Source organism: Arachis hypogaea, chromosome 8, assembly GCF_003086295.3.
Source record: "Arachis hypogaea cultivar Tifrunner chromosome 8, arahy.Tifrunner.gnm2.J5K5, whole genome shotgun sequence".
Lineage (NCBI taxonomy): Eukaryota > Viridiplantae > Streptophyta > Magnoliopsida > Fabales > Fabaceae > Arachis > Arachis hypogaea.
Window position 1 is genome coordinate 29,225,991 of NC_092043.1, and position 72,089 is coordinate 29,298,079.

Sequence of the window (72,089 nt, forward strand, 5' to 3'; positions counted from 1 at the left end):
AATCTAAAGTAATTAAATTAGTTTTATGAATATTTAGAGTTAAATTAATTAATATTTTTATAAATTTTATTATAATTAGTTATTTTGTATTTTATTTTATAATTTAAATTAAAAATAATTAATTAAATTTAGTAATATGTTGATAAATAATGTTCTTAAATATTTTTAATAAAGTATATTTAGTTTTAAAATTATTCTACCTTTCAATTTTATCAAAATATCTATTTTTTTGTGACTGAAATAAATTAAACAAAGAAAAACAAAACAAATAAAACAAGGAACTGTTTAAATAAAGGGGCAGTCCTGGTTAAGGCTACTCTTAAACTCCTCCCAAGGTGAAAGAAGCTCCACATGCGAAAGTTGTAACTTTATCGCCATCTTTGCCATAGTATCTGCCACCGTGTTTGCATCTCTCATAATCAAACGAAAGTCAACACGCCAATTCCAATGCATGATATCTCTTATTTTGAGCGCCAATGGATCAATAAACCCAAAACCATTTTGAGTAACAAGATTAAATGCTTCCACACAATCCATCTCACAAATAACATCTCGTTGACCCACATCCCAAGCTAAGAGATATCCTCTCCAAATAGCAAACAATTCTCCTTGAAGAATACTATTACTCTCAATCATTCCCAAACACCCCTTTGCCAGCTCCCATTACAATCTCTAATAACACAAGCAAAACCAACACTATCACCCAAACCAAAATAACTAGCATCACAATTAATCTTAAAAGTACCAATGGATGGGGGATTCCAAAAACCATTTAGAGTAGAGGGAAGGGACATACGTTGTAATTCAAAAATATTCCTAAGCTCTTTTTTTGAGGTTAATGCTAGACAAATCACTTTTTCCGGAGGCCAAGTTTCATGGGGATTAAATATGTCATTATTCCTTGCTCGCCATATCCACCAAAATCCCGAAAAGAACTTGAACGGATGCTCTCTGCTATGATACAAGAACCAGTTCTTCAAATCCAAAGGATGACAAGAAATATCCAACCTATGCCAGACAAGCTGAGCTTTTGGACAATCCCGAATACAATGTAAAACCGATTCCTGGCTAGAAAGACATCTTGGACACCTATCCGATGACGACATCCCTCTTCTAAAGCGAAAACTTGCAGTAGGAAGAGCCTCCTTAAGATACAACCAAGCCAAAAACTTATGCTTTTCCAGAACAAGCTGACGCCAAAGCCAAAACCAATTCTCCCGCTCCTCCCAACCAAACAGTTGCTTACACAACCATAAGTAACCATTGCGTGAGTTATAGACTTTGGCAGCAGATCCACTCCAATACCAACCCACTTCCGGACCTGCTTGTTCATCTGGATTGTAAGAGAGAATATTACCTTTCAGATTTTGAGATAAAGGAGAATAAAGAGTATCCAAATGCCACCTACCAACCGACCAAATATCCTGTATCCGGAGATTCGAATCAGAAATGTGAACATAATCCATCTCATTAGATAACCGTCCTTCTCTCCTCCAGCTAGAAAACCAAAAATTCTGGTTCAAATCTCCAATACACCAAGCAAATCCATCCTTCAACACTTTTCAAGCCTTGCAAAGACACCTCCAAATGGGAGAGTCCTTGTTCTTAGGATAACTAAAACAGTCATATAGAGATGATCGGTACTTGGCATCCAACAATTGGACCCATAGCTTGTTTGGCTGCTGGAAAAAAGTCCAAACTAGCTTCCCAAGAAGAGCAATATTTACACAATAAGGATCTCTAATCCCCAAACCTCCATATTTTTTTTGAGTAACAAGTACCTTCCAACTAACAAGATTCAATCCTCTTCCATCAACTTGTCCTTTTCAAAGAAAATTCCTCATCATAGACTCCAATTTACTAATGATTCCTTTGGAAAAAATAGAGACCTGCATCTGGTACGTGGGAATAGCGGCGGCAACAGAATTAACCAAGCAGAGTCTACCAGCCCGATTGAGTAAACTCCCTTTCCAGCTTGCTAGCCTACTCCGAATCTTATCCAGGACACCATTAAAAGCTGAACGAGTCACTCTAGAATGGCTAAGGGTAACTCCAAGATACTTGCCCAAGTCCTGGACAAATCTGATAGAGGATACCCTAGTGAAAACCTCTTTCCTTGTTGCAGAGACATTCTTAGAGCAAAGTACTTTAGACTTCTCCACATTAATCTTCATCCCAGATGCTTTGCAAAAAGTCTCTAAAACCAACATCACATTTTGCACTTGTCTCTTTGTAGCTTTACAGAATAGAAGCAAGTCATCCGCAAACATTAAGTGGGATATTCTTGGTCCCCCCTCTAGAAATAGCAACCGGCTCCCACAAGCCCAAATCAACCTGATGACTAATAAAGCATGCCAATCGCTCCATACACAACACAAAAAGATAGGGTGACATAGGGTCTCCTTGTCTAAGACCTCGGCTAGGAGTAAAGCCATTCAGACGACTCCCATTCCAAAGAATAGATAAAGAAGAAGTAGTGACACAATTCATAATTAAATTAAGTGTAGGAATAGGGAAACCAAAGCTCTTAAGGGTATGAGCTAAATACCTCTAGTCAACTCTGTCATAAGCTTTCTCCAGATCAATCTTAAAGGCCAGTGTGCCTTTCTTTGATTTAGTCTTCTTCATAAAGTGGAGGACTTCTTGAGCAATAATGATGTTGTCCGGAGTTCCTCGTCCCGAAATAAATCCTCCTTGAAGCGGGCCAATAATCTCCGCGAGATGAGGACGAAGCCTATTAACAAGGACCTTCGTGATGATCTTGTAAACTACATTGCAGAGACTAATCGGCCTGAAATATTTCATAGATACCGGTGATTCAACCTTTGGAATGAGAACCAGTAAAGTCTCCAACATTCTCGGATCAAGAGTAACACCGGAGAATGCCTGTGATGAGCGGATAATTTATACGCTTTTGGCATTGTTTTTAGGTAGTTTTTAGTAAGTTTAAGCTACTTTTAGGGATGTTTTCATTAGTTTTTATGTTAAATTCACATTTCTGGACTTTACTATGAGTTTGTGTGTTTTTCTGTGATTTCAGGTAAATTCTGGCTAAAATTGAGGGACTTGAGCAAAACTCTGAAAAAGGCTGACAAAAGGACTGCTGATGCTGTTGGAATCTGACCTCCCTGCACTCGAAATGGATTTTCTGGAGCTACAGAACTCCAATTGGCGCGCTCTCAACGGCGTTGGAAAGTAGACATCCAGAGCTTTCCAGAAATATATAATAGTCCATGCTTTATTCGGAAATTGACGACGTAACTTGGCGTTGAACGCCAAGTACATGCTGCTGTCTAGAGTTAAACGCCAGAAAAACGTCATGATCCGGAGTTGAACGCCCAAAACACGTCATAACTCGGAGTTCAACTCCAAGAGAAGCCTCAGCTCGTGGATTAATCAAGCTCAGCCCAAGCATACACCAAGTGGGCCCCAGAAGTGGATTTAAGCATCAATTACTTACTCATGTAAACCCTAGTAGCTAGTTTATTATAAATAGGACTTTTTACTAGTATATTGAGCATCTTGGGACGATTAGTTCTCAGATCATGGGGGCTGGCCATTCGGCCATGCCTGAACCTTTTACTTATGTATTTTCAACGGTGGAGTTTCTGCACACCATAGATTAAGGGTGTGGAGCTCTACTGTACCTCAAGTATTAATGCAATTCTATTCTCTTTTATTCAAATCTCTCTTATTCTTATTCCAAGATATTCATTCGTACCCAAGAACATGATGAATGTGATGATTATATGACGCTCATTATTATTCTCACTTATGAACGCACGTGATTGACAACCACTTCCGTTCTACATGCAACAGAGCTTGAATGTGTATCTCTTAGATTCTCCAACAGAATCTTCGTGGTATAAGCTAGATAGATGGCGGCATTTATGAGGATCCGGATAGTCTCACCTTGTCTGTGGTATTCCGAGTAGGATTCTGGGAATCCGAAAAGTCTAACCTTGTCTGTGGTATTCTGAGTAGGATTCCGGTAATGAATGACTGTGACGTGCTTCAAACTCGCAAGTGTTGGGCGTTAGTGACAGACGCAAAAGAATCAAGGGATTCTATTCCAGTAGGAGCGGGAACCAACCAGTGATTAGCCGTGCTGTGACAGAGCGCGTGAGCGTAGTTTTCACTGCGAGGATGGGATGTAGCCTTCGGCCAGGTAATGCCTCCAGACGATTAGCCATGCGAGTGACAGCCGCAGAGGACCATTTTCCCGAGAGGATTAAAAGTAGCCATCGTCGAACGGTGAACCCCTATACACAGCTTGCCATGGAAAGGAGTAAGAAGGATTGAGTTGAAGCAGTGGGAAAGCAGGCGTTCTTGAGCCATACAGTATCTCCATTCGCTTATCTGAAATTCCCACCAATGAATCTGCATAAGTACTCTATCCCTTTTATTATTTCTATTTTCTTATTTCTATTTTCGAAACCATAAACAAATTTAATCTGCCTAATTGAGATTTACAAGGTGACCATAGCTTGCTTCATACCAACAATCTCTGTGGGATCGACCCTTACTCACGTAAGGTTTATTACTTGGACGACCCAGTACACTTGCTGGTTAGTTGAACGGAGTTGTGTCCACTCGTGCCAATTTCAAATTCCATAAAAGTACAACTTAAAGAATAGTGATCACAATTTCGTCTACCAGCCTGCTTAACCATCTTCCAAACATCAAGACCAATGATCTCCTAATATTCTTTGAAGAAGAAAGCTTGAAATCCATCAGGTCCCGGAGCTTTAAAATAGTTCATGTGAAAAACAGCTGTTCTGACTTCCTCCATAGTAACTGGTGCCGTAAGATTATTGCAAGCTTCCTCATTCAGAGAAGGAAGAGGCACATCACCAAGGCAACCTAAATCAACATCATCCAAATGACAGAATAAGCTTTTATAGAAAGACTCTGCTTCTTGACTCAGAACATCTGAATCAGTTTCCCACACTCCATCCTTGAGAAAAAGGCCATGAATCTTATTATGCTTCCTTCGCGCAAGAGTTTGAATATGAAAGAATCTTGTATTCCTATCCCCGAACCTAACCCACTGCTCTCTGGACTTTTGGAACCATAGGAGCTCTTCTTGCACTAGAGTATTATTATAATCATCAAGCAACTGTTGCTCTTTCTGATGCAAATAAATACTATCCACCACTTCCAAATGCTTTTGTAAATAATTAATCTGCTGCTCTAATTCACATTTCTTAACAAAAATGTTACCAAATACCTTCGAGTTAAACTCTAGTGAATTCTTCTGTACTTCCGAAAGCTTGCCATGAATCCCTCTATTACCAGACCACCATGACTGGGTCACAATATCCCTATACCCAGGATGAGTAGCCCAAGCAGCAACAAATCGGAAAGGTCGATTCCCTTTAGGCTAAGGACGACCTTTACAACGCACCAGAATAGGGCAATGATCAGACTGAAGCCTATTTAAAACTTCTGCATAAGCCTATGGAAAGATAGATAACCAACTACTATTTATACAACTTGATCAAGCTTTTTTGCCACGTCAACATAATTTTTCACCCTCCTGTACCAAGAAAATTGCCTCCCAATAGTCTTCAGATCAAACAAACCACTATCTCCTAATGAAGTAGCAAACATGTCTGCTCTTTGATGAGAAAATTGACAGCCCTTAGATTCATGAGAAAACTTGACTTCATTAAAATCACCAAGAACAATCCAAGGTCTTTGAAAAATCATGGATTGCGCAACAAGATAATCCCAAAGGAGAACCCTTTTCTTAAATTGAGGACTGCCATAAATACCACTACACCTCCAAATTAAATTATCAAAGTGAACCTTAACAGTAACACCCTGATCAAAAGCATCAATGAACTTACAACAAACACCCTTCATAGAGGATAGAAACCAAATACCTCCCTTATGCCCCTCTGCTTCTACTATACCAACAGAGTAATACCCCAACCTTTCCCAAAATAATTTTAAATGCTGAAAAGGGGAGTGAGTTTCAACCACAATAAAGAAAATAGGTCTAAATTTCCTAACAAGTTCCTTACAATGCACCCGAGCTAACTTATTAGAAGCACCCCTAATATTCCAAACAATCATATTTAAACTATCCATAAATAATAGGGACAGAATAAATAAGAACATAAACTCTAAACAGAATCACCAACCTCAATAGGTGGTTTGTCCTGCAACACTCTGATCCTTAATAATTGCCACCTTCGGACCTCCTGACACTGCACCTGCCATGCTTCCATCTACTAAAGTTTTCTCCGATGTGCCACCATTTTTATCAACTAGCGAGTTCTGCAAGGAGGAAGGCCGATGACGCTTCCGTATAGAAATTCCACGACGTGCAGGAGTTCTGTGCGATGGAGATGGCGCAATTTCATGTTTTTATCGCTTTCCCATCCTAATGCCAATTGATTTGCCTCCATCATCATGCAAATTGGGCCTTGGAACCCTTCTCGAATGAAACTTGTGCTGCTTTCCATCTTGGTCCTTCAAACCTGATGACTGGCCCATTGTGAATTTTCCCTTATGCAGCACTTGTTGCCAGCCCTCTTCATCATCCATGCATGCCTCATTAACATGACCATCAGGCACGTGAGGAGCCAATGATTCCGTAACCACATCCTTCCCTTTAACAACTCCTAATTTCTCACACAAATTACGAGGATTCTCACCTAAATCACGAGCTTCTGATTCAGCCTCTTTTTGAATCTCATGATTGTTGTGTGGCACTAGTGTCGGAGATTCATTATTTTTTCCATCACCAAAGGAATTTCCGTTTCCTTCCAAGGACTCCTTCTCCAAGCACAACGATTTATCATGCCCATACCGTGCACAAGTAGCACAAATCAACTGTAAACTCTCATACTCCACTTCATAAGTCACACCCTCCACTATAATATATTTAATTACAGGCAACTCAAGATTAATTTGAACACAAGCTCGGGCATATTTTCCTCTTTCTGCAAGCTTAGTGGCCAAATCTACTTTCACCGGAATCCCTATTGCAGAAGCAATTCGCAGCATTGCTTGTTCTTGGTAGCACCAAATTGGAAGTCCCGAGACTCGAATCCAAACCAGCATTGATCCAAAGGATTTTTCGCATGGCCTAAAATCCACATCCCATGGCTTTACTGCAACATAGTGACTGTCTATCAACCACGGGCCACCAAGAATGACTTTCTCACGATCTGCAGCAATATCAAATTTAACAAAAAAATATCCAAACCCCACATCCAACAAATCAAACCCTCCTTTGATGCGCCATACTATCCGAAGCTTATGCATGAGAGCCGTGTAACCATAATGCATATCGAGCACCTTGATCACGATGGCTTCCTTATAAGGTTTAGCCAGACAGCTCTTTGCCTCCTTGGTAAAATTGACACTTGGTGGACGAGAATCACCCTGCTTACCTGTGACTGTCGCGATACCATCCCCAGATAAAGACCCTACTAATGCAAAGGCTTTAGACTTTTCTGCACCAATGACTTTATCTCGAAAAGAGACCTTGGATGGCTTTTCTAACCCCTCTCGAGAAGAACCCTCCTTAACACCGGATACACACCCACCCACGCTCTCCCCCTTATCTCTTCCGATGGCATGACCATCTTCCTCACCGTGTTTCACCCTCAACTGCTCGCCCCCGCTCTCTCCTTCTCTCATTCTCCTTGAGTACGGAGTACGTACTCTTTCTCTGCTAGGGTTTTTTTTTTGTAATAGTGTTAACCCTAAATCCCTAAAATTCCCAAATTAAACAAAAAAATTCTAATTTCCCCTACCCCTAACCCAGCCCTTTCAACCACATAAACCCTCCCCCTTCGACGTAACACACACACTTCACAACAAACACACCCACGCAGAGATCAACGAGGAAGGAGAAGAGAAGAGCGTCGCTGGCTTGTTGCCACTGCGTCCAACCCGTTCCGCCGCCATCGAACTATCAAGCCCAGTGGAGAGAGTCGCTGCTGTGCTGTCGAGAAGAGAGAGCTCACGCAGAGAGGGAGAAGTCGTGAAGGAGGGGTTGCTGTCCAGAGTCGCCGCCGTTCGTGCCTTTCCATCGCCATTCTGCCTTCCATCAAGCTCAAACCGTCACTGTTCGTGGAGCTTGCTGTCGTCGCCGTTGAAGCCGCTGCTGCCGCCATTACATGCGACGCCACCAAAATTCCCCTCACCGTCGTCGACACCGATCTGAGCAAAGGAGAAGAGGAAGAACGATGGGAAAAGAAGGGAGTCATTCGCGTCACCACCGTTGAGCCACACTGACCTCCAGCGAAGCTTCTGTTGCCATCGTTTGCAGAAAAGAAGGGAGTCATCCGCAGCCAACACTGCTGCCTCACCACCATTTTTTCCTGTTCTATTTCCCCTGTTATGCTTCTACATTCCCAGGTCATTTACTGCATTTTTCTTTCAATTCTATTAAGTTTACTTAATTCTGTTAATTTTTCTTAGTTAGATATGCATGTTGTAGTGGATTTTTGGTTGTTAGTTAGGTTGAACATAGTTTGTAGAGGAATTAGATCTAGAAAATTTTTGTTGTTTTGAATGTGTTTGGAATAATTTTTGTGAATTGTTAGTTGAAAGATCACGAATGTTGTTTGAATTTTTGTGAATCTGTGATTTGATGATAATGATTTTCTTCTTTTCTAAATCAGATTGTGAACTACTGCTGTTATGTGAATTTAGTTTGTGCAATGATGATGATGAATTTAGATTGTGCACTCAAGTTGTTTGTTTCTTATTTCATGTGGATGAATATATGAATTTTGTTTAACTGTTATTGTATTCATACGGATATTGATTTGATTGGGTGAATTTGGGAAATACACTAAATTGCTGTTAAAATGTTGCCATAATTTGTTTAAATCTGTTTCACTATTATTATTTTGTGGTTGTTATAGAAATTGTCTAGCATGGTTGAAGATTGGATATCTCAAGCAAATGCAAGGCAGCGCCGGAGCAGAGCTGGACGTGTGAAACCTGGAAGTTGGTTTTGCTTGTACACTCGTCTCAGGTTTGAAAGACTCATGCGTCCTTATCAGGTATGTATTGAAAATGCTCAAAATGGTACCTTAGCACATTGTTTTGTATTTCCGTTCCATCCTTCTCCACTAATACCTGCTCCTGTTATATTATTCTTATCAAGGTTCCAGAGATGCTTCGAATACCATTAGTTGAACTGTGTTTGCAGATTAAGTTATTGTCTTTTGGTCATATTGAGCCATTTTTGTCCAAGGTAAACAACTATATTTTTTTACTTAAAAATTGCTCTCCAAATAGGTTATCGGGACAGTTCTTTTAAAGATTCTGCTTATTGAAGGTAAAACTTGGTGCTTGGTCTTTCTCTTCATAATTTCACTTCAAATTCCGCTTAAAGTTTAATTTTTTTTGTCTGCCTTGTATGCTTTCTCTATGGATTGGTCTTAAATTTGTAATTTTTTCATGTTGGTAGTTTTTTTTTTCTGATGTTGACCCCTTTGGACTTGTGTTTTTCTATGCTGACAAGGAAGGTGGTTTTTGGAGTTTAAGAAAAAAATGGAATTGATTTCTGTGATTTTCATGGGTGGTTGTTTGGAATAGCATTGATGGCTGGTGCACGAAATTGTGATCAATACTTTTCACAACTCAAATAATCCTCGGTAATGAATCCAAAAACTTGGTGTTCAATACCATGGCATAAACACAACTTCGCACAACTAACCAGCAAGTGTACTGGGTCGTCCAAGTAATAAACCTTACGCGAGTAAGGGTCGATCCCAACAGAGATTGTTGGTATGAAGCAAGCTATGGTCACCTTGTAAATCTCAGTCAGGCAAACTCAAATGGATATGGGTGATATACGAATAAAACATAAAGATAAAGATAGAGATACTTATGTAATTCATTGGTGGAAATTTCAGATAAGCGCATGAAGATGCTGTGTCCCTTCCGTCTCTCTGCTTTCCTACTGTCTTCATCCAATCCTTCTTACTCCTTTCCATGGCAAGCTTAAGCAAGGGTTTCACCGTTGTCAATGGCTATCTCCCATCCTCTCAGTGGAAATGTTCAACGCACCCTGTCACGGCACGGCTATCCATCTGTCGGTTCTCAATCAGGCCGGAATAGAATCCAGTGATTCTTTTGCGTCTGTCACTAACGCCCCGCCCTCAGGAGTTTGAAGCACGTCACAGTCATTCAATCATTGAATCCTACTCAGAATACCACAGACAAGGTTAGACCTTCCGGATTCTCTTGAATGCCGCCATCAGTTCTAGCCTATACCACGAAGACTCTGATCTCACGGAATGGCTGGCTCGGTTGTCAGGCAAGCGCTCGGTTGTCAGGCGATCAACCATGCGTCGTGTATCAGGAATCCAAGAGATATTCACCCAATCTAAGGTAGAACGGAGGTGGTTGTCAGTCACACGTTCATAGGTGAGAATGATGATGAGTGTCACGGATCATCACATTCATCAAGTTGAAGAACAAGTGATATCTTAGAACAAGAACAAGCGGAATTGAATAGAAGAACAATAGTAATTGTATTAATACTCGAGGTACAGCAGAGCTCCACACCTTAATCTATGGTGTGTAGAAACTCCACCGTTGAAAATACATAAGAACAAGGTCTAGGCATGGCCGAATGGCCAGCCTCCCAAAGAGGGTTCAATCATAAAAACATGATCAAAAGCTCTGTAATACAATAGTAAAAGGTCCTACTTATAGAGAACTAGTAGCCTAAGGTTTACAGAGATGAATAAATGACATAAAAATCCACTTTCGGGCCTACTTGGTGTGTGCTTGGGCTGAGCAATGAAGCATTTTCGTGTAGAGACTCTTCTTGGAGTTAAACGCCAGCTTTGGTGCCAGTTTGGGCGTTTAACTCCCATTCTTGTGCCAGTTCCGGCGTTTAACGCTGGAAAATCTGAAGGTGACTTTGAACGCCGGGTTGGGCCATCAAATCTTGGGCAAAGTATGGACTATCATATATTGCTGGAAAGCCCAGGATGTCTACTTTCCAACGCCATTGAGAGCGCGCCAATTGGGCTTCTGTAGCTCCAGAAAATCCACTTCGAGTGCAGGGAGGTCAGAATCCAACAGCATCTGCAGTCCTTTTCAGTCTCTGAATCAGATTTTTGCTCAGGTCTCTCAATTTCAGCCAGAAAATACCTGAAATCACAGAAAAACACACAAACTCATAGTAAAGTCCAGAAAAGTGAATTTTAACTAAAAACTAATGAAAATATACTAAAAACTAACTAGATCATACTAAAAACATACTAAAAACAATGCCAAAAAGCGTACAAATTATCCGCTCATCAATGGCAGCATGGGAACACATAATAAGGGATCATTGCTATATATTAGTCAGCATTGAACAGAAATTATTTAGTTATTATTTTTCTAACCTAAATGAATGTATGAGAAGTGATTCATTCATTCCTTTTTAACCTGGCCAAATTTCTCAGGCACACCTAAATATGTACAAGAGAAGTGTATTGTTCATTGCTTTATGTGTATGTATCTCTGTAGATATATATCTTATTTAGTTACACAAACTTTTGTCATGAACCTTGTATGAATGTTTTTTGGCTTGTACGCTATTAATTTTTTGCTATGTTGTCACTATTTTATATTACCAGGAACCCTGCTAGTAATTCAATGATGCTCCTGTTTTCTAGTTTGTTACTTTGGCCTTTTGGGGTTCCTCATTGTATGACAAGGTTCTTCTGCGATGAAAAATAGGTCTTGATGGTTTATCTTAAAGGAAGCACCATTAGGAATATTGGTAGCTTTTGTGGCTGTGATGGAGTCCTTTTGTCATAGTTTAAGGAATACTGATATTCGCAATTTCTTAATTGTTTATTGAAATGTGTAGAACATGCACTTGAATTGTAAATTCTTGATAATTTGTATCCTTGATTGGCTAGTTTTGAACTTTGAGAATAAATTCTTAAAGAATTAGTTAATTTTAACTTGTAAGTTCTAACTTAATTTTTACTTTGATGAGGATAGTGTTATGTGTTATTTTTTAATTTTGATTTTCATTGTTCATATTTGCAGAGATACAAAATTAATACCAACATGTAGACTTTATATTGACCGAAATATGTTAGAAGAGTCAAGAATTATAAATTCAATATAATACAATTTTATGTTAGGAAAAAGTTGTGTTTAGTTGAATTTGTAGAACTTATTTTATTGTAAAAGAATTTAAATGACACGTAAGATATTTTAATTATCTATATAATTATATAAATGTTGAGTTAGCATGTTTAGAAGATTAATCGATAATTTGATATATCAATTATTTAATTAAATGTTTTAAAACCAACTTTCTATTTTTATAACTAAAAGAATAAAAAATGTTACAAAAGTAAGTAGTATTTTGTAACAAAATATTATGATAAAAAAATCTAAATTGTTACGAAAAATATTTTAAAGGTAAAAAAGTGTTGTTACTTTCGTAACAAATTTTGGTTTTTGTATTAAAAAAATTTGTTATAAAATATTACTTTGAATTGTAACAGTTCTATTTTTTGTTAAAAAAATTTTTTGTAACAGGACATACTACAACAGTCCTTTTTTTGTTACAAAATCCTTTGTTTCAAAATTTTGATTTTTTGTAACAATTTTTTTGTTACAAATATTACTTTTTCTTGTAGTGTATACTATACGTCCGTGAGGGATTTTGAATATGTATCCACTGTACCTGTAGTAAGAAACTTTGAAGTTTTGTTTTTCCTTTACAAAAGTTGTTTTTTTTTTCGTTTGTTGATGGCGCTTCTTTTCTGTTTTAGAAAGAACAACCTTATTTCGAAATCTTGTTTTTTGACCGTTTCTTTTCTTTGTGTGGGTGTAGGTATTATCACTTTTACATTCCCCTATTCTGAAAATGTCTTCCCAAATTTTTGAGGCTTTGTTGTCTTGTTGAGGTGGGTAGATGCCTGTGTACTTTCTGAACAACCATTAGTAGATACTGTTTTCATAACCAAACTCAGGAAACACCATAGAATATGTAGTCTTGATGGTGATGAACCCAAATATGAGTTGGTGGCTCCAGATCTTGAGGATCGTGTTTGCTATAGGAAGATGAATGATTCTGACCCCTACTTTATTTTCATGTATGACTGTCTATTTACCCGTTTAGGGGTTACGCTGCTTTTTTCTGACTTTGAGATGGAAGTGATGCTTTATTGTAGAGTAGCTCCTACCCAACTCCATCCCAATTCTTGGAGTTTTCTCAAAATTTATCAACTTATCAGCCAAGGACTTGACTTCCTGATTTCCTTAAAGATTTTCTTTTATCTTTTCCGTTTGACAAAGCCTCTTAGTGCTAAGAATAAATAGCAATGGGTTTCCTTCCGAGCTATTCAAGGTCAGAAAATTTTTTCATCTTCGATGAGTCTTTCCATGATTTCAAAAATTTCTTCTTTAAGGTCCAGGTTGTTGAAGGCCATCTCCCCTTTTTCTTAACCGAGAACAATGAGCCTCGATTTCCTTTATATTGGGTAGAGACAAACCCTGTAGAGAAATACAATCTGATAGATTTAGAGGAAGTTGAGGAGGCCGTGGTTGAGTTTTTCGAGAGGCTTGTGGGCGGGCCCCAAACCTGGACACCAAGAAATTTCTTCTTAGATCTCTAAGCTATGTCAGAACAGAGCTAGGTAGTTTTTGTTTTTGGTTTTGTAGGTACTCGTGATTATTCTGACTTATGTGCTAATCACTTTCATTTTCTTTTTCAGAAAAAATGAAAAGTGGGTCAAAGGCAGCTTACCAGAAGGTGCAAGAAGCTAAAAGGAATGCTCATCTCCGATCTGCTACACAGGAAGTCGGAACCTTTGCCACTCCTCCACGGCTTCAAAGCTTGGGCTTGGGAACTTCTTCTCAGCCAATCTTGGTAAATCCTATTCCTGCTCGTCCTCCTCCTGCTCCTGTCCCCCCAGTCCTTTCTTCCTCGGATCCTTCTAAAAAGAAACGTAGGATCTCTGAAGCCGGTGCCTCCAATATCGAGGACACCGATTTTGACGGAGTAAAATTTTCTAGGAAGCACATCCTTTCACATAGCCAAATTGCTATGGATGATGCTGCTATCCAAAATCATCTTCAAATTATGATCCGAGGAGGAATTCAGATTGTTGGAGTTTGTACTTCTCTTCTTGATATTTTGGAAAAGACCCATTTGAGTGCTACCCAATCTTCTTTGGAGCACTTTGAAGGGAAAATTATTTTATATCAAGAAGAGGAGAAGAGGTTGCAGGAGGAGAAATGCCCGGCTGAAGGAAGATCTCTCCCAAGCTCAGGAGAAGGAGAAACAATTGATGGCTTCTTATGCAAGGGCTGAGGACTTAAAGGAGAAAGCTGAGCAAAATTATGTCAGGGCCTTTTCGGCCAATATTGATTTGAAAAAGAAGGTGGAATTGCTTCGAGAGAGTTAACAAGACTTGGAGGACTCCATTGTTGAAGGGACTGAAGAGGTGTTCAGGGTTCTGAAGGAACAAGTCAGCGTTATTGCTCCTGACTTAGACCTGTCAACCCTTCACACTGACAAAGTTGTTACCAATGGAGAGATAGTTTTTCGTTCTTGACCTGAAATAGATTCCGAGTTAAAGACGGCGGGGCAACACATAATTGAGTCTCTTCCTCGTGGAGCTGCTGCTTCCGAGTAGTTACTGCCGAGTTCTTCTCCTCCGCCCGATGCTGCTCCAACCTCCATGGTCAAAGAGGTTCCGCCGACCCCTCCGACTTCTGCTACCGACCCGACTTCTCCTCTGGATGATAATCCTCTTATTGGACCTATGTGACTTTCTTTAGTAAGGCCCGACTTGTGCGACCTTTTGATGAACAATTTTTTATGTTTTGTATTTTGTGGACGACTTGCTGACTTTTGATCCTTAATAGGGTCTTTAAACAAAAAGTTTTGTTTTTGGTCCTTTTTGGATAGGATCTTTTAACAAAGTAGTTGTTTTATTATTCATGTGATGACGTTTTGTTTACTATTTACTTGAAAATTTTTTTTGAATGGTTTAAGGCTTTTTGTAAAAAAAAAAAAAACCTTTTTTGGACCTTAGTTTCGTAAAACTTTTGAAAAACTTTTATAAGATAGTTTGGATGTGGCTTCTGAGAAACTTTTTGTTAAGTAATCTCAATTTTGGTTAGATTCCTATGGGAATACTTCTGCCTTTGATCTTTTACAGGGTTTTCGTATTTCTCGCTTTCCATTACTTTATTCGCCTACGTTTCAACTTTGTTGAGCTTATTGAACCGTTTTCATAAATTAGGTTATTTTTGTGATGCATTTCATTCTGCTCAGGCTTTCCAACTTGAAAGTCATGTGTTATCATATTTCCAAGCTTATTAGGATCGTCTTTCATAACCTCTTTACACCGACTTGTACCTCGTTGCTTTATCTTGCCGACCATCTAGGTCGGGCAATGGATTTTTGCACTTTTTCGAGCTTTTGTCCATGCGTATCATAGTAATGGTAATTGAAAATTTTAGAGAGAAAGATAAATAAGAGAGAGATATTGTTACTAATGGGATGTGACTTTACATGGGTGCTTTTGCTACTATGGGGTGGAATTTCTACTCCTAGTCCTTGCTTTGATGCCTCATTAAAACCCCCTCTAGGAAAACCCTTTCTAGGAAAAAACCATGAAGTTGGGAAAAAGAGTACATCAGGGAGCAAGGTTCGCTTCTAGCTATAATATCTCTTCATGTTACAAGCGTGCCACGACCTAGGAAGCTCGAAGCCTCTTAGGTCGGACACTCTATAATAGCCCTTTCCAAAGACCTCGATAATCTTGTATGGTCCCTTCCAGTTTGCAGCGAGTTTCCCTTCTTCCGACTTGTGCACTCCGATGTCATTTCGAATGACCTTTTGGTTGTACGTTGTTGCCATCCTTTGCTTTAACGCTGCTTCTCTTATCTGGGCTTGTTTTCGGACTTCTGGGAACAATTCGAGTTCCTCTTTGTGTGCTTGGACGTTTCCAACCTCGTTGTAAAATCTCTCCCTTGGGCTTTGCTCATTGACCTCTATGGGGATCATGGCTTCAATGCCGTAAGCAAGTCGGAAAGGTGTTTTGCCAGTAGTTGAATGAGGTGTGGTTCGGTAGGCCCATAATACCTGAGGAAGCTCTTCAGCCCAGGCTCTCTTTGCTCCTTAAAGTCTTTTCTTTAACCCTGCCAATTTAACTTTATTGGCTGCCTCTGCTAGTCTATTCACTCGGGGATACTCTACTGAGGTGAATTGATACTTGATTTTCATGCTATCCACCAAGCTTTTGAATGTAGAGTCAGTAAATTATGTGCCATTATCAGTGATTATGGAGTGTGAGAGTCCAAATCAGGTGATAATCTTCCTGTACAGGAATTTCTGACTTCTCTATGCCGTGATAGTAGCTAATGGCTCTGCTTCTATCCACTTAGTAAAGTAGTCTACCACCACAATAAGAAACTTTACTTGTCCTGGCGCTTGAGGGAAAGGTCCGAGTAGGTCCAATCCCCATTTTGTAAAAGGTCATAGAGAAGTCACACTACTGAGATCTTCGGGGGAAGCAATGTAGAAGTTTGTATGCATTTGACATGGTTGGCACTTTTTCACCAAGTCGGTGGCATCTTTTTGTAGGGTTGGCTAGAAGAACCCATCTCGGGTTACTTTCCTAGTTAGGGACCTGACTCCAAGATGATTTTTGCAGATGCCGTTAGGTACCTCTTCCAGGACTTCTGCTGTTTTAAAGGTCGGGACGCACTTTAGCAATAGTTCTGTGCATCCCTTCTAAGTTTTTGAGCCTTCTTTTGCTCTTCGGGAAGGATGTCGAGTTTTAAGTATTCGATAAGAGGAGTCATCCATCCAAGGTCTAGGCCGGAGACTAGCAAGATATCTAGCCTGTTATCCATCTTTGTGACCGAGGGCTCCTAGAGAGTTTCCTGTATCAGACTTTTATTGTTTTCTCCCAGCTTAGTACTTGCCAGTTTGAAAAGGGTATCGGCTTTGCTATTGAGCTCTCCTGTTATGTGTCTAACTTCAGTTTCGGAGGAATTGCCCAAGAAGCTCGAGCGTTCTTTCCAAGTACCTCTTCATGTTGGGATCTTTTTTCTGGTACTCTCCATTAATCTGGAAAGTCACGACTTAAGAGTCGTTGAAGATTATTACCTTGGAAGCACTGACTTCTTTGGCGAGTTTTAATCTCGCAATCAGAGCTTCATATTCAGCCTGGTTATTGGAGGCATGGAACTTAAATTTTAAGGATAATTCTATTGGAGTTCCCTCCTTATTGACCAGTATGATACTAGCTCCACTTCCTACCTTATTGGAAGACCCAACACATATATCTTCCAGATTGTGGAGGCCTCTTCTTGGTCACCTGCATATTCTGCTATGAAGTCGGTGAGGTACTGAGCTTTGATTACCTTCCGAGTTTCATATATCAAATCGAACTTGAATAGTTCTATTGCCCATTGAACCATTTTGCCCGTAACATCTGTTTTCTGAAGGATCTGCTTCATGGGCTAGTTCGTCCGAACTCTTATGGTGTGAGTTTGAAAATAAGGCCGAAGCCTCCTAAATGCTACAACCAAGGCATTTGCGAACTTTTCAAATTTTTGGTACCTTAACTCAGGGCCTTGCATCACCTTGCTTGTGAAGTAGACGGGATGCTGTCCGACCCCATCTTTCCGTATTAATGCTGCTGCCACAGCCTTCTCAGCGACAGCTAGATATAACACGAGTTCTTCCCCTGCTTTTGGCTGGGTAAGGATGAGAGGTTGGTTCAGAAACCTTTTGAACTCCCGAATGGCTTCTTCACATTCAGAAGTCCATTCAAACTGGTATCATTTCCTTAGTAGGGAAAAAAGTGGTAGGAATCTTAGTGTTGATCCTGCCAAGAAATTGGATAGGACCACAAGTCGGCTGTTTAGGCTGGACTTCCTTTAGACAGGTCGGGCTCTTCATTTGCAGGACCACTCTACACTTATCGGGGTTAGCTTCAATCCCTATTTGTGTTAGCATGAATCCTAGAAAATTTTCAGCCTCCACTGCGAAGGTGTACTTATCGGGATTTCATCTCATCCCATGCATTCTTATGGTGTTGAAGACTTGCGTGAGGTCGCTCAGGAGGTAGGTGTGATCCTTGGTCTTCACCAACATGTCGTCCACGTATACCTCCATTAGTTCTCCCAAGTGAGGTGCAAACACCTTATTCATCAGTCTTTGATATGTGGCCCCTGTATTTTTTAGTCCAAATGGCATGACCACGTAGCAATAGTTTGCTCTGGGAATAATGAACGATGTTTTCTCTTGGTCTGGCTTCTACATCGGGATTTGATTATATCCCAAGTAGGCATCCATGAATGACAAATATTGATATCCCAAGCTAGATTCTACTAGAGTATCAATATTGGATAGAGGATATGGGTCTTTTGGACATGCCTTGTTGAGGTTGATGTAGTCCACACACATCCTCTGTTTGTCATTCTGCTTCTTGACTAACACCACATTTGCCAGCCAGGCCGGATACTTGACTTCCCTGATGAATCTGGCCTATAGCAGGGCTTGCACTTGTTCTTCGACCACATGAGCTCGCTCTGTCCCAAACTTTTGTCTCCTCTGTTGGATAGGTCGGGATCTTGGATAGACGGCCAACTTGTGCGACATAAGCTCGGGATCTATTCCGGGCATGTCAGAAGCTTTCCAGGCGAAAAGATCGGAATTTTCTTGTAGTAGCTTTACGAGATCTTGTTTCATTTCTGCCCTTATGTTGGCTCCTATGTTGGTGTTTTTTCCGACCTCTTGCCCAATTTGGACTTCTTCCGTCTTTTCTCCCGGGTGTGGTCGTAATTCTTATTTAACTCGGGTTCCTCCGAGTTCAACTGCATTAACTTCCTTGCCTTTACCTCTAAGGTTTATGCTTTTATTGTAACACTTCCTTGCCAACTTTTGATCTCTCCTGATGGTAGCAATCCCCTCGGAAGTTGGGAACTTCATACAGATATGAGAGGGTAAAAACAACCGCTCCCAGCCGATTTAAAGTCGTTCTGCCTATCAGAGCATTATAAGCGAAAGCTACATCGACAACAATGAAGTCAATGCTTAGAGTTTTAGACTTCATCCCCCTTCTAAAAGTTGTGTGCAGGGAGATGAAGCCTAGTGGCTTGATAGGCGCATCACCTAAGCCAAAAAGGGTGTCCAGGTAGGCTTTCAGTTCCTTGCTTATCAAATGCTGGCTTGAACAATATATCGACTGAGCTTCCTTGATCTATCAAGGTTCTATGTAGATGAGCATTAGCTAAGATCATTGTGATTACCACTGGGTCGTCATGCCCGGGTATGATTCCCTGTCCGTCTTCTTTGGTGAAAGAGATGGTGGGGAGGTCGGGTCCATCACTCCCGACTTGATAGACTTCTTTCAGATGTCTTTTTTGAGATGACTTGGTCAGCCCTCCTCCCAGCTCCCGCAAATCCCCCCTGATATCATATGGATATGTCGTTTGGGAGTCTGCGGGGGTGAGCCCCTCCGTTCATGTCCTTCCTCATGTCTTTTCCTCTTCCCATGATTGTCTAATCTTTTCATGAGATATCTATCTAGCCGACCTTCTCTGGCCAACTTTTCTATCACATTTTTTAGGCCGTAACAATCATTAGTGGAGTGTCCGTACAATTTGTGGTATTCACAGTATTCATTACGGCTCCCCCTCCCTTTTTGTTCTTGATGGGTCGTGGGGGATGAAGCCTTTCAGTATGACAAATTTCCTTGTAGACGTCGACTAAAGAAACTTGTAGGGGAGTATAGGAATGGTATCTTCTAAGCCTTTCGGACCCGACTTCTTCCTTTCTTTTGGGCTCCTTCTCCTTTTCTTTTGATTAGTGAGGGTACCCTAGCCGCCAGCTCAGTTCTCGTAATCTGGCGTTCTCCTCCATATTGATGTACTTCTCAGCTCGTTCTTGTACATCGCTCAAAGAAGTCGGGTGTCTCTTTGAGATGGACTGGGAGAAGGGTCCTTTTCGGAGTCCATTGAGGAGACCCATTATTATTGCCTCAGTGGGCAGGTCTTGGATTTCTAAGCACGCTTTATTGAACCTTTCCATGTAGTCTCTCAGGGGTTCTCCAACCTTTTGTTTCACTCCTAGTAGGCTGAGGCGTGCTTGACCTTGTCTTTCTGAATTGAAAATCGCAAAAGAAATTTGCGCGAGAGGTCGTCAAAACTAGTAACCGACCTTGGGAGGAGGCTATCGAAGCAATTCATGGCCGCTTTTGTCAAAGTCGTCGGGAAGGCTTTGCAACGGGTAGCGTCGGTGGCATCAGCCAAGTAAATTCGACTTTTGAAATTACTGAGGTGATGCTTTGGGTCAGTCATCCCATCATACAGATCCATATCGGGACTTTTAAACTTTCTGGAGACTTTAGCCCTCATGATATCCTCAGTAAATGGGTCTTCTTCCCCCAATGGGGTGTCCTTGCGATCCACGCGAGAATTCTTGTTTCGGAGATTGGATTCCAACCTCGAGAGCTTTTATTCAAGCTCTCTTCGTCGCTCAATTTCTTTACTTAGGCTTCGCTCCGCTTCACATTGACGCTCTAGCTCTTGTTCTAGTTGCTCGAGTCGACCTTGGTGGCCATGTAGGAGTCCCGTGAGGTCGGTGGAATGAGGTTGCTCCTCTTTTCCAGGCTGATGAACCTCAGAGGAGACTTTCTTTGATCCCTGCGTATTCGAAGGACCTTCGCCACGCGACCCTTCTGCTCCTTGTAGGGATATTATCGCTTGGTCATTATTGACCGCGTCCTGATGCTCTTGATCGGGCTCAGATACAGTGTGTCTATCTTTATGCTGATCGTCCGCCATTATGCGATGATCTCCAAGTCCTCGGCAACGGTGCCAATGTTCCGGAGTTACTTGAAACCGGACTCATTGGGCTTGAATGTGTGGCCCAAACGTTGGAAAGAAGGTATCTTAGGTTGGCTAGCGTCCGTAAGCCGCCTTCCGAGTTGTTTGTTTTGAAGAATGAGGGTGATACCAGCAAAAACACTCCGTTGCCTAAGTCAGCAAGGGGTTTAGCAGGTTTTGAATATATTAGAATTTAAGTATACATGAGGGGTGTCAGCATATTTATAGATGATGAGTCAATAACTACCGTTGAAGCAATTCTACTTCTGATGGTGGATAACCGTCCTTTTATCTTAGGATTGTTGAGAACTTCCTTTTAGTAGTAGGAGAGAGATTTACGGAGGCAATTACTTAAATAAGTACTAAGTGTCTGCTCATTGTTGGCTCTGACTTTTTTGAGGAGGTCGAATAGGCAGTAAATACCAATCTTATAGATTGAGCCTTTTAATTTAACTTAGGCCTGATTTATTATTCAGGCTAAGGTATGAGCATATATATATAATTCTCTTTAACTAAGCTTAAAATTAAAAAAAATAGAAAAAAATTACAGCTATAAGAAATTACAATAATCAATCGTTTTTTATAAATTCTTTTAGTTAGACTTGGAGCTAATACACAACTACAGGAACTTATGCTTAATTTTTTGTATGAGAAAATATTAAGGCTAACAATTTAATTTATTTTAACAAGTATTTTTAGCCAATAATTTAATATTTTTAGTTTAATAATTTAATATTATATCAATATTTCTAAATAGTATTAATTAATTAATGATAAAAATAATAAATTATGCTGATTCTTTAACGCTGCGCCTTCTGTATTTATTCATCAGTTTTATTCATTCATAAGATTTTAGTTCAACTTTTACGAATAAATTAAAGTTATATTATTGATTGATTCTGGTTGTTCCACATTTATATAATTTTTTTTAGTTGGCACTAAAAATCTCCTATGATCTCTTACCATATTGAACAAAAATTTGGAAATCTTTTCCCCCTATAGTCCTCTTGCCCAAAAAAAAAAATTGCAAAACGGTGCGTTTTAAAGAATAGAAGAAGAGAACACAGTGATGCCAGCTGTGTTGTGAGCTGAGCACATTGCTTTAGCTGTCGTCCTTCTTCTTCAATGTCCAAATCCCTATTCCCTCCATTTTCTTAGGGTTTCTTTTATGCGCTTCCACCTTCCCATCCTTTTTTCTCACAATCATCAAAGCCTAAATTATTTCAATTCAATTTCAATGTGCCCAACCAGGTTGCGCATTCTCGCAATTCCTTCATAATTACCTTTGTTTCGGTAACTAGCCAAATCGAAAGCGTTGTTCTACAAGGTACCATCTTCTCGAATATTCTTCTTGTTCTCTTAAATATTTATTTTTATTAATTGCGGCGTGCATTTGGAGCGCTCAATTTGATGTGCTTTGGGTTTTTGTTTGGTCCGGAACTAATAGAGATTTGTACGTGTACTCTGTTTTTTCAGGGTTTTCTTTTGTATAAATAAATGGCTGTAATTCTAAGCTTATTGTTGTAGAAGTTGTAGCTATAAACTGTGTCTTGATTTATGAGTGTATGATTGGCTAATTGGTATTATAGTGTGAAATGCACGATTCACTGAAACTTTAGGGTTCTTGCAAAAATAGCTGCTTCTTAGCTGATTATTCTATATAGCAGCATGTCTGGACTGTATGGTAGCATGAACTAATTTCACTAATAGTGCAGAGTTGTTGAAATGTGTGTAGTAATCAAATGGTAGTTTTAATATGTACTGTTGATTCCATTGCATTTGCTGTGCGATGCAATTATGTTTTGTGCACCAAAGGATATGTTCCCATGTTTATCATAGCAAACTCTATGCAGAGTGAAGTCATAAGATTTCCCTATTAGATGTGCTTACCTATTAGGATAGAATAATTTCATCATAGAAGCTCCAGTGGTGAAGATGTTTTCTTCTCTCGTGCTTTGGAATAAGAGAACATGCTGAAGTAAAATATAAGGCTTAATCAAAGTACATAAGTTGATAATAGGCATGAGATTGATGAGCAAGAAACAGAAGTCTAATCCATTAGAGTTATATAATAGTTATTCATGCATACATTTTAGAATGACAATTTACTAGCTCCTTAGATTAATGATATGCAAGTCTTCATTATATTATGGATCTTTACATATATGTATTATGCATTCTTAATTGAAGGCAGAACTACTCTTTCTTCAGGCTTATATTGATATCTTGAACTCTAGTTGATGAATTCACGCTGTTAGTTATTGGCTCCAATTGCAATATGAACAGCTCATATGCCGAAAATCATGTGAGTAACTTATTCTAATACAAATTATATCAATTGCCTATTTGTAATATGGTTAATAATTATACAATCTTCTGCAGGATCAACGGACCGTGGTTGGCTTTGAAGTTCCAAAGTCACCTGACTCTAGCTACAACAATGTATATCCAGGAAATGAAGATGAGACAAGGGATCCACCTATGGTTCCTTCACATTTGCAGCAAAGTTTGCTGGGATATCCTGCTAGTATAGACAATTCAACAACTCTTCCATCGCCTCAAAATGTGATTCTAAATCATCTTTACATTGAGAACAGAGAGCCACCAAGATCTGTGGTGGCTTTGGGATTCACTCATCGCTTTCGTTCTAAGTTTGTTACAGTTGTGCTCTACAAACCAGTGCAAAGAAGGGGAAGTACAAGCGTTTGATGTGCATAATTGAAAACTTAAATCCCTGTTGGTTTGTAATGATTTATTGTAGACTCCATATTTGAATTAGCGTGACCTGATATTTCAATGAACATATAGATTGGTTCTTAGTAACTTGGCTGCATAGTTGTAGTTTTAAAATGTTATGCAGTAAAGGTTGAACAACTATTTTACTTAGAGAAAAATCATGACTGATTTAAGAGAGGAGTTCATTTGCTATTATATACCTTTATTTTTAAGTAATAAATTGTCTACTAATGAACTAATTGTTATCTATTATCTATTTATTTTTGTAAGTGGAATTAGAAATGGTTATCTTTGTTAATAGCGTGTATTGCAATAGTGGTGCATACTACGGTGGAGAGGAAAGATGGTGAAGAGAATGAAGATTCTCTTTTAGGAGTAGTTGGATAGTTATCATATGAAGTGCGTCATTTTGTTTTTGTTAATTAAACGGGAGGTTGAATATTCGTCTTCATTCTTTGCGCGCAAACGTAACTTCATAAAATTGACATGCAACTACTGTTGGATCATTGTTCATTGTATATTTGCTTTTGTGGTCTATCTTGTAAATTGAGATATTTCAGGTGACTGTAATTTGTTATGTTAATATATAATCAGGCAACTCACCTTATGGGTGAATAATGTCATTAGTAAGATAAGTGATCATCTTATGAATATTATTGTAGATAATTTGTCAAGAGATACTTTTCTTTTTTTTTAAGTTGTTGTTGGTCAATGAGTTAAAAATGCATATGCATACATGTAAGTAAGTTAAAATGAGTAGCCACAAAAAGTGGTCAGCTAAGCAAAACATTGATAAGCTAACACATTATTTGAGCGAGTCCTGGAGTTCTTGATGTTTAACATCAAGGGAAGGGTTTACCCCCTCATTGCTTTCTTGGAGTTTTATTACCATTGTTGAAGAGACAAATAGGAATATGTTGAGAAAAAAAAAATAGTAAGAAAATGAAAGAATGTGTAAGAAGATGTTAGAATCCAAAGAAACAAAGGAGGTACAATCTAATCATCCCTAAATGAGGTGGGTCAAAGAATATAATTGATAAGTGAAAAATTTTTAATAACACATTTTGTATGAGGATGTTTGAGTTTTGTTAATTAAATAATTTACTTTTAAGTTAAAAGACTCAATTTATGGTATCTATTGATGAGACAACCACACTGGACCTTCTCTCCGAGAACATGGTAAAATTGTGGACTGACTATTCCATAGCCATAAACATTGTAATGAATTGTCACTGTGGTTCCACCGAACAGGAGATCAACTCTCTAAATGCTCTTGAAAGCAACACTCTCTCCTTCAGTTACTTAAAAGTTTACCATACTTTCAATTAATATCACGATTGCAAGTTTACAACAATAATACACATTGTTAAAGTTCAACCTTGTAATTTATTTCAATTTCCAAATTGTGAGACTGCAATATAAATAAAGGGGTCTGCTACACATACAAGTAAAAAGGCCGTACAAGTTTTACAAGTTATCAACCCAAACTTCATTAACACGTGCATTAACTCACTTTGAATGGAGCGTAACTACACGGCGCCCCACTCAAACGGTTCCTCTTCGTCTTCTTCTTCTCTTCTTCTTCTTCTTCACCTCCGTCTTCTTCTTCTTCTTCTTCCTTTTCCTCTTCCTCTTCCTCTTCCTCTTCCTCTTCCTCTTCCTCTTCCTCTTCTTCTTCTTCGTTTTTTTTTTTCGATTTTCATGGTTTCTGAAATTCTTCTTATTTTTCTTGCTGCACGTTCTTCTTCCTCTTACTCTTCTTCTTCTCCTTTTCTTTCGTTTCTGCACGTTCTTCTTCCTCGTTTTCCTCCTCTTCTTCTTCTTCATTCACGTCTTTTCTCTCTGTTTTCTCATTTTTTTTTCGATTTTTCATGGTAAAATCGTTTTTGAAGAAGAAGAAGCAACAGAAGATGAGGAGGAAAAAGAGAAAGAGTTCTGAATTATGCATGTACTTCAACGAATTTTGGGTGTATTTTCTTAAATCCTTTGGGTGTATTTGAGTAATATCTGACTGATATCTATGGGTGTATCTGACTCATATCGATGGGTGTATCTTACTGATATCTATGGGTGTATTTTTCATTTCAGAAAAAATGGCAAGCATTATAGAAATACACCCAAACGATTACATAAAATACACCCAAGAGATTACAGAAAATACACCCACATAAAATACACCCAAGAGATTACAGAAATACACCCAAACGGTTACAGGAATTCACCCAAACGATTATAGAAATACACCAAAAGATTACAGAAAATACACCCAAAGGATTTAAAGAAATACACCCAAAATCATGCATAATTCCGAACGCTTTCTCTTTCTCCTCCTCGTCTTCTGCTACTTCTTCTTTTTCAAAAACGATTTCAGAGCTTGATGTCAAAAAACAATAGAAATCGAGGATAACGAAGAAAGAAAACAGAGAGAAAAGAACGTAAATGAAGAAGGAGAAAGAGAAGGCAAGAAACAAAAGAAAAGAAGAAGAAGAGGAAGAGGAAGAAGAACGTGCAGCAATAAGAAGAAGAAGGTGCAATGAAAACGTGCCGTAACAGTGTGTGGAGAAACTAACGTCAACGACGAAGAACAAACCAGTGAGAAAAGAGGAGAAAAGAACGATCGAAAAAGAAGGAGAAGAATAAGGGATATAACGCGTCGTACGTGGAGCAGCGCATAATTTGATTTTATTGTTTAATGAACTTGTAAAGCATACAAGTCCTAATGGCTTGTATGCAGAGCTTTTCCCTAAATAAAGATAGTCTGACGAAGCCTAACCTATAAAATTATAAAAAAATTATTTTTATTACATCAAATCCATACAAATCTAAGTTTTTTCATCACTTAAAAAAGATACTCAAAAATCATTTACTAAGAAGACATTTATATATTATTGTGAAGCCCCGGTGGCAATAACAATCCTATGAAATAAACCTATGAAATAAACGAAGACATAACAATAAATATAAAATACAAATAAAAATGACAAAGATTTTGTATGTTGGTGGCCATGGGCTCAAAATCTAAAGACTCCAAGGAGTGAGGAGTTTCACGTGAGGAAAGTAAATTTGAGGCCTGTCGCCTCTGAAACCTTTTTTGCCTTTTCGAGGCAGTAAGTTGTTAATAATAACACACCTCATGCAATTACTACTATTATAATGTGGCACCCGAATTTCGTATCGATAGTAATAAATAAATATGTTATGTGCATTTCAATTTTCGAATTGAAGTTTCAGTAGAATCTCATGAATCTCCTTTCATCCACTACCCTAGCGGTTCATGTATCATAAATGGTAAAGTTTGCACATTTTTATGACCCTCAACATGAGTTGTTCGACCATATTATTATGAGCCTCTGTAAATGTGTCTGGTATAATCTTAATTCCATTCTTTCTTTCTTTCATTCTTTTTTAACTGTCCAATTATTACTGTAGGTAGTTACACTGAAGGTTGCAACCATATCTATCATATTTCATTCTACCAAACTAACCCAATTATGCTCCTAAGTCCTACCTAGCCACACTTATTGTGCTAAGTTTTCAATTTTATAGGAGGGAGAAAATAGAGGGAACCATGGTTTGATATTCCCCTTTAAAAATTAAACTTCATGAGTAGTTATACTTTGCTTGTGGTAAATGAATCCTCTCATTCAATGCCATTTTATCTGTAATAAAGTTTTGGTTCCTAAACTTTTTATTTGTTATATAATAAAAGATATAATAGGCAGGGAATTTTAAGTTCTTACAACTTCTAAACTTATCTCATTCTTGCTAATTAAGCTAACTCTTTTTAAGTGGTTTTTAATTTGTTTTTACTATCAATTTAATAAAATATTACACAAACATGTTTAATATAACATAAGTAAAATAATTATTTTCTGTAGTCACACCTTGAACGATTATCTAAAAATCATCTAATTGTATAAAATTGTAAACTTATTCTATAGCCGTTTAATTCATTAGAAAGAAAGTATTAAATGGCAACTTAATTGGAGAAGGTGGTGTTATTAAGGGGAGCTTAACAATTTGTGGATGGGGGTAAAGCTACCACCACAAAATTGAAGAAGTCTGGTTAGTTTAATTTCATAGTGTAACCAACAAATTTAATGGGAAATAAAAGCTACATAACAATAGTCATTATAGAAATTTGTTCAATGCCTTGAATTCTTATAATGACCAAAATAAAACAAAACCACACAAGTCTTAACTATATCATTATGTAATCTTTAAATATTCATTAAGTGCTCTCCTAATCAGCAGAAGAGAAAAAAGAAGAAACCATTAGAGAGTATACAGAATAGTAATATAGTATCTGGGTGAGTGCAATAACAAGAACTCACGAGCATAAGGTGCACCCACCCTGCCAACTCACAATGAAACCACAACCTCAATAGTAATGGTGGGGTAAGGTACTAATTAGTAGTACTAAACATTAAACAATGCCATGTCGTGAAAATTTTATGACATTTCTTTGCCTATTCACGAGGCCTATTTAAGGCTGCATAGTATCAAGCCATTTTCAACAATCTTGTACCATAAAAACCTCTTCTATACTCACAAAACATAACCATCTATCTAGCTTAGCTTCTTTAACATTTACAAGCCATCATAAGAGACTATAGAAAATAGTTCAATTGAGATCATTTTAACAAAAAGAATGTCTACAGCACATGTGTCTCTTATGGTGATAATCCTTTATCTTCTCCTTTCACTAGACTTAACTATGGGTGGAAGGATAATTCCCCCTAGTGCTCCAAGTACGGTGACAAGGCCACTAGTTTCATCAGAAGTTGAAACATATGTGAAGCCACAACTTGATCACAAGCAGAAGGTGTTCCAAGTCAGAGAGGTGAAGGGTTGCTTGCCAAAAGGGTTCCGGCATAACTCAGCCCCAAGCAGATTCGTCAACTATGATCCACTAGGATCTAGCGGCTGCTCCGGAATGCGTTCGGGGAAACAACAACCTTGAACGTGTTTTCTTAAATGGAAGAGGCTTTTGCTTCTTTTCTTTCTTCTCTTCCTAATTGTATATGGCTTTTCAACACCAGTATCAGTAGCTAGAAAAGATGAGAAATTTAATGATGTCTGTTTTCATCACTTTAGTTATTGACATATATATATTGTCACCTACAATTTTGACAATGATGGTGCATGGAATAGAAACCTGCTTGCATAAATGATGCCGGAGACATTGGCTAAATATTATACCAAAGAGGGAATCAACATTTAGTTTTTTTTGTCACAACAAGTACTAATGCTAAAACCTTCGACTGTCTAACTAAAAATCCAACTATGGAGAACTATATATGCAATTTTGTGATGTTATTGGTAGATGTAGCGCCTTAGATTTGTTGCCAGCTAATAGCTGTATATTGTAGTTGATATATGTTTCATATAAACATATCTGATGTCTATGATCACCTGGAAAATTGGTATCATTATAACTTCTTAATGTCAATTCTCTAGTATATCTTATCTACTAAATTGTATTATTTGGTTGATGCAAACTTTTTTTATAGAAACTTCAGTTTTTTTACAGATGTGCTACCCATCCAAATAATATTGCCATCCAAATTCAACCGAGTTTGATTACGCGCATATATCATTCTTCCAACCAAGTGATTTACGTTCACAGACTTTACGTTATCGTCGTCGTCATCTTTTTTTCTTTGCGTTCCTCCTCTTCCTTCTCCTTCTTCTTATTTTTCGCGTATTTTCTCCTCATTTTCATTCTTTTATTACTGTTGTTATTACTGTTATTAGAGTAGAAGGTGGGGAGAAAGAATTTTGAATTGAGCATGACAATGAGTCCAAGTGCAGTTTAATTCGTTTAGAAATAAACCGAAATTATATAATTATTGTGACACAATTAACTCAGAAATGAATCGAAATTACGTAATAATTGTGACACAATTAACTCGAAAAGAAAGAGAAGTAGAGAACAATGGTAAAGAATCTACAGAACTCAAAAATTGTGTTAAATTTGAGTAAATAAAAAAAATTTTAAGAAAATGAAATAAGAAGGAGAAGATAAAGAAGAAAAAGATGAAAAAGAAGAATAAGGAGCAGTAGAAAATGAGGAGGCATTTTAATTCACTAAGAAATGAATCGAAATTATATTACAATTGAGACACAATTAACTCAGAAATGAACCGAAATTTACGATAATGATTGCGACACATAAACTTAGTTTGAAAACAAGCACATAAACAAGACTAAATCATGAACAATAACATATCCAAAATCAATTTTGGATCAGACAACGTCATTAATATGTTTCTTCTTCTTTTTTATTTGATATTTTCTTCTCTTTTTCTTGATTTTATTCCTCTCAAAAGAGTAAATAAAAAAGAATTTTGAGAAAATGAAATAAGAAGGTGAAGATGAAGAAGAAAAAGAAGAAAAAGATGAAAAAGAAGAAGCAGTAGAAGACGAGGAGAAAAAGTTTTGAATTGTGTAAGACAACGAGTCCAAATGCACCTTAATTCACTCATAAATGAACTGAAATTACATAATAATTGCGAATAATTATCTCAGTTCGAAAACAATCCCACAAACAAGATTAAATTATGAACAAAAACACATCAAAAATCAATTTTGGATCAGACAACAACATCATTCATCAACATGAAAAGATTCACACAATAACAATAATAATGACGATATGTATAAAATGATGATAACAATAACGATAATAATCATCATGATGATGATAATGATGGAAGAGGAGAAGAAATTCAAATGAGAAAAGAAGGAGGATGAGATGGTGGTGTTGTTGGTGATGAAGAAGAAGAAGAAGAACGCATGCATGAATTTGAAAGAAGAAGAAGTGCCGTGAAAGGAGAAGAAAGGGAGGAAAAAAAGCACTAACTCTAAATTACTTGAATGAACTTGAATGTTAAAAAGTGGAGAATAATTCATTTTCTTATCTATTAAATTGCATTATTTGGTTGATGCAAACTTTTCCAGAAACTTCAATTTTCAGTATATGGTTCTCTCCTTCAGCTGGAATATAACACTAGTCAATGCCAATTATTAGACACACTTTAATAGTTTCTTATGTCATAATCTACATATTGAATTCAATTCACTTCAAGGTATACTTTCAACGTTTTAAACACACAACATGGTTGTTGAGAATCCGGTGTGAGACCATGCAAGAATGCATGACATTCACAATTATTATCTAAAAACTAAAAATTCCATCCATAATATAAACATCGTAACATATCATCTCTGAATTTATGTTTGTGTATTTTTAAGTATATTAAAAGTAAAATAAACAGGAGGTTCCGATGTTACTAAAGGGAAAGTCTAGAGACACTAATACAGAGCTTATAAAACCGACTAACTATATAGATCATCTTCATCAGCTGCGCCACCAGCAGTTGCAAAGGGATCAGATCCAGTAGTCCTCTCAGCAGTTTCTGGAAACCTAAACTCACTTCCGAATCCCCTCGACTGCTGTAAGGTCTGAGCAAATGCCTGGTATTTGCGAATATCTGCATCGCTGACACTCCTGCGGGCAAACTTCATTGACTCTTCAAAATGAGCAGCCTTGATCTCTGCAACTTCGTCATCTACGACATCTTCGTCCATGGCCTCAGGGTTCTCACTTTTCCTCCTCTCTCGTTCTATGTCCTGAAGTAAATCATACAATTCATCAGAGTCTTGTAATTGACCAACGACAACTTAATCTAATGTTGTATCAAAAGTATACCTTTTCGATGTTTTCTCTAATAGCATATTTGCATGCTCGCTGGCATATCTCAGTAATATCAGCACCACTGAATCCTTGAGTATATCTGGCCAGTGCTCTCAAATCAACATCTTTGGACACAGGTGACTTCCTCAAGCAGGCCTTGAAGATCTGGTGACGGGAATCCTCATCAGGAAGAGGAATATAGATCAATTGATCCAGACGGCCTGGCCGAAGAAGTGCTGGGTCAATGATGTCCGGTCTGTTAGTTGCCCCAATTATGAACACGGTCTTTTTGGCTGACATGCCATCCATTTCAGTCAGAAGTTGATTCAAAACTCTGTCAGCAGCACCACCAGCATCCCCAACACTGCTTCCTCTCTATACATGAATGACACAGTGATGTTTATACAAACAATTGTAAAATATTAACCTTGTCCCACAAGATTACAATGTAACTCAGTTTGATTTAGTAGCATATTAATAGAGTATAAGAGACTAAGAGTGTGATGTAATAAGAAAAACCAACCTGAGTGGCAATAGAGTCGAGCTCATCGAAGAAGAGGACACACGGAGCCGACTGTCTAGCCTTGTCAAAAATTTCTCTAACATTGGCTTCACTTTCACCAAACCACATTGTAAGTAATTCTGGGCCTTTCACACTGATGAAGTTAGCTTGACATTCATTAGCAATTGCTTTGGCTAACAAAGTTTTTCCACATCCTGGAGGACCATAGAAGAGGACTCCTTTAGATGGTGACATGCCAAACTTCTCAAACTTTTCTGGGTGCTCCACAGGATACTGAACAGTCTGAGTCCACAGAAAAACAAAAAAGCAGTTAGAAATTAAATAAATATGTAAAATAAGCAACAGTGTGAAGTGCATAGTAGCAAGATTTACCTCTTGCAGCTCACGCTTGACATTCTCAAGGCCTCCAATGTCCTCCCAACTAACATTAGGCACTTCAACAACCTGTCAAGTGTCAACAAAGGCAATTCGTTACAAAATAAACCATAATGTAGGAAAACCATATCACCTGATCAACTAATGATTTGAGACTATAGAGATACAAAGCAAACACTTACAGTTTCACGCAAAGCAGATGGGTTGCTCGTTCCAAGAGCGGTCTGGAAATGCTCATTTGTAACTGCCATAGAATTCAGTATTTCAGCATCAATAGTTTCATCTTCCAAGTCAATGACATCCATCTTCTCTCTAATGCATTGCAAAGCAGCTTCAGTGCAAAGGGCAGCAAGGTCTGCACCAACATAACCGTGCGTGTCTTTGGAAATCCTCTCTAAATCAACCTACAGGACGGCGGCGCTAGAGTTAAGCAACAGAAAATTTAAGAACATTAAAGAATTAATAAACAACCTACAACCAGAGCCACAGCATGGCATACACAACCTGGTAGAGTGTATAGACACCAACAAAGTTTAAGAGACAGTGAAACTTACATCATCAGAGAGCTTCATGTTTTTAGTGTGTATACGAAGAACTTCAAGTCGGCCAACTTCATCAGGAACACCAATATCAATTTCCCTATCAAATCTACCAAACCTTCTCAATGCTGGGTCAATGCTGTTTGGGCGATTGGTAGCTCCAATAACGATAACATGAGCACGAGATTTCAATCCATCCATAAGAGTCAAAAGCTGTGAAACAATCCTCCTTTCAACTTCACCATGTGTCTTCTCCCTCTTGGGTGCAATAGAATCAATTTCATCAATGAAGATGATGGATGGTGCATTCTTTTCAGCCTCTTCAAATGCTTTCCTCAGATTGCTTTCACTCTCTCCTGCCAGTTTGGACATAATCTCCGGTCCATTTATACAAAAGAAGAAAGCTCCCGTTTCATTAGCAACAGCTCTTGCTATCAGTGTCTTCCCAGAACCAGGGGGTCCATAAAGTAGAATACCTTTGGGTGGTTTCACACCAATCGACTTAAAGAGTTGTGGATGCCTCAAGGGAAGCTCTACCAACTCGCGAATTTGTGCCATTTGTTTCCTGACTCCACCCACATCATCATATCCAACTTCATCCAGCCTCTCTTCATCCTCTCTTTTCAAAGGCTCCCCCTCACAGAAGATTTCAGTATCTGGAGCAACCACACAGTACTCCCCAGGATCAGTTTCAATGACCTTAAACTCCACACTTCTCATCCCTCCACGGACAAGAAATAGATCTCCTTTTCTGACAGGACGATAAGCTTCCAAGAAGTAAGCTGCAAATTTTACATTAAAAAGTTAAAATATTTTACAAGCACCAAAATACTCATATTCCACATGTAATATCAATGTTGTCCAAGAAATTGAAGATTATAGATTCTATATATACCACTAAGAGTCAGTTTGGCAGGCATTCAAATCAATTCAATTCAATTCAATCAAATATCAAGAAAGGTGACAATCAATCATACAAAGCTTGACTAGCCAAGACTACTGTCTCTCCAAAAAAAATAGTAATAGCTTGCTATAATTATAACACAAGCAAGCTAACCCTAAACCCACAACTTAATAGAAGCTCAAGGTAGAAACTCACGTTTCAAGAAAGCATCAAACAGATTGCCAGTGACACCTTCAATGGTATCATCAATAGGCAGAATGTGCACACGTTTCCCGTACTTCACATCAGGGCACTGGTGCACGGACACAACATCTCCAAGACGAACCCGCAAATTCGACCTCACAACTTTGTTCATCCTGATCTTGGGCTCTTCACAGGTGTCATCAGCAAGAGCTATGCAAACAGTATCCCTCCTTTTCTTGCCCTGCAAATATATACAAATCAAAAACCCCATCTGACTTAGAAGTTGCAACACAAAGAACCAATATAAAAGATAAATTAATTAAAACTTTAAACATTCTGATAGTTATACTCCAAACACGAAATGCTTTCATTCTATACAAATTTTCGTAAATAACATGTTAAATTTAATCCAACCCTATTTGCAACCATGTCAATCAATCATGATCTTCTTCTTAGTATACATGGCCTAGTATTCTACAGTATAAAATTCAAAATCTCACAACACCATCCGCTAAGAAAGAACAAAACAAAAACATCACCCAATAAGAGACTCTGAAAAAGAGTACTTTTTGTGGGGGAATGGAATAAATCAATTAAGAGCTAAGACACAGCAAGAGGAGGATAAGTAAGAAGATAGAGGAGGGAGAGAAAAGTGACCTTGATGAGGATAGTGTCGCCACGGAAGAGTTGGAGCTTCTCCATGGTATCAGGGTGCATGGACACGACGGAGTTGTCGTCGTTGACGGCTTCATCCACCACAAGACGGTTCGGCGACTTCTTCCGCTCAAGAATCGCCGTTGAGTAGTCCTTCTTCCCCGATTTCCTGAAAATTCAAATTCACAAGAAACAAAAACTTCAATAATCCAAATGAATAAAAAAGTTACTTAACACATGAACAAGAAGAACTAACTACTTAGTGGGGAGTGAAAGAGACGATTTTTGAAAGGGAAGAGAAGAATGGAAGAGTTGACTTACGGGTCCGATGATTCGCCCTGATTAGACATTGGAACTGAAATGGAAGATTCGGAGAGAGACTTAGTTGATGATTGTGTGTGCCGATGAAAACAAGAACTCACAAGAAGAGAGCTAGCTTACTCAAAATCTGATATTTTTGTTCAAGAGCGAGTCCTCCTTTCTATAAGAAAAGAAAACAAAAAGATAAAATAACAATTTTATTCTCTAATCTTTTTTTTTCTGAATTAGAAGATATTTAGATTTTTTTATAATTTAAACTAATCAATTTGAATATTCAAAGAATAAGGTAACAGATAGCTATTAGGACAATTTAAAGAAAAGGAAATCTGATCAAAATTCAAAAGATATAACTTTTTACTGTGACTAAATATATATATATATATATATATATATATATATATATATATATATATAATTTAATTTTAATATATTAATATATAAAAAAATTTATATGATTATTTATTTAAATTTATATATTTAAATAATTTTTTAAATAATAATTTTAAAATATTTATTTTGTTATGATAATATATTATTAGATAAGTAGGTAAATGTTTTTTAATTTTTATACTGTCACATAAAAATTAAATTCATATATATTAGTATATTACTAATTTTCAAAGTTGAGAATATTTATCCTTTTTGGACACGGTGTGGGCCAAACGGCCCGACCCAAGTTGAGAATATTTTAAAATATTTTATTTCTTGGGGAGTAGCGTAGGTCTGCAACTAGGAATTGTTGGGACCAACGTTATGACGGGCTTATCCAAAATATGAAGGCCCAAATCTCGAATATGGAGGTTTCCTAACCAGCCTAATTTAAAGCCTCAATTGCACAAGACCAAAAAATAAATAAAGCCTAAATTGCATTGCCAAAAGCCAAAATTTCCCAGAAGACCAAAAGATAAAAACGTGAAAGAAAAGGCTAATTGTCTAATACCAATACTAATGTACGTCAGTGATGATTGCTATCTCCAACCACGCTATGACTTTGTCTCAATTAGAAAGTAATCAACAATGCCAATATGACATACCATTATTTAATATCAATGGCCCGTGAACTTACGTCTATTAAAGAAAACAAAATTCAAAAGGGAAAGTATTTTAGAAACAAAATTCGTTAGATATTTATCCTCTCTTCTCTTATGTTAGAAACTTATTTTAATCACCTAATTTATTTGTAACAATATATATATTAATTATAAGAGTTATATTATACATATAAATTTTTTTGATTTACAAGTTGGGTTAAATTTAACAAAAACTATATTCACCCACTGGATTGTAATAATGCGCGTCACTCAACCGTTTTCAAAACGCGCTCTCACTTACCATTATGAAATACACTTCTTCTTTTTCACGTTCCTCCTTCTCTTCCTCCTTCTTCTTCTCCTTCTTCTTTGTGTTCCTCCTCCTTTTTCTTCGCGTGTTTCATCTTCGTTTTTTATTATTGTTGTTGTTGCTGCATTTTTTTTCCTCCTCTTTTTATTAATTTTACAACGTTATATATTTTTTCTTTTTCTTTTTATTTTTTCTCCCAAGAAGAATTATAAGAAAACGAAATAAAAAGATGAGGAAGAAGAAGATGAAGTAGAGGAAGAGGAAGAGTTTTGAATTATGCAAAACTTATTAGAATAAAAAATACCAAAAATTCTTAAAATACACCCAAATATCTTCATGTTACACCCAAATTTGTTGCGAATACAGAAAAATATTTTCTCTAATGCTGCATTTTTTCTTCTTTTTTTTCTTATTTCCTTATTTCTTTTAGTTAAATAAATGTAAGTTCATCATCTTCCACGTAATTTTGCAGCATTATGTGTTTCTTCTTCTTTTTTGTTTGATTTTTTTGTTTTTATTCTTGTTAAGAGAGTAAAACAAGAAGAAACTTAAGAAGGTAAAATAAAAAAGGAAAAGATGAATAAGAAAAAAAAGATGGTAATGATGATTAAAAAAAGAAGAAACAATAGAAGATGAGAATGAGGAAGAGGAAGAATTTTGAATTATGCAGAACTTATCAGAATAAAAATACACCAAAAAATTCTTAAAATATACCCAAATATCTTCGTGTTACACCTAAATATCTTCGTGCTACATCCAAATTTGCTGCAGAAAAATGTTTCTTCTAATGCTATATTTTTTCTTCTAAATTGAACAACACCTTAACCACTTGATTGGATTCAAAACAATAATCAATTTTGTTCTAGTTCAATTGACAATCTGAACCTGAATTATTTATTATATTCAACAACGAGATAACTGATGATGAAGGAAAAAGAGAAAAAGAAAAGAGGAGAAGAAATTTCAATGAAAAAAGAAGGAGGAAGAGAAAGAAGAGGAAAAGGTGGTGTTGATGACGACGATAACGAGAGAGAAAAATTACGAAGAAGAAGAAGAGGCACAGAGAAAGAAGAAGAAGAAAAAGAAGAGGCACGAAGAAAAACGTAAAAGCGCGTGAATATAAATGACTTGTATGATTTGTCTGGGAAAATGCTTGTTTGTGGAGAATAATTCAAATTTATAATCACAAATTATACTATTTCAAATTAAATGATTTATATAGAGATGATCTCATTTATTGTTATAAATGCTAAATTGAATAAGTCATAATTACTTTTGATTTGGAATTAAATGAGAATAAAACCAAATATTATCTTTTGTTCTTTAAATAATTATCTTTTAGATTTTAGATATATTATCTTTTAGACTTTAGATATTATTTTATTTGGACTTTAGGGTTTGGATAAAGTATATTTTTTATCCCTAAGATTTACTACAAGTTTCAATTTTACCTCTAAGTTTCAATTTGTTTCAATTTTATTCCAAAAGTTTCGATTTGCATCAATTTTAACCCAAAACGTTAACAACGTTGAAATCACTAACAAACGTTAGTGACGTGGTAATAAAGAAATTCTATGTGACAATTATGTGTGTGAGTCATTTCTAAAACGTTTTTTAAAATATTTTTTAATTTTTGTTTAAAAATTTATATAACAAAAATGAAATGGCAAAAAATCCCAACCTCAAATCCTAAAATTTACTTTTTCAATTTCATCTTCATCTTCATCTTTTTCATTCTCTGTAAAAATAAAAAACCTAACGAATGGCTTCCCAAAACTCTGTATCATCACAAAAAAGCAGTCGGTGACAACTAACGCTTACATGCAAGTGTGGTAACCCCCTGTACTGAGATGGTCGAAGATACCAGAAAATTCCGGCCGGAGATTTTGAGGCTGTGTGTACTTTGATGTAAATTTGAGTGCTTTTTATTTTGATGTCTTCATGAGTTTATTCAAAAAAAATTTGTTTATATTGCAGATTGGAAAGGAGTGTACATTTTTTGCCTGGACAGATGGAGTTCCAGAGAAAAAAGAGACTGAGGTTGCAAGGTTAAAGATGAAGATTTTCACCTTGAAGGCTAAATTAGTTTATGCTAAATGCAAACTGTTGGTGGCTGTTATTTTTGGAGTTTTGGGTTAGTTTATGGTAATTTTAATGTTTTATTTGTGGGTGAAGAAGGGAACCCATTTGAGATTAGGGTATTAATGTGCTTGGGATTGCTGAAATTAGCAGAAGTAAGGATAGGGTGGCCGTTTATAATCAGTTACAAAAGTGTACTCAACTCAAAACTTGTTAATGTAGTTGTCCTTGAAGTTTAATTTATGTTTCAAAAATATTCTTGAAAAGATTAAAATAGTTTGGATTTAAAATTGGCATTAAGAACCTGTTGTGGCAAAGACAAACTCAAGTAATGAGAGATAATTTCAGCAATGCACTAAAATAAATTTGCATGAATGAATCCATCACATTAGTAATTATCAAAATAACATAAGTTGTTAATCAACATAATCTCTAACTAACATAAGTCATAACCAAGATAAAAACTTAATTACATAAGTCATAAGCAAAATAATTCAACAACAAAAAAAGAGTTGATCTTACACATAGTTTAATACAAAATGCCAAAAATTTTTAATCTTTCAAAAGAAACACCAAACACAAGATGTGACACAATTAAGACCCTGCGAGAGCACACTGAGTCTGACTCCCTTGTGATGAGGGTTGTCCTTGTACACTTGAAGTTGAGTTGCTCCTAAGCATTCTAGTTGGTCTTGGTGGTTGAAATTTTTTGTGTCCTTTTGGTTGGGTATTAGGCCTTGCTGCAATATTGGCCAACCTAGTCCTCTTATGCACTGAACCAGTAGATCCTGCTTGGCCCAAAATACCTTTGTTCTTGAAATCTGTACATTCCACTTCCTAAGAGTCATACTTTGTATGGTGCCCAACTTCAATTTCGGATTCTCTTCTACTTTCTTCCTGAAAATCTTCGCCAGCCACTTCGACTTCATGACTTTTATGTCAAATACAGTGTTACAAGAATGATGATTATTAACAGTTCTTAGCTGCCAACTATCTTTATTGGCCATCTTCACCGTATATGCAAACCATTCACACCCATCTCCACACTTAGCCCTCACCCGGACATTGTCCACTACTGAAAATTTTATGTTTCTCCCAATATGAACAGCATATGATGTCACATTTTCCTTAAACTCCTCTCTTGTTGCATAGAGAGTTCTAGCCTCCCACTTATAATTGCTCATATCCTTCAATTCCTTTTGAACGGAAAATTTCTTCTTGTCGGCTTCATCATCCTTACTCGATACCTCATATAACTCATCACTGTTCAATCCTTCATCATCGCTTAAATGAGAGCTCTTTTTCTTTTCAATAGCCGCCTTTTGAGTTTTCTTTAACTTCTCAACAGCACTCTTACTTTTCTTAGACTTTCTTATGTCTTGGTGCATCTCCCCAAGAGTTATATCAAGATCAAATAGTCCATCATCACCACAATAATCATCTTCACTATCACTAAAATGAAGATCAGAATCAGCCTCATAATTTGGGTCATCAGTGTCATTCTCTTCTTTACTATTGTCCCCATCACCAACATTCTGAAGCACTTCTTCAACATTTAAATGGACATCGACTAATCCCTGCATTTGGGCCTCCATATCCACCCCTCCACCTTGGGCCTCTACTTCAATATTTTGGGCCTGTCTAATATTACTTGGCCCACTATCAGCATCCACACACTCTTCCTCAACAACCTTGCTCCCACCCCCAATGTCTAAATAACCAATGTCGTAACAAAAATTATTAGGGATTGAAGTCTTATGCACCACATACAAATCAACCACCTTTTTTTTAACTTATATATTTGCCATTTCCATTGCTTCTTCATCATCTTTCAACAACTTCAACCCTTCTAATCCTAATTCAGTATCTTTATACCACAGTACCCCAATGTTCTCAGCAATGTATCCAAGTTTTTCAACCACATCATAAGCCTCTATAACACTTCATCTATCTCTGTCACACCAATCAACCATTGTCACCTCACTATTAATATACACAGTTTTACCCTTATCACAACAAAATCTACCCCTGTGATGAACTCTAACACTGAAATCATTCATCCTGCCGTTATAAAAATATTTTTAGACCAAAGAACAGAGTAACTAATCATTCAAAAATATAGACCACGTAAAAGTTATATTTTTCACAAAAACAGAATAGAAATCCTTCAATCCCTGAATGTAATAGAACCCTAACAGCAATCAAGAGTGGTAAAAAAATCCCTAAATCCTGACCGTTCAAACATGCAGTTTCAAAATTAAATGGTGGCCTATCTCGTCAGAAACCTTGATCACAATGGCGTTATCCCAGACTGAATCGTTGATGACTAAATGCTATCCCAGACTCCTCCCTCGGTCTCGACGGCGTTGCCACCTGCGCCATCTTGCACGTCGCCGCGGCGGACTGAAGACAATGGTGCGACATCTGACCAGCCACCAAATTTCTTCGTGTGACTCTGTTTCTCTGGCTATGTTCCTTCGTGCCAAAAGGAAGATAAAACGGGTTATGTTTGAAAAAGAAAGCCACTTGGTATACTTGGTGTTCATACCCTAACCCAAACATTAAGGCCCAAGTCCAAATAAGCTAAGAAAGCCTAATCTAAAGGTTGGCCTTCGCTGACAACCGACCTCCTTCAAAGAGGTTGGACTCTACGCCTACTTCGCTTCCAAGCCTACTTCGCTTCCAAGAAGTCGGGCCTGAAAGATAACTAGCAGATAACACTTATTCAAATAAGTATCTGTCCCTAAAATCTCTCGACCCACTTCCAGAAGGCATATCTCAACTTTCTTAAGATAAAGGGATGGTTATCCTTCTTAAAAGGTGGAACTACTCCAACGGTGGCTATTGGTTCACCACTATAAATACACTGACACCCCTCAAGTATCTCTAAATTTCAATACTCTATAAACCTGTAAAGCCTTTTGTTGACTTAGGCATCGGAGTGTCCTTACAGGTACCCCCCATTCTTTCATACATATAAGTCGGACGGCAGCTCCTTTACGCGAATCAAGTCGGAGACCTCCTTCAACAGACGATTGAGACAACCTTACCAGTCCAACCCATTAATCTCCGGTTACCCATCGTAACACTTGGGTTATTCAGACATGGATATTTTGAGGGTTTCACGTTTCTTGCCACATTCGATACTATACTTTGCCATATCACTAACGTCTGTCACAAATTTAAACGGCGTCAATGTAAAGGATAGAATTGATGCAAATCAAAAACTTCTGGGATAAAATTTGAACAAATTGAAACTTAGGAGTAATTTTAAAACTTTTGGTAAACTTCAAGGACAAAAAGTATACTTTACCCTTAGGGTTTAATGAGTGTCATACTCAAATATAAATAGTATCTTCAAGGTTTCGGTCCCCAATATACCAAAGTCGTCTTCGTCGCTCTTTCTCCATCAGAAGAGTCACAATTAAGCCCTACTAGAGATATAGAAGGCTTTGATTGAGGAAAATCGAAATAACCAAAAGATTGAGATAATTCTTCCGTCAATTTCTAATTTTTATGAGTAAAAATATTTTTAATAAATTGATATAGATAATTTAGGTTAATGAAATAATTTATTTTAACAAAATACTTTACAAAATTATATCTATTCTCAGTCTCTATGATCGAGCAGCTGATCATCATCATCCCACAAGATATTTTTGTGAGGATTTGTATCAAGTTTAATATAATATAACAAATATACTATTTATTGCATAAAAAATATTAGATAAATAAATTATTTTTATAATTATTAATTAATTTTTTTATTAACTAAAACTTTTTGTTATTATTTTTTTTTTAAGATTTTGGTAGTTGAATTGGTTATCAATATAATTTAGTCATGTAATATTATCGGTTTTTGATATATATTCATTTATATATGATATATCACTTGACTTAAATATTTAAAACTATTTATTAATTAAAATCATACTTGTGAATAAGTTTAATTTTCTTTAAGTAAGATCTTATACTTATCAGTAGGTTGGCTTTTGAGGTTAAATTCATTAAGAATGTTTTTTATTTGTTTGTTGAGACGGAATAAATTTAGTTTATTTATAGAATTATTTCCTTTTGATGAGTTTGAGTATACCAAAAGGAATATATATATATATATAATTGCGTATCTTTGCTCCTTTTAGATTCTATTCACAAAAGTATGAAAATAAAAAATTAAATATATAAAAGTAAAAGTAATTGTTATTATTTTGAAATGCATGTAGTAGCATGGTTTAGACAAAAACTGAAGAATAATTTTATGGGTCCGACAAATCATGTCTAGCTCTCTGTTTTTTTCTTTGGTTGTGCCAAAGATCAACTGCTGCACTTATTTTTCACCTATTATTCTGATTTGATGAGTAGCCCACCAAGAGTGAACGCCAATAAAAAACCCACTAATAGTTTTTTTTCTTTTTATAAAACAAGAGATAATTTCAATTTTTTGTACTTTTATCAATCGGTTTTAATATTAAAATAGAATATATATGAAAAAGATGCAAAAAAATAATGCATATTTAGTATTGATTATTGAATTTTGACAAATTTGTTTTATGTAATTTTTTTTTTGGAAAATGAATAAAGATAGAACTCTAAATATTTTAACTTAAGAATCTTATTACTATGTTATAAAATTATTTATTCTAAAATTTTAATCAGATAAAAAGTATAAATAATTATATTTATAATAATTGAGTTTATGCTCTTTTGTTATTTTTGTATTTATATCTTTAATCAATAAAATGTAGTTATCTCCTCTAAGAAAACGAAAGGTGAAAAATTAGGGATTTTTTTATTTATAAAATAAAATAAATAATTATTTCCTCTAAAATAATTTTTCAATTTTATTTTTAAATATATAATTTTTTTTTTGATTAACAGCAAGTTCGTCACCTCCTGACGAACCCTATGATGAGTTCGGTACACTATATATGTTGGTGGGACCATTTTGGTTTATCGTTTTCTTCTTCTATTCTCTCATCCAAATTTTTTCTGTTACTTTTTTCTGCCTTTTTGACATTCGTGAAGTTTAATGTGGATAATTGTCTCAGTTTCAAGTTAGTAAATAATAGTCTATTTTTTTTTATGTTAACTTGGTTTACTGTTTATATGTTAGATAAAATTGTTAGGTATAGATCATTTGTTAGTTAGAATATCAGATTTATTATTTACACATTAGTTAGTCAGGCGTACTTTTTAGTGTTGTTATGTTAGGTATGTAACACCCTAAATTAATATTCTACCTTTAAAGGCCTTTAAGTAGGGTGTCACACTTAATATGAAAAAAAGTAGATAACTAAATCGTTAGGTAAGAAGAGAAGGAAAATACGTGCGAAACTTTGGGTGGAAATCGAGTAGTACTAAAAGGATGAAATTGAACAAAACTCAAAGAGGTTCAAGCAAACATAAAAAAATTCCCATGAATACGGTCCTAAAGGGGATAGTGCTTAAAGGTAACTATGACGAAAAAGAAACTAATGCATCCTAACTAATTTCATCGAAGAAACTTCCATCCTTGTGTCATGTCCTATCCTTGGCCCAAACCCTTCAGTTCTTCGCAAATCGAGGTACTAGCAATCTTTCTCCAACAATTTTTCGTCCAATGAAAATTCGATTCCGTTGTGTCATGTTCCTCTGGAGATAGTATGGGAAAAAAAAAGGGAGTGAGAACATAACGTCTCAGTAGGAGTGCTATGCAACACCTCCATATCCATCTCCAGCCCACGTGCGGAATTTTTGAAAAGAGGCGTATGATATGGCATGTAATATGCATTTTTCTTGTAGAACATGTGTGCAAGAAGAGAAAGCATATAGGAAAAATAGGAGGATAACATCCTAAGTAGCATCAACATAATCATACATAAATCTGAAAAGAAATTAAAAATCAAACTTTCATTCATGCTTTCTTCTTTCTTAACTTTTAACTTTTATGGAAGGTATTGAGTTCAAGCCGGTATAAATGAGAGTCCCCTTCCCTTACCGAAGGTTCTTATCTCGAATGTCTTGGCGATCACCTTCCCTTATCGAAGGATCATCTCGATCGATCACCCTCCCTTACCGAGGGATCATCTCGATATCTTGTCTTTGGGGGTCACCTTCCCTTACCGAAGGATCATTCCCTCAGTTCAATTTACAATCAAGGTTATTTAGACATACACAAGAAAAGAGTTATATCAACAAAGATATCTTATTATATAAAATTGATGGGAGTTCCCTTCCCTTACCGAAGGTTCCCAAGGTTTGCCGATCACCTTCCCTTACTGAAAGATCATCTCGATTCGATCACCTTCCCTTACCGAAGGATCATCTCGATTATCTTGTCTTTGGGGTCACCTTCCCTTACCGAAGGATCATTCCCTCAGTTCTTTAACAAGTAGGGTTATTTAGGCATATACAAGAATGGATCATGCAAGAGGAGAGACATGTATCATGATAAAATAAGCATGTTTGAATAAAATTTTATACGAAAGTAGGTACTCTCGTCCCTAGAGGGGTATTAATAATATAAAATAAATGTACATTATAAAAAATAGGATATTTTAAATAGTTGAATAAAATAGTTGTAAGAGAGCATGTACTTTTTAACTCAAGAAAATATTAATATTAATCTAATGGTATAAAAGTCAATATAATTTCATGTAATAAAGTGGGGGATATTAATTAGTTGACAATAAAATAATTATAAGGAAACATGTACTCTTGACCCTAAGAAGATGTTAATGATATACTGTATAAAATATAATCTAAGTGCATATAATAAGAAAGGGAGTATTTGAAATACTTGGATCAGATATTATAAGAAGCATGTACCCTTAATTTTTAAATTAAAGGAGCAATAATAACATAATGATATAAGGGGTCATTTAGTTGCATATAATAAAATAGGGTTCTTTGAACAAGACACAAAAAGGAGCATGTACTCTCAATATTAAAGGAATAATAATAATGTAACGGTAATCAAAGGTCATGTAAGTATAGGGTACCAACATACTATCCGCCAACTTCTGCCAACTCTTATTTATATTTGTGTTTTATGGAAGTGTGTTCGTAGATGTGTCTAATAATTAATATATTTTAAATACATATATAAAGAGACACATCCAGAAAATATATCTATAAAGACACTTCTATTAAACACAGTTATAAAAAAGATATTTTTATTAGACACATCTACGAACACACAATTATAAATAAGAGTTGGCAGAAGTTGGCAGATATGCTGTTGGTAACGTAGCGGAACCGAAACGGTTACGCTAGGTTACCAACAGCATATCTGCCAACTTCTGCCAACTCTTATTTATAATTGTGTTTTATGGAAGTGTGTTCGTGGATGTGTCTAATAAAAATGTCTTTTTTATAACTGTGTTTAATAGAAGTGTCTTTATAGATATATTTTTTAGATGTGTCTCTTTATATATGTATTTAAAATATATTAATTATTAGACACATCTACGAACACATTTCCAAAAAAACACAAATATAAATAAGAGTTGACAGAAGTTGGCTGATAATATGTTGGTACCCTATACTTTTCCTATCTATATATTAATTATAGGATTTTATGTTTTTATTATTTTAATTTTTCTAATACTTATATATACTCTATGTATATTATACTTTTGATCAGACTAAATAATACACAAAATACTTTATTTAAATTAATCTCTTGTTTCTAACCGTTAAAATACATAATACATTGGAAAATATTCATAAGAATAATAAAATTTTAAAAGTTGATTATTAATTAAAAACAAAGAGTTCTTGTATAACGAATACATTATATTGGTATTATTTAGATATATTAAAGACGAATTAATGGCCTGAGTCCTCATCAAGACAAGTTATAACGGCACACACAGAGTGACAAGAACATGTTTGTACAATTTGTATTTTTCAATTTGAAACCAAACCATATATATATATATATATATATATATATATATATATATATATATATATATATATATATATATAGATGTCACTCAGAACTCAGAACTAAAAATCATTTAACTATGTACAAGACATTATTTTTTGGTGAATGTTAAGCTGTCTAAGTTATTGCGCCTAATTTACTAAAAAAGGTAAAGAAATAATATTTAATAAATTTTAACTATTTTATTTTTACTTTATATATTTTATTTTTTACTTATAAAAGTAAATTAAATAATTTAGGTCCAACAATAAAAGACACCATAAAATTCACCCTATTTTTTTAAGCGGTCATGATTGTTTAGAAAAATTTTCATGCAAATCTAATGTCACACCAAAATCATAAAAGTAATTTCCAAACTTGTAGCGACCAATTAAGGATTAAGTCAATATATATATGTTGAAAAATAATTAAAAATAATATATTTTAAAAGAAAATTTTAACCTTTTTTATAATATTTTAAAAAATAATATATTTAAATTTTTTATTTAAAAATTAAAAATAAATTAAAAAAATTTTCAAGCCTCACTCGTATGAATTATTAAATTTTGAATGAATCATCACTCTCTTGGTCTATGGCGGCGGAGACTGCCATATCTTCACTTCACTCTATTGAACTACTATTTATGGATCTAAGCTAACAACTAACAAGTGCTCTAAATTTGAAAATTTAGAGGTATTTAAAATACAAAACTATATTTTCTGAATAAAAATTTATCAACAAATTCCTTATTATATAGCTAAAAGATGAAAACAAAATGATGATGTGATAAAGTCAAATTAAAGAAGTGAAGTGGTGGCACTTGCTGGCACAATGAAGCTAACATCATTACACTCGTCTCGTCTCAACAAAAAGAGAAAACAAACAATATTATTTATATTTAGAAAAGAAAAGACAAGAAGCAGAAAATACATAGGAAAAAAAAAGTGAAAGAGAAAATAAAGAGATAAAGTAAGATGCGAAATGCTAAGTAAGAAAGAAAAGTAACGCATAGCAATTAGTAACACATAAGAATCATCTGCGGGTTAAGGGGGTCAAATACTCAAATCCTCACAAATGGTTTCAGAAAATTGAAAAACCAAACACCAAAACTAAACTAAACGCTGAATGGACTGAACACAGCACTTTCTTTCTTTCTCTCTCTTCAGTGTTGTGTTTCTTTTCTCATTCTCTCAGCTTTGCTTAGATCCAGGTACCTCCCATGTCGTTTTTTTAGCATTGGTTTATTAAAGTTTGATGCTTTGAGCTTGTACGCTTCGATTAAGGATAAAAGCTTTTGTGGGTTTTGCTTGGTTGCTGTATTTAGCTTAGCATATCTGTGAAATCTTTCAATATATGTTCTTTATCGTCTAATTCTCTTAGTTATTTATGTTTCTGTGTTTTGTAATCCCAAGTGTTGCTTTTTGGTTCCATAAAGTGATAAAGGAATAGTGGTTTGGTTTGTGTGTTAGCTTAGCTGAGCTCAGAGCAGCTGGGTATGCCTAAATGAGAAACCATAGGTGCAAGGTTTGATTTTTCTTCCATTTGTTGCAATTTTCATGGAGAACACCTATGGAGTTTTGTGTAAGTGACCCTGGAGGAATAGGCATTCCTGCACTTTTCTGCTGAAACATATGGCTTCTGCTTCCCTAACCCTTAATGGCCCTCTTACTTGTTAAGGTTCTGCCATGAATGTGTTTATTCTTGTTCTTTTTGTTGCTTAAAGATACCATTTTTTAAGCATCTCATCATGCTTTTCCGTATTAATAGTAAGTTATTGTGATATCTGTGTTATTTTGATAAACAATAAGTATTAGATTAAATTTGTTTCTTTTCAATCTCTGCTTCTTAATTTTGGTTTTGTGATTTGAATGACAGGGTGTTGTTGATAGTGTTAACTACTGAGAGAAAAACAATGTATTGGTATATGCTTTAAGGAGATACCCGCTGCTTGTGAAATTGACATATAAACTCTGACATCTAGAAGAATTTTAGATATGGAAGAAATACAGTCTCAATCAGATAATTATAGGTCTTCATCATCTTCAGCAAGCAGCCCGGCAAGCAGGGTTCCATCAAGTAACTTCTTCTACTTGCGAAAACCTGGTTCAATCAGGCAGCCAATTTCGTTTGAGGATTCACCTGAGTGGGAGGATACTGATACAGATCTTAGAATTGAGGAAGGAGGTGACTCCATTAATGCTGCGACAACGCCGGCTTCTCCTTCTCTCTCAAAGATCAACAGTGGATCCTTGCCGTCACCTCGTGTACCGGAGGGTGTGGTTATACCTCGCAAAATTGCTGGGGCTTCTGTTGCCTGGAAAGATTTAACTATTACAATAAAGGGAAAAAGGAAGTACTCTGATAAGGTTATTAAGAGTTCAACTGGTTATGCTTTACCGGGGACAATGACTGTAATTATGGGTCCTGCCAAATCAGGAAAGTCTACTTTATTGAGAGCCATTGCAGGTATAGAAGCATGCTTTGTTTTGTTCTTTCTTAGTAAGCATTTAATGATCTTCCCATGCATGACTGAATAATCAAAGCTCAAATGAGTTCCTTTCTTTGCCTCAGGAAGGTTGCATCCGTCAGCCAGGATGTATGGTGAAGTGTTTGTGAATGGGGCAAAGTCGCACATGCCGTATGGGTCATATGTGAGTTCATAACTTCATATTCTGATTTGCTGTTTAATTTTTGAATTTCCATTTTTAGTGATCAATATGATTGAACACAATTGGCTTGTCAACTTTGATCAACCTTATATGCCATTATTCCCCAATATATTAAGATAGACTATATCTACTTGAGAGCATCTTAATTTCTGATTGTACTTTCCCTCAATGAATGACACATGCAATTCCTAATTTATGCTCTATTGATTTATATATGCAAATCTTTTAAACCTATTTTATGCATATCTCCATTTCCAATTTCGATATATTTCTCCATCAATTCTCACTTTAAAATGTTAATTGAATTGAAATAGAACCTGTCAAACTCATTATGGATCAGTGCATTATTGAACAAGTTAAAATATCTGCACTTCTTGCTCAAATAGAGACATTTATGTCCATCAGAGATTCTAAGTTTTGGTTTTTGATCTTTAGAGTATTAGGTGATTACATGATGCTACCTGGGTTATAACTTCAATTAGCTTTAGGTTGTACAACTTATATATGTATACTGAAATTTATTTCTTTAATTTTCAGGGCTATGTGGAGAGAGAAACAACTTTGATTGGTTCCCTCACCGTGCGAGAGTTTCTATCCTATTCAGCCCTACTTCAACTTCCTGGTTTTTTGTGTCAGAAAAAAAGTGTGGTAGAGGATGCAATACATGCAATGTCTTTAGATGACCATGCAAATAAACTTATAGGTGGACATTGTTATATGAAGGGACTTCCTAGCGGGGAGAGAAGGCTTGTCAGTATTGCCAGGGAGCTTGTGATGAGACCACGCATCTTATTTATCGACGAACCTCTTTATCATTTAGACTGGTGTGTATTTTTACTTTTTTCAACTTGTTTTGTTCAAAGAGCTTGATTTCATTCCTTATCTTCATGCAACTTACGTCCTTCTCACAATTTATTCATCTTTATTCAGTGTAGCGGCACTTCTGATGATGGTTACATTGAAGAGACTTGCAAGCACCGGTTGTACTCTTATAGTAACCATTTATCAAAGTAGCACAGAAGTCTTTGGCCTTTTTGACCGTATATGTCTGCTTTCAAATGGGAATACCCTGTTCTTTGGGGAAACATTAGCTTGCCTGCAGGTAACCTCCGTTGTCTTTCCAATGTTGCAGATAAAATTTGATAGGTTAAGTATTCCTATTCAGTCTACAAAATATGTTTACGGGAATTTATTTTTATGCTTCGTGGGTTGTATTGTTGTCAAGAGCTTTCTATTTTTGATACTTTCTCTGCTATAAATAGAACACTGATGGCTTTAATTTTATGTTAATGAAGCACTTTTCAAATGCTGGATTTCCTTGTCCAATCATGCAAAGTCCTTCTGATCACTTTCTGAGGGCAATTAATACAGATTTTGACAGAATAATTGCGATGTGTAAAAACTGGCAGGTAATTGTTTCCTGTGAGGTGGTGATTGCTGTCCAATTGCATTGTTAATGTTATGTACTAGATTTCTTTTATGATGGATCATTAATTTCATCATCATAATAGGATGACAACGGAGATTTTTCTTCTGTCAACATGGACACGGCTGTTGCTATACGCACACTTGAAGCAACTTATAAGTCGTCAGCAGATGCAGCTGCTGTTGAGACTATGATTTTGAAACTCACTGAGAAGGTATGATATAATGGCTGAAACAGGGAACATTGGCTGTCTTTATGGGGACTGAAATGTAGCTAATATTCAACTTTTCGGACATTTGTAATCTAGAACATTTTGCATGTGCTAATTAATAGATATATCAACTATGTTTTGTGGAAAACCACTCGAAAACTATATTTGCTGATTTATAGGGGAAATAATCACTTATTTATCTTCTTGAAGTATGTGTTTGCATTTCTCATGATAGCTTCTTTAGAGATTTATTTCGCTATAATGCATTTAAGGGAAGTCGGTGTTTGGATGTTAGCTTGTGTAATATTTTTGAAACATGCTTGATTCCCAGGAAGGTCCAGCTCTCAAAAGCAAAGGCAAAGCTAACAATGCTACACGGATAGCAGTCTTGACGTGGCGATCTTTATTAGTTGTTTCTAGGGAATGGAAATATTATTGGCTTCATCTGATTCTCTACATGCTGCTCACACTATGTATTGGTACTGTTTTTTCTGGTTTGGGACATTCCTTGTCTTCTGTTGCGGTGAGTCTGGATGTGCCAATTGCATTTTGTGTCAAATGCGATATATCCCGATTCTAGATAACATAATGCATATGAATTAATTTCTCTCTCTCTTGTATTGCAGACAAGAGTTGCAGCAATTTTTGTATTTGTATCATTTTGTTCGCTTTTAAGCATTGCTCGGGTGCCTGCGCTAATGAAAGAAATCAAGGTAATCCTTCGAGTAATAGATGCTTAAATGTATGCATATCCTTTTCCTTCCTTCTTAAATTGTTTACCATTTTGCAGATTTATACCTGTGAAGAATCAAATGAGCACTCCAGTACTATAGTATTCTTACTCGCGCAGCTCCTGTCGAGCATCCCATTTCTTTTTCTCATTGCAATTTCATCGAGTCTAGTGTTCTACTTCCTCGTCAGGCTGCAAGATCAGTTCAGCTTGTTAATGTACTTTGTCCTGAATTTTTTCATGACTCTCTTAGTAAATGAAGGAATCATGCTAATTGTGGCTGCTTTGTGGCAAGATGTTTTAGGAAGTCTCTTGACTCTCTTGTGCATACATGTGAGTTCCACATATGATGCTCGAAGTATTTTCGCCTCTAGGCCATGATTTCATTTCCCGAGCTAACCACCGATTCAAAATGCGTATCGTTTCAGGTGGTAATGATGCTTTCGGCAGGGTATTTTAGAATGCGGAATGCTTTGCCTGGACCTGTGTGGATGTATCCAATGTCCTATATAGCTTTTCATACATACTCTATTCAGGTAACTAGGCTTATGTTTTGGACTTTTGGTATCCTTATTACGTCTTTAATTAGTTTTGAAATGTGTATATATAACTGTGATTAGGGGCTATTGGAGAATGAGTACCTTGAGAACTCGTTTGCAGTGGGGCAAGTTAGGACCATAAGTGGGTTCCAAGCGCTCCAAAATGTGTACAATATTTCAGCTGAATATAATTCAAAGTGGAAAAATTTGTTGGTATTGTTTGTAATGGCAATGGGATACCGTATTATAGTGTTGGTTTTGTTATTCTTGTTAGGCAGCAGAAAAATGTGGCTCCTCAAAAGGTTCAAGTGTAATAGGGATACAACAGACACAAGTTGATGTATATATGTCAACCAACCATGTATGTTGTCCCCTAATTCTTTTTTGTTCATCAAGTTATATTAATTCATTAACATCCTTTGGTTAATGAACGAGCAAATCTCAGGTTTATTGCTTTATCTTATCTCAAGATTATATACACCTTATTACAACAGTTACCGGCTAAGGGAAGATTTATTTTGGGCCTAACAACCCCGGTTAGCTCACTAGCACTAGAAAGGGAAGAAACCTTTCATAACCAATGGAAAAGTGGACTCATTCACCATGGAAGTGAAGTTTGGGTGTTTTTTCTTTCTTATTTTTTTGGGTCGAGAAGTTTGTGTCTAAAGACTTGCACATATTATCCAAATTCGTCACCGCTTGGACAGCTCTTAGTGGCTTTCTGAATTTTTATGCCATCTCGCATTCAGATATAGATGGTGTTTGTTTTTGTATATTGGAACTGAGATTTAGATTTAGTATTGTGTTTGGTGGTTAGAGACGAAAACTAAAATTTTAGTTGTAGGATACAAAATTTTAGTTCTTTTAGGTAGCGTTTGTTTTGAGGTACCGAGACAGTGACTGGGAGATTGAGATTTAGTATCATGTTTGTTGTTTCAGAGATTGATACTAAAATTTCTATCTCTGTCTCTGTTCCCAAAATTTTAATATTTCAGTACCTCTAAAAAGTGGGGACACGGGACAAAAATTTTTAGAGATAGAGACTGAAATTTCAATAATATTTTATACTTTAATTTCAATTTTACCCTTTGTACAAATTAAATTAGAATTTTATTATTGTTTTAATTTTTATCTCCCACTTTGTATCAAACAGAATACTGAAATTTATTTCAATCTTTGTCTCTTAATCTCTGTCTTTCAGTCTTAGGATTTTCGTCTCTGTCTCTCCACCAAACGTTATCTTAGTACTTTCAAAAAGTGGGAACAGAGAAGATTGAAGTTTTTAGGTTGGAGACTAAATCATAAATAATATTTTTTTAAAAATATTTTTATTTAATTTTTTAAATTCTAAATCTATCATTCAATTTTCATATTTATTTTACACCAAATATGATATTTAGAGATAACTCAATACAGTACATTTTATATCAAACAAAAAACTCAGTTTTTCAATCTCTATCTTTCTGTCTTTATTTTTCGGTCCATAAAAAATAAAATAATTCAATTTTTAATCTTTCTAAACACAACCCATAGAAAATTCTCTATATATTAATATCTAAATTAAATTGTAAATTTCATATATATCTCCATAATCAATTAAATTCAAATAAAAATTGAGTAAAATTTTGACGGAGAAAAACGTCTTAATAACTTTTAATGTATTAACTTCAAATTATTTTCATTAACTGTATTTTATTTTGACATCATAGGAATGGATATATACTGTGTAGTCCTCATTTGCCATATGAAACATACTTGTTGGCTTGTTGCATGCATCCCTTCCATCCGTTGAAATTGGAATTAATACCATGACTCACGTTATAATAATAATAATAATAAGGCATCTCAATTCAGTGTTAAGTAATTGTCTGCGTAGATGAGATGATGAACTCGATTCATGTCAATCTTCAAGTGTTTCGGTATTTTATTTAGATGTTTTAGTATAGTTTTAGTTAATTGAAATAAATAACACACTTGAAACACTAAAACATTTGAAAAATGATTGGTGTAGGAATGTTCATTCAAAGGGAAGTCGTGGTGGATTCTCTGCAACACAAAAATTAAAGCAAATAAAGCATGCATACTACTATTTCCAGGAGTTGACAATTCATTTCCGTATTCATGGCTTGTAAATATTAATAGTAATAGTAAGGGCCACCGGATCAGAGTAGATAGAGAGCCATGCATGCATTATACACAGTAGTAGTATAATCATCATCTTGAGGCGTGTTAATTAGCAATGTCGTCTTGCATTGTATGTTTCAGGAACATCATGTTCCATGTCGGGTCAACTAAGCCTGCACATGAAAATCGTTTGCAATTACAATTCAATTGAAGAAAATACACACACACACACATATATATACAGAGATAGTAGCGTATATTACAAAGTACACAAATGTTAACACTAATTTATAATAAACATAAGACCAATGATATTAATAAATCAAAAATGATGAAAAGGCAGTTTTTTTTTAAATTTTTTATTAATTATTTTTAATATAAAATATATACAAAGATACTGCATATCAATAATATAATAAATAACGATAAAATGGGGATTGAGATATGACTAGTCCTTTTGTTCATAATACATGCACAGTTTCATTATATATCTTTATCTTTTTCAATGCTGTTACTAGCTTGATAGAAACATGTTTCTAACCTGTTTTGACGATGATGGATGCATGATAAATAATTATATATACTGTATACTGAACACTTTCTTGTTCAGGTTCTACCTAACAAACTTAACACTTTCTCCTTCGTTAACAACTGGATGGTGAGCTTCAATTCGTTCGCTGTTCACATTATCATATATATAGTATCAAATAATATAACACATAAAGTAGCACTCAACATTATGGCCTATATAATTAAGTTACACAATAATGTATGTCAACTTATTATTAATTCCCAATATATATGCCCTACACCTATACCTTTTTTCAAAAAATGGATAAGGACATAGAGATAGAGAGAGAGAAGAGATGGATTATTATTGCCAACTAGGCACAAGCTCGCACCTTCATAATGCATCACACACAAAAACATAGGCATGAATGAAAAGTGCGATTTGTGGGGTATATAGAGAACTTTTGAAGGATTTTGATTTCTTTAGGACATTGTGTCTTGTTCTTCTCAATCCCTAATTTCATTTCTTAAATGTCATTAGTTATTATCAACTAGAGTTCTACTTCAAATTCAATTCCTCCGCAATTAATACATTCTTTTAACGTGACATTCAAACTTAATTTTCAATTCCATATTGTCTTTTGATCCGCTTGGCTTATATCTATCACTTAATTAATTTACATCACTATATATATCCTCACTTTGGCTTCTAAATCAAATACTGACATGTAAGCATTTTTCAAATTAAATACCTTTTTAAGTTTTAAAATACTCTTTTCACTCTTCAAAAAAAAATTATTAGTTACGTTGTAAATAATATAAGAAAGATGATAGGAGCTATTACAATGAATTGGATCTTATCTTGTTTGTCATTACTGCATACACATGAAAGAGCCTAGCAGCGGAAACGACAACAATGTCCAACACAAGAACAATATGGAAGCACTCACAACACAATATGGCAGCAACTATAACAAGCAAATATAGCAAGTAAAGCAATAACAAGAACACACCGAGATTTTAACGTGGAAAACCCCCTCAACGTGAGAGGTAAAAACCACGGGTCGTCCAGACCAATGAAATAACTCCACTATAATCAAATGAGGTACAAGAGAGTCTCAAACAAAGCACAAAAAAATGTGCAAATAACCAGCCAAAACATCAATGCACCAAAGCTCACAAATAATAGGCAAGAAGATGAAATATACCCAAAAAACAGAGCTGATGTCGAAGCCAATTTCTCCCTCTGCAGACCTCCAATTAAAATCTTCACCGTTCAGAATGAAGAACAAGATGTGAAGAATCTACAGTCCAAATTTCACGTCGATCCAACGGTGAAAGAATGAGAAAATGCCGTTCCAAAATTGCTGCTCTGTGTAAAACCGGGAAACCTAATTTCTCTCTTGCGAAACCAATTTCTCCTACTGCAAACCTCCAATCAACATCTTCACCGATCAGAATGAAGAACAAGATGATAAGAACACGCAGTTTAAATTTCAAGCCGATCCAACGGTGAACAACTGAGAAACTGCCATTTGAAATTTACTGCTTTGGGCAAAAATGGGAATTCTGTTTTTCCCTCTTCTCTCTCACTTGGTGGCTATTCTCTCTCTCTCAAAAAACCTCAAAAAACTAAATTAGGGTTGTGACACTAGGGTGAAAGAATACACCCCCAAAATGTTGGGCTTGGGCCTCACAAAGGAGAGAAAAACCCAACAAATCTCCCCCTTCTCGACTAGGTGGAGGCCCTCGCCATTCCGGCGATCAAACAACATGTTTCAAACTTTTCTCTTGACAATGCTTTTGTCATCATATCAGCACCATTGTCATCAGTGTGAACTTTCTCAAGTTCCAACAACTTAGAATCTAACACATCCCGTATCCAGTGATACCTAACATCGATATGTTTAGATCTTGGATGAAAAGTAGAATTCTTGGCAAGATGAATAGCACTTTGGCTATCACACAACAAGACATAACGGTCTTGCTTAAAACCAAGTGCTGCAAGAAACTTCTTCATCCACAACAACTCTTTACATGCTTCAGTTGCTGCAATAAACTCTGCCTCTGTGGTAGAAAGTGCAACACACTTTTGTAGCCTTGACTGCCATGAAATAGCTCCCCCTGCAAACTTGACCAAATAACCTGAAGTAGACTTTCGAGAATCAATATCTCCTGCCATGTCTGCATCAGTAAAGCCAACTAGCAAAGGTTTCTCACCACCAAAACTCAAACTCAAGTTAGTTGTACCTTTGAGATATCTCATAATCCATTTAACAGCATTCCAATGTTCTTTACCTGGATTAGAGAGAAAACGACTCACTGTACCAACCGCATGAGCAATGTCTGGTCTAGTACACACCATAGCATACATCAAGCTTCCAACAGCTGAGGCATAAGGAATTTCATCCATTGCTTGTTTTTCCTCATCAGTGGTTGGACACTGCTTGGTACTCAACTTAAAATGAGGAGCAAAAGAACTAGCAACACATTTGGCATCATTCATGCCAAACCTTTGAAGCACCTTCTTTATGTACTTCTCCTGTGACAAATAAAGCTTCTTGGAATCTCTATAACGAGTAATAGTCATGCCCAAAATCTGTTTGGCAGGACCCAAGTCCTTCATAGCAAAGAACCTGCTCAACTGTTTCTTCAACTCATTAATCCTCAAAGCATTCTTGCCCACAATCAAAATATCATCCACATAAAGCAAAAGAATGATAAAATCATCATCAGAAAATTTTTGCACAAATACACAATGATCTGAAGTTGTCTTACGGTAACCATGCTTTCCCATAACAGATTCAAACTTCTTGTACCACTGTCTTGGAGCTTGCTTCAACCCATAAAGACTCTTCTTAAGCTTGCACACAAAATCTTCCTTTCCTTTAACAAGAAAGCCCTCCGGTTGCTCCATGTAGATCTCCTTATCTAAATCACCATGAAGAAAAGCTGTCTTCACATCCATTTGCTCAATCTCCAAATCAAGAGATGCTGCTAATCCAAGCACAGCACGAATGGATGACATCCTCACAACAGGAGAAAAGATCTCCTCATAATCAACACCTTTTCTCTGGCTAAAACCTCTAACAACCAATCTAGCCTTATACCGAGGCATAGAATTGTGTTCTTCATTCTTGATTCTGAATACCCATTTGTTCTTCAAAACTCGCATACCCTTCGGTAGCTTCACCAACTCATAGGTATCATTCTCAAGCAAGGACTTCATTTCTTCTTGCATAGCTTTAAGCCATTGAGCTTTGCTTTCATCTTCAACAGCCTCTTCAAAGCATTCAGGTTCTCCCCCATCAGTCAACAAAACAAACTCATGTGGAGAATACCTTGATGAAGGCTTCCTCTCTCTTGTAGACCTTCTGAGTGCATTTGCAGGAATTTCCAAAGCTGGTTCTTCATCTTGATCATCATCACCAACTTCATCAAGTATCGGATCAACTGTTCCATCTTCACCTGCACTTGTATCATGCTCATTATTTTGAGCTTCAACTCTACCATCTTCTACCATAGGCATAGAGGGAGTAATATCCAGCTCAGAAAAATCATCACTAGGCTGAACCATTGGCTTCTCCGCATGATCAACATCCTTCAATGTTTGGTCTTCAACAAAGACAACATCTCTACTTCGAATCACCTTCTTGTTAACAGGATCATAAAACCTGTAACCAAACTCATCCATGCCATAGCCAATAAAAATACACTGCCTAGTCTTTACATCAAGTTTAGATCTCTCATCTTTAGGAATATGAACAAAAGCTTTACATCCAAAGACTCTTAAATGATCATAAGAAACATCATTACCTGACCATACCTTCTCTGGCACTTCAAATTGCAAGGGAACACATGGTGTCCGGTTCAAGACATGAACAACAGTGCTCAAAGCTTCACCCCAAAAGGATTTTGCCAATCCAGATTGTGACAACAAGCACCTAACTCTTTCAACCAGTGTTCTATTCATCCTTTCAGCCAAGCCATTCAACTGAGGAGTCTTTGGAGGAGTCTTCTGATGTCTTATACCATGCTCTTTACAATAAGCATCAAATGGACCTGAGTACTCACCACCATTGTCAGTACGAATGCATTTCAACTTCTTCCCAGTTTCTCTTTCAACAGAAGCTTGAAATTGCTTGAACACATTCAAAACTTGATCTTTGGTCTTCAAAGTGTAAACCCATAATTTTCTAGAATAATCATCAATAAAGGTTACAAAATAGATAGACCCTCCAAGTGTTCTTGTCTTCATCGGCCCACATACATCAGAATGCACCAAGTCAAGTATCTCCGGCTTCCTTGAAGGTGGATGGCTCTTAAAAGAGACCCTGTTTTGTTTTCCAGCAAAACAATGATTGCACTTTTGCAAAGCAACCTTACAACCAGATAAAAGATTCCTCTTGGATAACATATTCATGCCTTTCTCACTCATATGACATAATCTCTTATGCCATAAATCAGTTTCATCAACAAACTCAGCAGCATTAACAACATCTTTCACAATCTTTGCTTGAGTTAAATAAAGAGTAGAGTGTCTTGTACCTCTAGCAACAACCATGGAACCCTTGGTGAGCTTCCAGCTATCACGAGAAAATGAGCTATCCAAGTCTTCATCACACAACTTACCAACAGAAAGTAAGTTCAACCGAATATCCGGAACATGCTTCACACGCTTCAAAGTCAATTTGGTACCGTTGGAGGTTTCTAAACAAACCTGTCCAACACCAGCACATTTTGCAATACCTTGATGAGCCATTTTCACATCACCAAAATCACCAGGAGTATAGGACGTAAACAAATCCCTCCTAGATGTAACATGAATAGAAGCACCGCTATCAATCACCCAACTAGTGCTATTATCAACAAGGTTAACAGATTCAAACTCCTCAACAACAAGAAAATCATCATGAGTTACATTAACCTTGTCTTCCTTGTTACCATCATCTTTATTTGTGCTCTTGTCTTTACTTGCCTTGGCTTTCTCCTTCTTTAGCTGCCAACAAAATCTCTTCACATGTCCCTTTTGACCACAATGATGACACTCAATATTCTTATACTTTTCTCGAGACTTGCTTCTGCTTTGATCTCTACCTTTAGGACCTCGACTTTTGCTTCTCCCCCTAGACTCAGAAACAAGAACATCTGAATGTGTAGTCGATGTACCTTGTGACTTTCTTCTCATCTCTTCATTCAAAACACTACTCTTGGCAAGATCCATAGAGATTACACCATCAGGAGCAGAATTGGACAATGACATTCTGAGAATTTCCCACGAGTCTGGTAAGGAGCCAAGAAGTAACAATCCTTGAACCTCTTCATCAAACTTGATGCCCATGGAAGATAACTGATTCATAATTCCTTGGAAATTATTCAAGTGATCTGTCATTGATGTCCCATCTGTATACTTCAAAGCCAACAACTGCTTGATCAAAAACATCTTGTTATTCCCAGTTTTCCGAGCATACAACTGTTCAAACTTAATCCAAAGGGTCCGAGCATGTGTCTCTCCAATAATATGGTTCAACACATTATCGTCAACCCACTGCCTAATATATCCACAGACTTGTCTATGCAACAAAATCCAATCATCATCAGACTTATCATTAGGCTTCTCTGTACCAAAAACTGGTTGATGAAAATTTTTGACATAAAGCAAATCTTCCATCTTTGACTTCCACAAATCATAATTAGGACCATTAAGAGTGATCATCCTACTAGTATTAGTATTAGCTTCCATTGTTCACAGAATCACAAGCCCAGAAAAATACCAACAAGCTCTGATGCCAGTATGAAAGAGCCTAGCAGCGGAAACGACAACAATGTCCAACACAAGAACAATATGGAAGCACTCACAACACAATATGGCAGCAACTATAACAAGCAAATATAGCAAGTAAAGCAATAACAAGAACACACCGAGATTTTAACGTGGAAAACCCCCTCAACGTGAGAGGTAAAAACCACGGGTCGTCCAGACCAATGAAATAACTCCACTATAATCAAATGAGGTACAAGAGAGTCTCAAACAAAGCACAAAAAAATGTGCAAATAACCAGCCAAAACATCAATGCACCAAAGCTCACAAATAATAGGCAAGAAGATGAAATATACCCAAAAAACAGAGCTGATGTCGAAGCCAATTTCTCCCTCTGCAGACCTCCAATTAAAATCTTCACCGTTCAGAATGAAGAACAAGATGTGAAGAATCTACAGTCCAAATTTCACGTCGATCCAACGGTGAACAACTGAGAAACTGCCATTTGAAATTTACTGCTTTGGGCAAAAATGGGAATTCTGTTTTTCCCTCTTCTCTCTCACTTGGTGGCTATTCTCTCTCTCTCAAAAAACCTCAAAAAACTAAATTAGGGTTGTGACACTAGGGTGAAAGAATACACCCCCAAAATGTTGGGCTTGGGCCTCACAAAGGAGAGAAAAACCCAACAACACATACACACATGACACAGCCGTACAATAAAGTATATAGAAAATATACGAAACATTATGATATATGAAATTAATATCTGTTGACAGTTACAGAATAAGAAAAATATCTAAGAGACAGAGTAGAGTTGTAAAGTTAGATTCAAGAGAAGGAGAGATATGATGAGTCATGAGCATGTTCCTGGAATTTTGTTTAAAAGCTTGAGACTTTTGTGTATCGTGTTTCCTTCTTCATGTAAGTGAGAGGGACTCGTTATTATCATATCACACCAAAATGAAATCAAATTACTTATTAGAAATATCATCTTTTTCTCTAAGGGTCCCACAAATAATGCCTTAATGGCTAGGGCTCTAGGCTCTTCACTACACTGTACTATTGCATCTCAGTTACTCCCATTTCTATAATTATGTATCTCATCACATCATTTATTCATTATTAGTTTTACATTGGTTTACGAGTTCTGATCAAATATGAAATATATATTCAGAAAAGACTCATAATAAAGTGATAAATAAGTTTTTAAAAAATTATATTTTGAATAAATTAATTTTTAAAAAAATATTAATAAAATCTTTTAGGATAATAAATATTAACAAATTAGTTTAAATTAAGACTTTTTATCTTAATTGTAGTGACTAATTTAAAAGTATCTTCATATTTGCTATTTTAAAAAATTTTATTAATATTTTTTTTAAGGACTAATCTATCCAAAATATAAATTTTTAATAGTTTATTTGTCATTTTATTTTAAATGTGTTATCTTAATAATAATTAAGCTTTTGAGTTAAGATATATTATTTGCCATCTAACTTATATTGCCATTATTATTTATTTATTTGTTAATTTTAATTTCCTGAATTTTGGACCCGTTAATTGCTTTAATCTCCAAATGCAACACAAATGGCAACAGGGAGGACGAGAACATTAAATTTGAAGCATAATAAATTAATAATTGTGACAAGAATTGGACCTTTTATTTGGATAAGTAATCTTTATAATTCTAAATTTCGTTTATAATAACTAACTAAATAGGGTTGGTTCAAATAACAAAGGTTCCAAACATAATTAAAACAAATTAAGAGACAACAACTTTAATTTATATTGGTTATTATTTTTTTATCAATAATTGAATTTTTTATCTTAATAATTTAGTATTTTTAACTGGCACATTTAAATATTGTTAGTTAGTCACTAATAAATAGAGTTAGTAATGAGTATAGTAGAGTAGATTTTCGCAATTTAAATTCTTTCTAAAACTCAACTCTATTCTACTTGAGTGTTAAAAAATTTTCAACCTTAATTCCTATCTGTACCTTTAAATTCTAACACTCTGAAAGAAATAGCATTAAATCTTGAGAATAAGAATGTCTAAAAATTCTTTGACTTTGTTTATACCCTTATGTTATGGCTCTTATGCAGTAAAAGAAAGTGAGGCAGGCTAAGATTCCATTCGAACTAACGTAACAAGTTTCAATATTGTACCATTTTTCACTCTTTTTGGAATCCGGAATCTTTTAAAAAAAGGTTCATCCTTCAATCTCGTGATTAGGTTGACTGGTCGAATTATGAAGTAGAGAAGGAAAGAAGAGGAAAAAAAAGGGAGCTTAAATGGACAACGCCTTCAGCTTCCATTATTCCACTTCTCTATCCGTCAAATTTCCTTTCTACCTAGGTGTAACCTTTGAAGGGGGCTCTCGATATAATATAAAACAACTATGTTATTTATTGTAGGATTCATCCTTTTATTCACCATAGGAGGACTCACTGGAATCATCTCGGTTAATTTTGCATTAGACATTACTCTGCAAGATACTTATATGTTGTAGCACATTTTTATTATGTACTTTTTATGGGAGTTGTTTTTTTCTTTATTTGAGTATTTCACTATTAGGTGGATAAAATTTTTGGTCGGAGATACTTGAAACTTTAGGTAAAATCCATTTTTTGATTACTTTTTTCAAGGTGAATCTGATCCTCTTTTTTATGTATTTCTTAAGAATTTCGGATATGCCACGTCACATTTTAGATTATCCAGATACTTACGCTGGATGGAATGTCCTTAGTAGTTTTGGTTTTTATATATTTGTAGTTAGAATTCGTTGTCCTTCGTGGTCGTAACAATCTCTTCAAGCAGTGGAAATAACATAATAAAGACGAACATTTTTTGGACTGTTGAACAAAATTCAACCACACTGAAATGACTGGTACAAAGTCCACCAACCTCTACACTTAATCCTATTTAATCCTATCTACACAACAAATCAACCTTTTTTTAATCAAATAGAATATTTAATCATTTCGTATTTCATAAACATACCAATAAAATAAAAAATATAAAATTAATTTCATATTAAAATTAAAAATAATAAAATCACAATGAAATATGTGATAAAATTACAAAAGAAAAAAAGATACATGTAGATTCGATTTTCATTAATTTTATTATATATAATAATTTTTAACTAATATATTATATATATTAGGGTGCGAATCAAATAGGGTTAAATATTATCTTATTTGCAGTTCAACTCATTCTGATATTAACTTGATTCGCTAAGGGTCAAATTATTAACCCTATTTAAACGAGTTTGATTATATTAAATACAATAATGTTAGGAACTAAGATGATTCTAGCAAAAAATCAGCCAAATGTCTCTGAGTGAATCCAAAATCTCTACGTGGATGATGTTTATACTAAGTATTAGGATATTTCTTTTCTTTGTAAATTAGATGGTTCTGAATCTGTTTTTTGATTTATCATGTTTTAGACATTTGGAGAGAAAAGGGTGAAGAGACGGAAGTTAATTGAATCAGTTTCTGTGATTCACGTTGCAATGATACTGAACGTATCTCCTCCTAATTTGAATATGCTGAAACATTTAATAACCAATATTTTAAATCATAAATAAATAAAATTAATTACTATATTTATAATTAATTAAGTTATTTCATTTTTGGCTAATTTAGAATTGGTTCTATATACTTTTCCTATTAACTAACTGCGGATAGAGTTATTATTGTCAGTTTTATTGATAAAAAATAATAAGTTGTCTCATATATATATGTGTGTATTTTTTTGGTTTTCTAAATCATGCTCGGTCTATTATATTGTTAGTTAGGAATGAGATAAAATAATAATGAAATTAAAGAAAAGAACATGGGGAATCTGTTTGTTGAAAACTATATTGTGGCATGGTTTTGGTTTTTGGAGGAGTGGAAGGTGAGCATATACGATTTATTTTTTGAATAACGGAGAGTAAAGTTGTACAGAAGAAAACATGGCAGCATGGGCAGTTTGTACTTAAAAGTCATACATCCCCGTGAGCCATATATACTCAAATTAAATGACTCAAGTGGTAGGTTGCACAGAGCAAATGGTCTCAGCTTCACTGATAAATGTGCCCCAATTTTTTTATTTTTTTATTTTTTCCGGCAGTCATCAACAGTGTCCCCAAAATGGAACCGACAACTGGAATTGAATTTTTTTTGCCAATTACATAAATATTTGACATATTTAAAACATTTGTGGTGATATAATATATCACATGGAAACAATTTAGGTAAAGATTTGTCTTAAGAGTACTAAACCCTAGATTTTGAATGTTGTAAGAAGATGAGGAAAAGGGACGTGTCATACGTATAGGAAAGGTGGTAGACAGTGGAGGCACATGCAATGGTCTCCCTAATTTAACTCTATTTCAACCATCGATCTCTCTCTATTTTGTCAAATAAATATCCATGTAGCTACCCTCCAAATTATATCTTATCTTAAAACTGCCATATACCACATGCACCATCTTCCACTATATATATATACAATCACACAAACTACACTTTTATACAGTACTACTTCAATTCAGAGCTACTTTCTTTATCATAATAATCATAATGGCTAAGTTAAGTGCTAGAAGCATGAAGAAGAGTGCTACTAGTAACAGTTTTAGGTTTGTGGTAGAGAAACTAATTCATAAGAGTTTGTTAATGGGGAGCAACAACAAGAAGTCATCATCTTGTAATGATTGTGTGCCTGAGGATGTGAAAGAAGGACATTTTGCAGTGATTGCTGAGGGTGGTGGTGATGATGAAGAAGCTCCAAAGAGGTTGGTGATGCCACTGAGTTGTTTGAGAAACCCAGCATTCTTGAGGCTATTGGAGCAGGCTGAAGAGGAGTATGGCTTTGACCATGAAGGTGCACTCACCATTCCTTGCACCCCTTCTCAACTTCAAAGGATACTACTTCTTGAACAGCAACAAACTACCAACAACAACAACAACCACCTCTTCAACTTCTCAACTAATCACCTCCAATTCATCGTCTCATAATAAATCCCATCCATATATATATAAATATATCAATAATGTTACTATAATATAAAACAACATGTGTACTACTTACTCTCTGTGTTACTAGCTACTACTACTTCAATCTAATTTTGGTTATTATAATATTAACTTAGCTTCTTTAAAATGCATGTTTCTTAGCTTTCTTGCTTGCACCTTTTAATTTGTTATATATATATCAATTTTGACTATTTGCCTTGTGATTCTGAGTCTCCTTTAAAATTTTAACTTGAAAATTAATTGTTACTCATTTTTAAGATCATTTATCATCATCATCATACAATACACATCTTTATTAGCTCATCATCAGTTCATAATGTTTTGCACTCAACAAATTGATATGCATATTTTGAGTTCTATGCATAACTCAGTTTTGTTTTAGTCCTGTGTTTCTTTCAACAATCATGTTTTTTTTTAAATTCAACCATAAATCAGTTATTTATATAGAATATATATTTAAAATATACAAAATAACATACATAAAATCTACACAAACACATAATAATAACCAATTTAGTATTTAATTTATTGTATTTCTTTTAATAAATGTTATTTACCTTTTTACTACACTATCTAATCTAGTCATTATAACTTAGCCGGCTACAAACTATAATTTGAATATTAGGTCAAAACATTAGGATTTTCATGACTTACAAATTACCAACACATAACTCAATCGTTATATCTATAATCCGGTCGTTATACCTCAAATTCGACCGTTATAGTCTGATCTATTCCGTATTACACGATAACTGCCACCTATTACTCAGAGAATAAGTCTTGATCCATTACCTATAATTTGGCAATAAAACCTATACCTCGGCCCAAATTTACCCATTAATCTGTTAGCTATCACTCGACCCAAATTTACTTCTTAATCCATTAGCTATAGCTCGACCTAATTATACCTATAAATCAGAATCCAAGTAAGATAATAAAGGTGACTTATCTTCAATTAGAGAGAATCTCGACTATAATAGAATCATCTGAATATATTCAAAAGCAGTTACCACAAATTAGGCAAATATCTTTAACAGCTCTGTAATACTAGGCTTATTGAGTAAGCACCTATAGCACAACTGAAGGTTGTAGAAGGCTTAGAGAAGGGGGTTAAATCTATTACCTTCTTTTACTTTTAATAACTTAACCCTTTAAAACAAATTTGCTATCTGAATATGTTTGAACTTAGCAACGGAAGATTTATGAGACAATTTCATTTTATCTCATAAATATTAGAAAACAGGACAGAGCAGAGAAGAGAAAAGCTAACACCATCATGTATCCTGGTTCGGTTGCCTTGTGCTATGCAACCTACGTCCAGTTTCCACCACAACAGTGGTGGAATTTCCAGTATAGTTAAAGTATTACATACACCAATTCCACAGGATTGACCCAATCCTTTCACACTCAAGTTCTAACCTAAATTGACTTTGGCTATGTTAATACTTAACTCTTCACTCTTAGTGCTCACCCAACTAAGAAAGGGGTACCTCACTGGTACAAGATACATGACACTGACTTACCTAAAGAAATCTGAAATAACTATAGGCTTTTCTCTCAAGTGTATCACTCGAACTTTTTCCACTCATTGGCTTTTACTTGATATCTCTCCTTATGCCTTTTCACTCAAGAAATTATAAAAAAATAAACATTGAAAAATAAATTACAATCTGTAAAATATGAAGAAGATTGACTCATCAATAGCCTCTTTGCTATGTGATAAACCAGATTTGCATGTCTCTGATTCAGTTCTTCATTTTTGGCGGAAAGCTTCTTTGAAAGAAAGCACTGCCCAAGTAGATGAATTTCTTCAGAGAGCTTTTCTCAGAACAAACACCTCAAGAACATTGGTTATCTCTCCTTACTTCTGAATGATGAAAAATCTTCTTTTATCTCCTTGCATGTTGCTGGGTTGCTCTCCCTAGGTCAACTTCTTGAGCTTTGTACTTCACCAACCCACTATCTCACTTTTTTCCATTAATCCTCAAAATAGAAACTTTGGTTCTGACTTTCTCTTATTGACCGAACACCATAGGAAAGCAGAAACAGATATCTTCAATAGTAAACTCAGATCTTGGCCATTGAGAAGGTACTTGGTCCTTAAGACACACTTGTGACTGTAGATGCACAGCAGTGAAAGCAGACATCATCTTTTTTATGTATCTCAGAATGGATAGGCAGAACGTTGAGGATGAAGAGAAGAAAATATGATGTATGTATAAGAAAATGGGTTACCTTTTAGCTCTGCCTTAGCTTGATGTGGTTTGAAATGGTTGATTAGACTTTCACCTTTCAAACTTAATCTTTCTCTTTCTTTCTTCTTTGGTGAACAGTTTAGGAACTAAGCTTTCTCTTTCTTTCTTTGAGTTCTGACCAAAGCAGGAAGAAGTGTACGTTGCTTTGGAAGCAATGATGAAGGGATTAGCTTGCTAAAATCAAGTCGGGCTTGGGTTAGTTCTACTCAAGTTCAGCCCGTTTACATTCTTTTTCTTATCTTCGGGCTTCTATTGATTTGTGACCCACTAAGATAGATTTGGCTTGATTTGTATTGGGCTGCTGCAATATATATCAAATTTGGCCTGCATTACTAAACCAAAATAATCAAAACTAATTAGTTAATTTGCTCAATAATCTAATGTTTGTCATAATCAATTATATTAGTTAACTCAACAACAACAACTCTAAAAATACAGAATCCTAACTACGTGAAAGGTAGACTATTCACTCTAATAACATATACCTCATCTTATACTTTTTTTACTTCAGCGTTGGAATCTTTTTGCAGGTCTCAACCTCTTCTGATATTTTTCGACAACTAAAGTATAGCTCAACGTTTGTGCTCTTAGGACAAAAAACTCCATATAAATGAAAGAAGTTATACCTCAACACTAAAAAAAGTTATATCTTAACTCAAATTACTGTCCAAAAACACCATCTAATATGTGTTAAATAACAAAAACACTTAATTGTACATTTGAACAGACAAAATGCTTCTTCTTCAGTAATAGGCAGCAACTGCTTCTCAGTGTTGTTAAATCTCTCATTAATCCTTCTCGCATTCTTCTTGCTACTTATCATTCTACATAAACCCTTCTTTAATTTGATTTGGGTTAATTATAAGAAAGAAAGAAAAAATTAATGTAATTTTTGCTGTATATTTATAGAGTAATGTTAAATAATTAATCTTTTTAACTAATATTAACTATTTTTTATAAAAATTATTTTATTTATTTTAAATTTTAAATTATAAGTAATCAATTCTTAAGTTTGCATTCTCAACTATAAATCCTAAATTCTAAAGTTAATTGGTTAACTAACTAAAAATTAATTTTCTATAATTATTATAATTATTCGTATCTATAAAAAACTTTCAAAATAAGGGACGTGGTATACAAATAACACAATCTTTAATTAACGAAAGAGTTTAATTAGGGAGCAAATTTTTTCATTTAATATCAACTAATTTTTTGAAAGTAATTTTTTATTTAAAATTATAAATCCTAAATTTTATATAATAAATTTTAAATTTAAATCTTAAATCTTAATTAAGAATTATGATAAAAATAAATATTAAAAAAATTATGATAAAAAAATAGATTAATACTGACTAATTAAAAATTAATTTTCTATACTTAATATTAATAAAATATGTTATTTGATTCACTTTTTATGCACACTTAAACTAAATTAAAGGGTAAATTTTCTTCTAAGTTTTAAAAATATATAATGGGGAAAATATAATAAATTTATCTTTTTTATATTTTTAAAAAATATATACACTCTATATAAGTGTACATACAAGAAGATCACATAACATTTCTCTAATTAATTGAACAAGAAACATAATAGAAAAATAAGTATATTATTATTTGATTTAATCATATGATGTATTAAAAAGAAAATACTGCAGCATGGAAATGATATAAAGTGGAAAAAAAAAAGTATGAAGATGATTTGCTGGTGTTGCTCAATTCCATTGTTCGATCTTAAGATTTGCTGGCGTTCCTCCATCAAAGATGATGCCTACACTTTTCTATCTATTCTGGTTCAGATCAATAATGCCACACAAATGATTAAAAAGTGCAATATATATAATATCAATATACATATATGATAATTAGGCACAACGTTTTAAGATATGATAGCTACGGTTCTCTTGCATTGTCCCGACTCACTTAAGGCTTTCGAACTTTTTCTCACTGCCTTTTCTATTCATATAATAAGTAGAGGAAAATTTTTAAATGTACTTAGAATATTGATATTTTGATAATTTCAACGTTAATTTTAATTAATATATAATATATATTTTTTATAATTAAAATAATTAACAGTTACAACTACTTGAACACCGATATTTTAAGTATATTAGTGTCCGTAAGTATATATGACCTTCTTGGATGGTAGAACTTTTTTTTCCCTTAAGTATACTTTAACTTTTTGTTATTTAAGCTTTTGAAAAGTTTTAAAAGTATTCTTAATAACATGTAATTTATTAATTTTTTTTTGTTCTTAATCATTTTTTAATTTATTAATTTATATTGCAATTCAAACATATTTAAAATGTTAATAGCAAAATCAAAATAAATTAAACGTTAATAATATTTTAAAATTTTTCAAAAATTTTAAGGAACAAAATTATCGTTTATCTTTTTCTTTTCTTGGTCAAGACAGAGTGAATATCTTTTTTCATATATAACTATAAAGTTGAGATTTGATAAATGTTTCATTAGAAGATTGTTATTTCTTGGTTGTATACATAGAATGAGAGGAAAAAAAAAGGTAGTAAAAAAGCTGTAGTGGACTTATCATACCACATGTCTTGGCTCTCTTGTGCATTTCGACAAGCCTAAAATGTCTAAGTTAATTTTGATACCCTGAAAGAATTTTATATACAGATAATAATTCAATTAAATATATATTTAAAAATTAGTTATTTGCACAAAAATTTTTACATTAATAATACATATGAAAATTAAATTTAAAAAATAAATACCAATAATAACATTATCTTCGTATTATAATATAATTCTGATAATATCATGCATATAAAAATCTTGTGCTTTACTAGAGAGAATTATTAGAATAAATTGTAAAAGATATACGATAAAAATTTAGGTAAAATTAATTTTATGTTAAATTAATAACTGAGAATTATTTAATAATTTAATATATTTAACTAAATTATTATCTAAGCCTCTTAACTATTAATTTTTTCTAAATTTTCACTCCATATATATGTAATATTGAATGTCGGAGCTGGTTCAATCACATTGGCTGAAACATGGGGGAGTGTTTCGCGGTGCAGGCGCTTTGTGTATTAGCCTATTACGCATACTCGCAGACACAATAACCTGAGAATTTAACTGAACCAATAGCATTCCCTTGAGGGTTGACCAGTGATCAAATAAAGTTAAATGACTTGCAAGTTCCAGTCACCCGAATTACTACTTCATTAAAAAGAAGAAAAGAAAAAGAAAAAAGTTTATATCACATCAACTTACTAATTAAAATTCATTGATAAAGTTAGGTTTCTTTTTTTAAAAAATCATATCACTTTTATTTAGTATTTCATTTATTTTTGAAGATGCATATGACATCTATTTGATATTTTCTTTTGAATTTAACTAAGAACATATTAAGAACATCAATTAATTTTTTTTGTATGTATTTTGAGAAACCATATTAAAATCGCAAATTTATTGTTTTATTTATCAACAATCTTTGTACAAAAATACAAAAGCACTAAAAGACAGGGAGATATCTATATTTTGATTTTGTGTATCTAAACATGGAGAATAACAGCAAAATGATAGTCTATTGTGTGTGTTTTTCAGTTTTTGTCTTCAAACATTTAGTGTAATGAAGAACATGCATGGGAACCAGAAGAGAAAAACACAACAAAGAGAATAAAATATGCGAGGCGGGCACAGAAAACATCATTCTCCATTCTCCATTGGCAGCCACAAGCTTGAAGCATGGGAAATCAGAGCACCATAATGCCTCTTATCTCAATTTCATTAAGGGATTTTAAAATGGTCCCAAAGTCAAGTCAAGTAGGTTCATTGTTCTCAACACCTTATGATTGCTCTCTCACTCACATTCCAAAATGGTCCAATCAAGAAACAGCCCAGATATATTAATACACACCATATCAAGGCATCATAAGATTTTCAATCAATGCGGTACACACCACCGTACCCTTCCAAAGTAAGTACACAAGAAGTGGATTTTCAAACACTATCTTCTTGTTCCGCCCACAATGGACAAGCCAACATCGATTAAAGCTGCATTAACAACATTATTCTCGAACTCTCCTTAGACTATTCTTTCTTTTTATAGACAGCAAACTGGTTCGGCTCTTTTGTTTGTGGTCCAAGCATTTGTCTCTCACTATTTAATTTCAGCAATTCATACACATATATTTGTTTATATATTTAAAGGAGATAGATGAGGAAATGACCAACTAGATAAAAAAGACTTCACGGAAGAATATTCCAACCTGAATCCAAAAATTGCACTGCACTTTCTCTATCACAGTGAAACATCAAGGTTGTCTAGTCGTTGCAGCTCCGAATAAATAGCTTTCGTCACCTTCATTCCAAATTTCATCTAAACAAGGTCCTCACACATTCCAGTAACCGTAATGCATGCTTTAACAGAGTACTACAAAGGAGAGATTCACGAGCATGTACTACTAATAAATCAAAGAAATGAATCCTCTTAATTTTTCTTTTCAATCGTTGTTATTAAGTGTTATCCATTCCCATCAATCAATCAGTATGAACTCAAGTATTTACTGTTGTCAACGACTAAATGCTACCTGTTAGACAGGAAGCACCCTTTTTCCCTTTTTCTTTTCTTTGATTTTTAATCTCCGGCAGATTAATACTAAGACACTAATTTATTGTATGCATTTTCATGTTCTAGTTGAGCAAAGTCTAACTTTCTTTCCCCTTTTGTTCATTTATCTGTTA

The 72,089-nt window shown here is 35.2% G+C and overlaps 3 protein-coding genes across 4 annotated transcripts; 2 read left to right on the forward strand and 1 right to left on the reverse strand.

Moving 5' to 3' along the window:
* The first annotated feature begins 21,703 nt into the window (after positions 1 to 21,703).
* Positions 21,704 to 23,828, forward strand: LOC112706821 (SNF1-related protein kinase regulatory subunit beta-3). Of its 2 annotated transcripts, none has more exons than XM_025758324.3 (3): positions 21,704 to 22,180; positions 23,065 to 23,158; positions 23,236 to 23,828. In XM_025758324.3, the coding sequence occupies exons 2-3, from the start codon at positions 23,132 to 23,134 to the stop codon at positions 23,560 to 23,562; spliced, it is 354 nt and encodes a 117-aa protein (XP_025614109.1). In that variant the 5' UTR covers positions 21,704 to 22,180; positions 23,065 to 23,131; the 3' UTR covers positions 23,563 to 23,828. The 2 variants fall into 2 exon arrangements, with proteins under 2 accessions (XP_025614109.1, XP_025614110.1); XM_025758325.3 differs by having other exon boundaries at positions 21,882 to 22,180; positions 23,044 to 23,158.
* A 6,885-nt stretch (positions 23,829 to 30,713) lies between these two features.
* Positions 30,714 to 35,017, reverse strand: LOC112706822 (cell division cycle protein 48 homolog). The gene is made up of 9 exons (XM_025758327.3): positions 34,788 to 35,017; positions 34,470 to 34,635; positions 33,825 to 34,053; positions 32,741 to 33,507; positions 32,369 to 32,590; positions 32,184 to 32,255; positions 31,812 to 32,093; positions 31,304 to 31,663; positions 30,714 to 31,224 (listed from the first exon to the last, which is right to left on the reverse strand). The coding sequence occupies exons 1-9, from the start codon at positions 34,814 to 34,816 to the stop codon at positions 30,931 to 30,933; spliced, it is 2,421 nt and encodes an 806-aa protein (XP_025614112.1). The 5' UTR covers positions 34,817 to 35,017; the 3' UTR covers positions 30,714 to 30,930.
* Positions 35,018 to 47,038: 12,021 nt separating this feature from the next.
* Positions 47,039 to 52,131, forward strand: LOC112706823 (ABC transporter G family member 3). The gene is made up of 12 exons (XM_025758328.3): positions 47,039 to 47,327; positions 47,993 to 48,583; positions 48,689 to 48,768; positions 49,324 to 49,610; positions 49,717 to 49,888; positions 50,082 to 50,195; positions 50,298 to 50,426; positions 50,755 to 50,946; positions 51,050 to 51,136; positions 51,214 to 51,486; positions 51,582 to 51,689; positions 51,774 to 52,131. Exons 2-12 carry the CDS (start codon positions 48,112 to 48,114, stop codon positions 52,029 to 52,031), a joined length of 2,172 nt encoding a protein of 723 aa, XP_025614113.1. The 5' UTR covers positions 47,039 to 47,327; positions 47,993 to 48,111; the 3' UTR covers positions 52,032 to 52,131.
* The last annotated feature ends 19,958 nt before the right edge of the window (positions 52,132 to 72,089 follow it).

Coding starts and splice junctions, on each gene's coding strand:
- LOC112706821 (XM_025758324.3), top strand. CDS start 23,132: ATGAACAGCTCATATGCCGAAAATCAT. Junction 23,159..23,235: donor GCTCATATGCCGAAAATCAT/GTGAGTAACTTA, acceptor AATCTTCTGCAG/GATCAACGGACCGTGGTTGG.
- LOC112706822 (XM_025758327.3), bottom strand. CDS start 34,816: ATGTCTAATCAGGGCGAATCATCGGACCC. Junction 32,591..32,740: donor ACATGAAGCTCTCTGATGAT/GTAAGTTTCACT, acceptor GCCGTCCTGTAG/GTTGATTTAGAGAGGATTTC. Junction 32,256..32,368: donor CATCTGCTTTGCGTGAAACT/GTAAGTGTTTGC, acceptor GACACTTGACAG/GTTGTTGAAGTGCCTAATGT.
- LOC112706823 (XM_025758328.3), top strand. CDS start 48,112: ATGGAAGAAATACAGTCTCAATCAGATAATTATAGGTCTTCATCATCT. Junction 50,427..50,754: donor TTTTGAAACTCACTGAGAAG/GTATGATATAAT, acceptor CTTGATTCCCAG/GAAGGTCCAGCTCTCAAAAG. Junction 51,690..51,773: donor TTCATACATACTCTATTCAG/GTAACTAGGCTT, acceptor AACTGTGATTAG/GGGCTATTGGAGAATGAGTA.